The sequence below is a fragment of the Nelumbo nucifera genome, chromosome 1, assembly GCF_055504915.1.
Source record: "Nelumbo nucifera cultivar China Antique chromosome 1, China Antique-T2T, whole genome shotgun sequence".
Taxonomy (NCBI): Eukaryota; Viridiplantae; Streptophyta; class Magnoliopsida; order Proteales; family Nelumbonaceae; genus Nelumbo; species Nelumbo nucifera.
Window position 1 is genome coordinate 168,396,111 of NC_142649.1, and position 72,089 is coordinate 168,468,199.

A 72,089-nucleotide genomic window follows, 5' to 3' on the forward strand; every position below is an offset into this window, starting at 1 on the left:
TGTGGGTCAATTCCTGTATTATTTAACTCAAATTCAATTTAATGAGTTGATTGTAATAATAGAAATTAATTTAAGAAGACCACCAACAGTTTTAGTTAGAAGTGATTTATTACAAGTTGAAAGAGCTAGGGATACACCAGAAAAGACATGGGTAATACCGTAATAGTAGTAAAAAATAATTAGATATAAATTTAAACAAATAATTGGGATAAGGCATGGATGTTAATGATGATGACAAATAAAAAATAATTTAAAAAAGATACAAGAACTATCCTCAACACCTACTTGAAGATTAAGAAATAAGAATGAACCATAACTACGAATGTTCAATTAAGTGCAGTAAACAATCTTTAATCATTACACTGCATTTGGTTGTAAATGCATGGAAGAGAAAATGGGACGAGTGTAAATTTGGGTTAAATTTTGTTTGAGATTTTACTTCATCTTGTTTGTGAAGAGATAGTAAAATGGTATGATCCCATATTATATGCAAGAGAATGGAGGGAGGAGAAAGATTATTTGTTTGGGAATGAGGTAGGAAACAAGATGATGTGGTCCCCACTTTATGAGAGAGAACAAAAAGAAGGTGATCTAAATTTTGCATCAGTTTTTGAGATGCAGAATTTACACTGTTAGTGAGTATAAATGAGACAAAATACAAAATTTGTATCAGGTAAAAGTACAAATCATAATTACAAACAAATGCAAAATTAAACCAAATGTAAAATTTGTATCTGGTTCAAATACAAAGTGATACATATTAAATTTTGATAATAAGGACACACCCTAATCATAATCAAATGATACATATTTTAATGGAAAAAAGTGCACCTATATTTGTCATTATAAGCAGGGCGTGTATTTTTATGGTGTGTTTGATTTGAAAGAAAAGGCAAGGAAAGGGAAAGATAGCGTACAAACCTTGTATAAGTTTCTCTTGCTTTCCCTACTTTCAAACCATACACAGCTAGGGAAAGGGAAACACCCAAATTTTAGTATGTAGCTTACACTGATACAATGCTTTTCAGCCCCATTTTACATGCATTGCCATTTGCCCCAATCCTCTTTCTAATAATCCTTTACAAAGACTCCATGAAGCAATGTGTTGTAATCATGAGACAAAAGTCCCCTGGATTGGCCGTGCCCATCAAAAGCCATGAAACAAAGCTCAAGAATTTTCACCAACAAGGGTAGCATGCTCCATCATGCTTATCCTTTATTCGTTCCTAAACAAAATTCCTGCACTTAGCTCACTCAATACTTTTTGACTCATCTCCCATTGGTTGACTGCCAAATATTATTCATATTTCTCATAATGCATTAAATTGAGTTCTAATTAAATTAAATGGGAAATATATACATATACAACAATCAACAAATGCATAATTTGTTTACCCAAAAAAAAAAATCAACAAATGCATAATTAGACAAGGCAGAAAAAATGTACATAATGGTACAAAACGAAATATTGGTAAATTTCTAGAAAAGTAGGCTTACAAAGGAAAGCAATAATGAAAATTTCATTATTGAAATGGATATTCTGGTGGTTAGCGAAAAACTTTGTGTTTTTTTTTTTGGGGGGGGGGGGGGGGGCGCGCTGGTGTGTTATTTCACAGATATTGTCTGATTTCTTGGGAAAGCAGAGATCTTGAGCTTTTGCGAGGGGATAACCTTCTTGCCATTGGCTTCTGCCATCCAAGTCTCTCCAAGAACTCTTCGATCAACCTACCAATTAAACTTAAAATAGTCAAACTTAAAAGCAACACGAAAAAGACTGGATGTGGGGGCTTAATTTTTCACTCACAAGCTGCAAATTGACTTCTGTGAAGATGCCAGCTCACGATCAGGAAAAGAGTCCTCCAATCGGAAACTCAACCAGACATAGAGATCCAAGACCTGTTGTAGTAACACCAAACAATCAAAAGGGCATCTTGAATTAGTAAGCATAAGATAAGCACCATATTGTTACACCCTGTATTGAGAACTCGGATCAAGACCATCCCTGACCCTAATTCCTAATTCAACTTGGTCAAATCAAAAGAAAAAAAGTGCTGCACAAAACTTGATTAAGGTAATGGTTTAGGCTGCATTTGGCATTCGTTATTTTAAGGACTTGATCATTTAAGATTTGTTTTCAAGCATAAGAGCTTAGTTACTTTTTCAGCAATTGTCAAATATATACCCCATCATAACCTACTTTTGCTATCAGTGGCGGATATTATAACTTGTATCATATATAAATATACCTTGTGAATAGATTCCAGCTCCTTGAGTGCAGTTTGTGTTTTTGGCACCTGAAGCGTCCCTGGTGTAAATATTTCTCGGAGCCGGACAATGCCCTTTCTTGCATAGGTTTGTGCAAACTGCTCCAAAATGTCAATCTATCTCATGAGTTTCCCATTCAAAACAAAAGAGAAAATTTAAAAAAGAACAGACTTACCTGTACAAGACCCTGGGATGAAATGTCATCATTCATGTCAACTGGACTGCAAATCATGAAAATAGAGTTAAAATAAATGTAGATGAAATTAGATAACAGTGACATGTTAACTGATTCACTGGCCGAACTTTGACTAAGAATCTCAAATCTGGCATACTTGGCAGGTGTCATGTATAAATCAATAAATTAATTTTCTCAGTATTGGAATCAAATTGTATTTAAACTGCATAAATTATTACAAGAGTGTAAATTGTACATAAACACTTGGATGTACTTGGTCAACACACAGACAGTAATTTCATTTTAATTATTTTGGACGTGATTTGGTAAGAAAAATAGATCAAATGAAGTGCTACCATTAGAATTTTCTATCAATTTATGGGCATCAAAACCAATAAAGCTTTACCTATATGTGAAAAATTAGACCACTAGTCAGCCATTTTTAAAGAAATACATGAACAATAGCCCTTGAGGTTCCATATGATAGCACCACCACTTGGGTGACTTGCTGGCTTGGATGTGTCACATCACAGTCGGAGAAGTCTGCATTAAGCCTGGGACATTCTTCAGACAGCCAAATAACTCATTTTAATTTATCAACTATCTTAAGATCAGAAACTAGTATTGACGTGGGGGGGGGGGGTGCTGTTTTCCACAAAAATTTTGGACTCACATTTAAATGAATGAACCAGTGCTTTTAACAACAGTTCCAGAAAACTTACTATTATCCTATAACTCACCGAGTGGGTTAGCAAAGATTGTTCTCCATTTTGTGAAACAAAGTTCTTTTTAGGGGGGGGGGGGGGGGGGGGGTTGAAACAATTATGTACAAAAGCTTCTGATTCATTTCTATGCAATTGAACTAGTGCTAATGGAAGACTTGCTACTATTCTGTAACTGACCAAATGGACAAGAAAAGATTGTTTTCCCCTTATCAACCTAAATGAGTCAAGAGTTTTAGGGGTGAGAATAACCATGGTGAAAGAAATTACCTAATACAGAAAAGGTACTTATCATGTAACTGTAAGGGCAACTCATCAATAACAGCAGCAACTTTCTGTTGTCAGAAAAGGGTATTTAATATTCAAAAATGTAAAGTTTGCCATAAGAAAATTTTAATTGCAGAAACCCTAGACTATCAATTCAGGCAAATTGCAACTGCGAGTGTAGGAGCTTCTTATATTAAATAAATAAATCACTGCAGATGGCGTACCAACATTTCTTCACAGTTAGCAATGAAATAATTTGAAGATAGCTTTGCATTCTCCAGAAAGTTTTCCTGCATATAAAAAGCTTCAGACAGTAAAAGCACTGTGATGAAAATTGAAAATAAAGGAAGAAAGAACTTCTCACTGTTACAACCAACTAGTTGGCAAGCATGAGAACTTTTATTATTACACGCACTGAATTGAAAACAAGCACATCCAAGATGATATTATGAAAATGATCATTTTGAAAGTTGAAATTATTATCAAGGAATATTCACATCAAGGTGGAAAACAAAATGGCCATGATTTTTTGCCGCTAGTGTACATGATGCAGGACATGAACCTGCATGGGAATATGGAAAACAAACCCAAGTCTGTAAATGGTTGAAGAAATACCAATTTCAGGAGGGGGGATTGCATAATGAGCTTGAATTGTTGGGGAATCATTGAACTCAAATCCCAGCATTACCAACCAAGGGATGAATAAGGTAGTGATTTAAAAGCGCACAGGCAAGGCACATTTTAGGGTATGCACCTCACCTAGGTCCCAGGTGCAGCACTTTCAAAAAGGTGCATAACTGGTGTGCCTTGCACTTCAGCCCAGGTATGCACATTTTTTTGTTTTTTTATGTTAACCAGCTGGGCTGGGGGATCTGCCCCCAGACCCCCAACCAAGCCCCTCGAGGCAAGCCTAAATAAGTCCATATGAGAATCTTAAATGATTAACTCCTATAAAAAAGATTTTATAATTTTAATTGTCTTTTAAAAGTATCTTTTATTAAGATGAATGAATGAGCAACATTAGCAAATGGGGGGTTTTTGGAGCTCAAGGGGCTTGGTACAAAGGCAGCTCATAGAATTAGCTATTTGAAGTAATGCAATTGAGAAAAAAAAAATAAAGAGATTGAGAATTTCACACGCTTGAACATGTTTTAGATGTTATACTTGATTTATTTTTAAATTTTCATTTTAAATATGTTTTACATGTTATGTTCATGTGTTTTAATTTGAGATAATAGGTTTTTCTAAAACATTTATTTTAAAATTTAAGTTATTATGTTTTACATTTTTATTTTTTGGCATTTTTGAAATTTTTAGCTTTTTTTTTGCATTTTTGCTCTTTGCTTTGAAAAGGTACACCTCATCTTGCGCCTCACACCTCAAGCACAAAATGCCCCATGCACATTTAAAATGATGGGATAAGGGCCAGCCAAAAAGCTTCAACTTTCTTCTCATAATTTTGCCTTCTAATAGTTTTACAAAAAAAAAAAAAACTTCTCATAAGATGCCCATAAAAGGCTACATGCAGTAGATGGAACGCAAAATTGGCTTTAAATGCAACATGGGAACTCTTATTGTGCTAACTGATTACAAGACCCAACAATGGTTAACTTGACTAGTAAATGACCTTCTTCCTATGTAGATGGCACTGAAGCCAAATATGCATCTGAACTGGCACTCTGCATCAGGGTCCACAGACGAGCCTAGATGGAGCAAGTCAAGCCTGCTGGAATTGGCCCTGATAGACTTGAACATGTTGGGTCAGTTGGAAATGGGCCCATTCACACTTGTGGAATTAGGACTCCTGACCTGCATCAGTATGTGCTACAACAATCCTGGGAGGTTGAATTGAACATACACTGGGGCCCAACAAGGAAATATATATAAAAAACCAATCAGGTTAAATGAGATCCCATAATCAGATTGGATTCCAGAGTGAAAACCGCATCAGATGGATTCCAAGGTTGGCCAACTAAATGGCAATATAGCTGCAGTTGGCAGAATGATTTCCACAACAGGTAACCCTTTACAATCCCTCAATGATGAAATATATGTTAAACTTTCTACCTCGAGACAGACTCCATTTGTTCAACTACAATATACGGATACTTGTTGTTAAAAGGCTGTTTGTCTTTTTTTTTTATTTCTGTTTAGTATCACAGGGGTACTATTGTAATTCCCCCTCTTTTATATTATGCTATGGTCACCCTAATATAAATACCAGCTGGCGCCACCAGCACTGAGTTTTGCTCACAGATCTCTCTTTTCTCCTCTTCTTTCTTTCTTCTCTTCACTTTCTCTTCTGGATAATATGGTATCAGAGCAGGCCCATTTGATCTGAAAGAAGATCGAGAAAGCACTCTTTTGTCTTCGCCCTTCACTTGCTGCTGAATTTTTTCTCTGAAGAACCAAGGTAGATCTTTGGACTGATCTCAGAAGCTTCTCTCTTTCCTTTTTTTATTTTTTTCCTGATCGTGTATCAGGATGGAACCAAAACAAGGGGATCAATCAACTGATGTGAGGTGATCAGCACCTGTACCTTCCTTTTTTATAGGACCGAGTGATTCTTGTGGTGGTTGTAGGTTGGAGGTGACCTGTATGTGCTGTGACAGCAGCTTTGTGGTGTGTTTGTAGGTTGGAGATGACCTGTGTGTGCTGTGACAACAGTCCGGTGGTTAGATTGTAGGTCGGAGATGACCTGTAGGTGCCATAACAGCAGTAAAACATTTTTTTGGTAAATGAAGGACTGTGCGAATTAAAAGGTGGCTGTCTCTAGCTTCCTGGTGCATTTTTTTTTTTAGAAATAATAGTGTGTGAAAGGGAAATAGGTTGGACTGTATTTTTTTTCTAATTCTTTTTTGGAACTCTTTCGAGTGTGATCTGAACTAGTTATCATGAATAGTGAAGATTCTGCACATCTGGTGTCTCCTCAATGCAGAATGGACTGAGTGGGGGTATGGATTTATCCTTCCCTATGGCTGTCATACCTCTTGATGGTCTCAATTACTTAGAATGGTCGAAGGGGATCAGGTTATACATTACTGCAAGGGGAAAGATAGGACATATAAATGGAAGAATTAAAGAACCTAATTTTGGGAGTGCTGAACATGATAGATGGAACCAGGAAAATAACATGGTAATGTCATGGCTCTTAGTGTCTATGCAACCTCAGGTGAGAATAAATTTTATGTGGGCTGAAACAACTTATGAGATTTGGGAACAAGCAAAGTCAACCAATTCAGAATTGTGCCACTATGCAAAAATCTATTAGTTACAGGCAGAATCCTCTACTTGTAAACAGGGGGAGAGGAGTCTCTCTGTGTACTATTCAGACGTCTTTCATCTAGAAGGAGTTGGATCACTATCAGACAAGGTTCAAAGTATCGATACTATATCGGTCCATTTTTTTAACTTTTACTTATTTTTTTCGGTTTTGGTTCAGAGGGGCCGGTTTAAGTCCTAACTACCCTCCGAACTAGGCCCTGACTCGATACAACCCCTGTAGAGGTGTATTGAGAAGGGCCTGATACAATACATATCAGCTGATACAAGCCGATATGTAACGATTTTTTGAACCTTGCTATCAAAGTGTAGATTGGAAGTGTGATGAAGATGCCAAAGCGTATAGGTCTCTTGTTTCACAGCAGCAAGTCTTTGCCTTCCTCCTTGGCCTGAACCCTATGTATGAATCCATTAGAGTACAAATCCTTGGAAGCAAGTAGGGGTGGCAATGAGTCGAGCTTTTCACAAGCTGCTTGAGCTTGACTCGTGAAAAGCTTGATTTCAACCAAGCTCCAGCCCAATTCAATGGCTCGATTATTAAACGAGCCGAACTCGAGCCTACTAGAGCTCGACTCGTGAGGCTCGCGACTTGGCTCGAATATATATATAATATAATAATATATATAATAAAAATATTATAATTCTTAATTTTTAAATATAAATTAAAAAAAATTTATATATAATTTTTATTTTTATAAAATATTTTTTCTAAATATTTTTATAAAATATAAAACGAGCCGAGCTCGAGCCTTGTAGAATAGTCTTGAGCCGAGCTCGAGCCTGGTACTATTCGGCTCGGCTCTGCTCGAATCCACCCCTAGAAGCAAGGATCTCCCATCTGTCCAAGAGGTATATGCTCTAGTACAGTCAGAGGAAAGTAGAAGAAATCTGATGAATAATTCTAGGGGAGATGCAGTCATGCTGGCAACGAAAGGAAGTGTTGTTACAAGTGGGGTAAATCCCTTTAAGAAGGGAGACTCTCAAAAAAGGGTGGATGACAAAGAAAAATTATGGTACACGCATTGCCAGAAGTCTCGACACACTTGTGACACATGTTGGGACCTTCATGGGAAGCCAAAATGGGCTTAGGAATTGAGTAAAAAATAGGGTTCAGGTCTGAATAAGAAGTTAGGACAACAAAGTTCAAGCAAAGTTCACTACAACAAACATAGCTACTCAGGAGAACCAACCCCCAACTACTACTACAACTCAAACATACACATCTGGTTCTGACACTAGGGAGGATATCATTAATTCCTTCTGTGACCATTTAGAACTTTATGGTAGGGCAATTCGTCAGATGGATGCTCCTCCTCCATCAACTTCATATGCGTCTACATCAGGTATTTTTGGCACAGCTCTCCATGTATCATCTCATTCCTCTAACTCTCCTTGGATAATTGATTATGGAGCGTCAAAACATATGACTGGTAAGTCGACTTACTTTCAGACCTATCATCTTCTCTCTAGAAGAAACAAAGTGAGACTGGCTGATGGTTCATTCTCTACCATAGTTGATCAAGGAACCATTTCTCTTCCTTTTGGTCCTACCCTTTCTAATGTCTTACATGTTCCATAATTCCCTATTAATTTGTTTTCTGTTAGTAGTATCACCTATTCATTAAACTGTTTAGTAACCTTCTTCCCTTCTGGAGAATAAAGCTGGTCTTGCTGTCACAGAGTCTAAGAGTCAGTCTAGTAAGAGTCAAGCCTATTTATGGCACAATCGTCTTGGTTATTTATCCTTTGATTCCTTAAAGATTGTATTTCCAGAGTTGTTTAAGTCGGTGTCAGTGTCAGAGTTGATATGTCAAACTTATCAGTTGAGTAAACATTGTAGAACTCGTTTTTCTTCAAAGAATAATAAATCTGAATTTCCTTTCCATATTGTTCGCTCTGATGTTTGGAGCCCAGTTACTTTACCATCTAAAAGTGGCTGCAAGTATTTTATTACCTTTATTGATGACTACTCTAGGTACACAAGACTGTATCCCATGCGAACTAAGGATGAAGTTCCAAAAATTATCCAAGATTTCCAAAGAATGATCTTCACCCAATTTCAAACCGAAATCCAAATATTCCAATCCGACAATGCCAAAGAATACTTTCATAGATCTCACGAAGTTCTTTGCTTCACGTGGATCACTCCACTGTAGCTCCTATGCCCGAACACCACAACAAAATAGTGTAGCTGAAAGGAAGAACCGCCACCTTCTTGAAGCGGCTCGGGGATTATTGATTCATATGAATGTCCCCAAACGTTTTTGGTTTAAAGTTATCCATTGTGCTTCTTATCTCATTAATCGCATGCCCTCTCGATGGTTAGAGTACAAAGTCTCACATCAACTTCTGTTTTCCAAGGCTCCTCCTTTGTCTATTCCTCTCCATGTGTTTAGTTGTTGTTTTGTCCAAAACCTATCACCCACTCATGGGAAATTGGATCCCCGTGTTATTCCTTGCATCTTCTTGAGGTACCCTACAACTCAAAAGGGGTACCGGTGCTTTGAGCCCATCTCTCAAAAATATCATGTTTCTATGGATGTCTCCCTTTTTGAGAGTGAACATTTCTTTCTTGTTTCTCCTCAGGCAGAGTGTAGGCACGAGGAAAAACCAATTGGATATAAATGGGTATTTATAGTAAAACATAGCGTTGATGGCATAGTGGAGTAGTATAAAGCTCGCTTAGTGGCAAAAAGGTTCACTCAAGTGTATGGGGTGGATTATGTAGAAACTTTTACACCGATTGCTAAGATGAACTCCATTAGGGTTCTTTTCTCTTTAGCCACTAACTTCTTATCAGGACCTTCACCAATCGGATGTCAAGAATGCATTTCTAAATGGTGATCTTGAAGAAGAAGTGTACATAGTACAACCCCCTAGTTTCTAGGTTCAAGGTAATGAACAAAAGGTATGCAGGTTGAAGAAGTCATTATATGGCCTGAAACAATCACCAAGAGCTTGGTCAGCAGATTCCAGCTAGTTGTACAACAAAAAGGCAGCGAGCAATGTCAATCTGATCATACATTGCTTGTGAAAAAAGGGGAAGGGGAAATTGCAGCCCTAATAGTGTATGTTGATGATATAGTTATCATTGGTGATTGGAAATATGAAATTCAAAAATTTAAAGGATTTCTTGCTACTCAGTTTGAGGTGAAAGATCTAGGTCCTTTGAGATACTTCCTTGGAATTGAAGTTGCCCGCTCACAAAAGGGTATCTTCATTTCTTAGAGAAAGTATGTCTTAGATCTATTACAGGATACAAGAAAATTGGGAGTGAAACCCGTTGATTCTCCTATTGATCCTAATAACAAATTAAGTGATTGTCAAGGTGAATTCATCAAAGATGTAAAGCAATTTCAGAGGCTTGTAGGAAGACTGCTATATCTCTCCATGACTCGGCCAAGCATTGCTTATGCAATGGGTGTTCTTAGCCAATTCATGCATGCCCCTAAGACCACCCACCTTGAAGCAGTTGAAAGAATTCTCAGATATCTTAAGAAATTTGCAAGTGCAGGCTTATTGTTCCAAAAGCACGGACATTTGAAGGTTGAAGTGTATACTGATGCAGATTGGACAAGATCATTGAATGATAGGAAATCTACCAACAGCTATTGTACCTTTGTGGGAGGAAACCTAGTCACATGGAGACGTAAAAAGCAGAATGTGGTGGCTAGGTCTAGTGCTGAAGCTAAATATAGAGCAATGTCTCATGGAATGGCTGAAATAATGTGGCTAAAAAAAATTGCTAAGTGAGCTAGGATTTACAGTTGATGGAACTATGACTATATTGTGATAACAAGGCAGCCATAAACATTGCTGCTAACCCAGTACTGCATGATAGAACCCAACATATTGAGGTAGACAAGCATTTTATCAAAGAAAAGGTTGTCAAAGGGGAAGTGTGCAGCCCTTATGTCAGGTCCGAAGATCAACTTGCGTACATCTTCACAAAAGGTTTACATCACTTACGGCATAATGATCTATGTGACAAGTTGGGCATGATTGACATCTATGTCCCAACTTGAGGGGGAGTGTTAAAAGGTTATTTATAGGTTGTTTGTCTTTTGTTTTATTTCTGTTTAGTATTGTAGGGGTACTATTGTGATTCCCGCTCTTTTATATTATGTTATGGTTGCCCTAATATAAATACCAAAAAAGTTGGCGCCGCCAACACTGAGTTTTGCTCACAGATCTCTCTTTTCTCCTCTTCCTTCTCTCTTCTCTTCACTTTCTCTTCTGGATAATACTTGTAAAAGAGTGTCATATCGCATTAGGTACTTCAAATTTTAGTTTAAATTCCATATCTAACACCATGCCCAGCCATGTCATTGCCATATCTGGGTAGCATAGTGATTAACCAAATAAATCAACTAAATTCCATGCCCAACAATCACTATGACTTTTTTTGTAGTCCATCCATGTCAAAGTAAATGTATCATCTTACAACTACTTACCTCATTAAGAGTAAACATATCCCTTATGTATCAAAGGAATTACCACCTAACTGAATTCAGGTTAGCTTTACCCGTTCATCTCATCCCATTGACTTAATGACAATAAAATGGGGTCAGTTCTTGGTCCTAATTTCATCCAATGTTATATGAATAAGAAAAAAAAAATCCCAATGTATAAATACCATGCAAAGTGAGGAGAGCAAGGCAGTGCTACTGTTTTTTGTACCATATTCCAAAAGTTAAAGGCCACCCAAAGTACCATGTTCAAGCCAGTGCTGATCCTTGCAACACACACACATGCGCATATAAAGGGGGAGAGAGAGAGAGAGAGATGCTGAAAATTTTACCTACCAGTATCTGATGGAAGCCCATTTTTGGATGTAAACGCGAGTACAAGAACAACAAATCAAAGGTAGGAAATAATCCAGCACTCTGCATGGTAAAGTATATGATTCATTAGAAAAGAAAAAATATAGAAAGCATGACCTATAATCACACCATAAGTGCATAAATGACTACAATATCCAATTGAGGACTATCCTCTAAAGTTAATATCTTTGTACTCAGGTCCTGCGGGTGTGGGAGACTCGTTAAGGGCCGAATTACTTGCTGCTGTACAAGGAATCCAGCTTGCAAATCAGCTAGGCATTGAGCATCTAATCTTTGAAGGGGATTCCCAGGTGATAGTGGGTTGGCTGAAGGATCCGGACACTGTGATTTGGGGTTTTAGAGATCTTCTCAAAAAGGTTAAATGGTTAACAAAGAATACGACACAATCAGAGTTCAGTGGGTAGGCAGATCGACAAACTCAATGGCTGATTCACTTGCAAAACAAGGGGTTCTCCGGGATGCTTTATTTTGGGCTTCTGTGTAATTTCTTTTGTACTTATAACTCTGTAACTAACTTTAAAGGAAATGTCGCATCTCGTGCCTTTCTATAGGTTGCATGTAACTCTTATTTGCTGGTTTAACAAAATTTTACTCATTTATCAAAAAAAAAAAAAGTTAACACTGGTGCATAAAAAATCAGTAAACAAGCTTCAACCATCCAACAACAGTGATAAGACCATCACCTCCAGATCAGGAGAGGGAGACTTCAATGATGAATGGAGCAAAGGTAGGTCCTCTGCATCGATGCATGTCACTTCCCCACAAGGAAATTTAGATCCAAACCTGCCAGCCCTACCTGGAAGAAAAAGAAAACGCAAAACAAAAAAATAACAATAACTAGCCATCTAGACAACCAGTAAGACTCAATATATATCAAACATGCTTCAGGGGAGAAGACATTATTTAAACTTCTCAAAAAACATGGATAACCACCTTTTACCTTCTCTATGGTTCACAACCTTGGATGAAAAACACCACCATTTGTAATTAGTAATCTACTCCAAAGTTTTAGCCAAGTGTTGATTACAAATGATGCACAATATCTAAATCATACTTATCAAGGTAGCAAGGCGAGACTATGCACAAAGTAAAACCTTGTGGCCTAAGCGCTTAAGCAGGTGCCTAGGCATCAGTTAAGCAATAGTTATCTAACAAACAAGATCTATAATTTATTGGGTATTATCCATGTTGAAATGTTCGTACTTTTATCTCTAACTGGAAAAGTACTGAGAAAAAAAGCCAACAATAATGAATTCTGCATATAAAGACACTACAAAACTAGCTTTGTAAAGCAGTATTACTTTTAATCATATGTTTCAATCATGTAAAACTCTCAATCTCTTAATTCTTTTCCCAATTGCATTATCTCAAATAGCTAATGTGATGTTAAACATTATGCATTCGTAATTCTACGAACCACCTTTGCACAAGGCACACACCTAGGCGCACCAGGCACGTGCATTTTGAAAGTGTTGCACCTGGGGGCTAGGTGAGGTGCATACCTTAAAATGCACCACCTCACCTATTCACCTAGGCGCACCTTTTAAATCACAGCACTTAGGCCGTCACCTAGGTGTACCTTGATAACTATGACCTACATACCCCAAAATTTAATGTTTTCTTTACAAGAATTGCATAAGATCTTATTCACTGATCTCCAACGGGCTTGGGAATAAAGGAAGAACCATAGAAGATAATGACAAATATTAGAAATATAAAATAGCATTTCAACCTGAAAGCTATTGACATTATATAGCATTATGAGACCCTGAAATTTCTCTAGGATATAGTGATCTAATCTCAGTCTGCTAAGGCAAATATGCCGAAAGATGAAGGATTTTTGTAGAATTGAAAGAATCGAAAAGATAGTTCCTTTTGTGGTGCATGTGCAATGTGGCAAAGATAATGCCTGAGAGAGATACTGAACAATGCCTAAATTCTGACTAGATTAACACATCAGATGGAAATAATGCCTGGCTAAATTAGATAAGGGTATACCTGCAATTTGTTTGATCTCTGATACAGTAAGTTCTCGCATATCTGTACCATCAAACTTCTTCAATGTTGAAAATATAATTCTAGAAATGTTCAAATTGAGTCCCATCCCAATGGCATCACTGGCAACAAGAACATCAAATTGGCTACTTTCATCATTGAACATTGTCGCCTGCATTCTAAGAAGCAGATTTACTTAGCTAAGCACAGACAGAAGATATGCTTTCAACAATCAGGATGGTATCCAATCGGCAGCATTAAAGTTCAATTTTTCAACATGTGGATGATTTATAAAATACAAGTACACTCAAAATAGCAGTGAGATGGAAGTAATCAGTGACCACAGCTTTCACTCACCTTTCTGGCCTTTCAAGGTGAAATACCCACCCAAATCGTGATCTGCTATTATCTGAACACCAGAAGTGCTACAGATAATTCAAGTTCAAGTAAAAGTGGCTAGTCCTCTTCAGTTACAAAAAAAAAAAAAACCCTTAGGTGGGTAAAAAGTTGTCAGTAGTCAGTACAGAGAAATGCTCCTTCCACCGCTGTTCCAAGCTAAACTGTTTGTTATTGAGTTAAAACTTCTTGGATCCACAAAATTACAGATAAGATCAAAGTTGAGATCTCTAATTTTGTTAAATATGAAAGATGTTAAGTGCCTCTTTCCACACCTTGACATCAACTGACGGAATTGCTGAATTGCCATATAGATCCAAGCTTCATGGTTCAAAGTTTTGATTTCATCAGGTATTTTTCCATGTGACACTAGGCAAACATTGTAAATTTTGCTAGATTAAAAAATATAAGAATTTGGGAAAGATTTAAAAATTGGAAAAAAGAATTTTTTATGAAGCTTCTGGAAATGTTAAAAAAAGTATAATTACACTCAAAACCTAAAATATAACTTCCCACCATGTACAATAACTGATAGAAGATATCTTAAATAGGCGTTGAGAGAAACATGTAATTTATTATTATGCAAGGTGAGTACTTAAAAACCAAATATAACCTTTATATCCTAACTCTTTTCTTTAAGGTTCCTTAAAATTATCTCAATTTTGAATTGTGATGCCATAGGCATATACAAGTATGGGCCATGTAAAGTGAACTATACACATATAGACCAGGTCTGTAATTAGTCAAACCAGACTGAGCTCTTAGAATAGGCAGCAGCAAGCCTTCTAAGCAAGTACCTATATTAATTATTTAAATAAAAATTTAAAAGATCTTTATGTTTTGAAATTTCCAATAAAGATGTTGCTTCAAAGGCCTAGAATCAACAATTTCAAATACGTTTCTCTTAATTTTATATAAAATTATGGTTTAAGCATTTTCTATGTCTCATGATTGTAACATTCATTTCCAATTGGTTTGGGAAAGACTGGCAAATTCCCCTCATATTTCACCAAAATTTGGGATATTTTCACATAACAATTGGAAATTTTGCTGATATGTTGAAAATTTTTAAGATACTGGGGAAATAGAGAGATGTTTGGATTTTTTTTTACTCTAATATATTTGGATATATTGAGAGAGATATTGAGATTTTACCATTGCCCCAATCCCTAAGGTTTGAGTTTGAGAACGGAAATTGTGTAAAAAAATGTCAAAAGTTAGGCCTGCATTCTGTCTACCTCTCCCAAGACCTCAGATAGATAGAAACATCAATAGATAATGGCCCCCAGGAGATTTTTCACTCACCCCAAATTGTTGGGACAAGCCTTATAGATGATGATGATGATGATGATGATGAATTATTTTATCCACTAAAAGACAAAGAAACAAGTCATTCAATTCAGAAATTTCAGGTTTATCAAAGGGCATCTAAGTCATTAAATTTTCTTACAATAGTTATAATTTTATAACCTCTGCAATTTCTAGTTCTAGCAGGACTGCCCACCCATAAGGTGTCTTTTTTTATAGTAAAAAGGAAATTTTCATTAAAAAACAAAGAAGGTACAATCCACTGGTCAAGAGATCTAACGCGACATCAATAGACATGACAAAAAAATAGCAAAATTGTTTCAGTAGTGCAAAAACATGGAGGAATGAATGAATTGATTTGAGTTCTCATGTCGATGTGCCTCACCTATGCACCTAAGCACACCTAAGACATGCCTTTTAAATCATTGTTTCTATTTACCAGCTTTTTAAGATGATATAGCTGGTCAACAATGCCCAGCTATAAAGTTCATTGACTTGTAAGGTCAAGTATAGGTTCGTTTAACTCAATAGTATCACCCATCCCAAGATCCATGGAATTTTTGAAGTGATAATAACTAGTGTGATGTGGGTGCCGGCAGCAACAGCAGTAATTTAGTGTTCTCAGCAGCAGCAATTTAGTGTTCTCATCCTATCTTATCTATTCAGTATTCTTACCTTATCTGCTTTCAGTAGCAAGAATTAGTAGGGGTCTTATCTATTCAGTGTTCTTATCTTATCAGTTCAGTAGTATGGATTAGTAGGGAGTCTTATCTTATCTTATCAGTTCAATAGGATAGATTAAGGGAGTCTTATCTTATCTTATCTTATCAGTTCAGTAGGATAGATTAAGGGAGTCTTATCTTATCTTATCTTATCTTATCAGTTCAGTAGGATAGATTAGTAGGGAGTCTTCCTAATTAGCAAGGAGTCTTCCTAAAAGTAGGACTCTTATCTCTTGTAATCTCCTATTTAAGGAGCTGAGAATATTGAATAAAACCATCGAAAATTTTAGTCAAGAAAGAGAGCAAAGGAGAGTTGGTGATCTCTTGAACAAATCACCTTTTAGGATGGCAAGATAGGTTCTTCAAGAAAAGGGAGGAACAAGGGAAAACAGGAGGTTTTCCTCGTGGACCAACCCGTGACGAGATCCTATTCTCGGGCCCATAACAATTTGGTATCAGAGCAAGGTGTCATGGGCGACCTTGAGCAGTTGAAGACTAGGGTTCAGGATCTGGAGCTCAAGATCGTGGAAAACAGCACGGAGGTGCGCGAGATCAAGGACGATGTCCGAGAATTAAGGCGCTTGATGGAGTTGTACTTTTCCAGCAAGGAAAGGAACCCGGAAGGGGCTGCAACCACAACCGACCGCCAGCCAGACGTGGCAGAATTGTCGGGCGAGCAACAGGTTGTTGCCCTAGCGCAAGTTAGCAACACCCAGAATGTCCCGATTAAGCAGGAATCCAGTGTCGTCGAGGTGTTGTAGAATCTTGGGATTGCATATCTTCAAGTTGTTGCAGGTGCTGGGGGCAAGTGCTGGTGAAGGAGCTTGTATGGCTCATGTTGCGGCTACAAATGTTGCAAAAGAGTGTTTGTTAGCTGCAGTCAGATCAGATCCTAGGGCTGCACCTATCTGGGTGAATCTTGCTAATGCATACTATTTGGCTGATGATCATAGAAGTGCTAGAAAGTGCTTGGAGAAGGCAGCAAAACTGGAGCCTAATTGCATGTCAACTCGATATGTTGTTGCGCTTCATTGTATCAAGGATGCAGAAAGGTCTGCAAATGAAATGGCTTCAATACTCTGAGAAGGGGACTCTGCAACAATTGAGCTTCGGATAGCATGGGCAGGACTCGCCATGGTTCACAAGGCTCAGCATGAAATTGCAGCAACGTTTGGAACTGGACATAATGATTTGACGGAAGTGGAAGAGCGGGCTCTGTACACACTAAAGCAGGCATTAGAAGAGGATCCAGATGATGCGGTTCAGTGGCACCAGCTTGGCCTTCACAATCTTTGTACTCTACAGTTCAAGACATCTCAGAAGTACCTTAAGGCTGCAATTGGCTGCGGCAAAGAATGCAGCTACGCATGGTCAAATCTTGGTATCTCACTAGAGCTATCTGAGGATGAACCCTCTTCATTGGAACCCGATCCAGGAGGGCAAAATCATTCCACCTATCCGGGATTCCTTTGACTGTGTTTCAAGACACCCACCCTGAATTCGAGCTTGAGGACAAGCTCATAGTCTAGGAGGGGAGTAATGATGTGGGTGTCGGCAGCAGCAACAGTAATTTAGTGCAGCAGTAGCAGTAATTTAGTGTTCTCAGCAGCAGCAATTTAGTATTCTCATCCTATCTTATCTATTCAGTATTCTTACCTTACCTGCTTTCAATAGCAGGGATTAGTAGAGGTCTTATCTATTCAGTGTTCTTATCTTATCAATTCAGTAGTATGGATTAGTAGGGAGTTTTATCTTATCTTATCAGTTCAATAGGATAGATTAAGGGAGTCTTATCTTATCTTATCAGTTCAGTAGGATAGATTAGTAGGGAGTCTTCCTAATTAGCAAGGAGTCTTCCTAAAAGTAAGACTCTTATCTCTTGTAATCTCCTATTTAAGGAGCTGAGAATATTGAATAAAACCATCGAAAATTTCAGTCAAGAAAGAGAGCAAAGGAGAATTGGTGATCTCTTGAACAAATCACCTTTTAGGACGGCAAGATAGGTTCTTCAAGGAAAGGGAGGAACAAGGGAAAACAGGAGGTTTTCCCCGTGACGAGATCCTACTCTCGGGCCCATAACATAGTGATTCTATTATTTCCCATAACCTACATTATTCCATAAAGCAGGTTTCAACTAAATGCAGACACTACCACAATAAAAAAACATATTAATGGAAGTTACTGGAGAAAATCAGTTTTACTTTTAACAAAAAGGATACATATAAGTTAAATCAGTAAAAATTTAAACATAGAGAGATTGCATAGAGCATACATAAATTTATAAAGACAAAACAGAGATTTAAAATATGAGGGAGAACAAAATTACCTGTCTTGTTCGAGTCTCTGGTGGTAATGAACCATAGACTACAGAACAAAGATGCTTTCCCCCATTTTCAATGTCATTCTAGTGATAAGAAAAAGAATGCAGAGAAGGGGAAAGAAAAATCAGCAGATGTGACAAATTATTGTACCAAATGCAAATTAGGTAGAACTAAATAACAAAATACAAGCAGAAAACTAGGTGGATCTTCATGGGAAGTTCATGCAAAGTCCTCGCAGCAAACATTGCAACTAGATAATTGGCGTTTCAACAGTGCCAAAAACATCCACAGTAACAGATCTTACTAATTTGTTATCCCCTTTCTGATAACGGATTTATTGGGAAAAAACCATGAAGACTCCCAAACACAACCAGGGCATTTAGCTACAACCCATAAGACCCCCCCCACACACACAGAAAAATCAGAAAGAAGCATGTTGATACTTAAACAGAAAAGGTGATGACTTAAAACCCAAAGAACCAATGAAAACCCTCTTGTCATCCCCATTATAAGAGGTGCTAATAACAAACTATCATTTAGATAAATGTCAGATCAATATGTAAAAATGTTAACAAGAAAAATGAGAAAATGGTTCATCACCCAACACCTACGAATTGGCATAGGCAATCCCTCCTTGGGGAGAGATCTAAGGTTTCTATGAGTTGAATTCCTTCTCCAGCAGGTATTGTCCCATTAGCAGAGTTCTTTTTTTTTTTTGATCAATAATAAAAAAAACATTCATTAATCATTAAGAAACTTTAAGTACAAGGAGGAGGAGAAAAACTGTCTTAACTCCCCCAAAAAAAGGCTGAGGCCACCAAAAGAAAGAAAAAGAAAACCTAATGAGAAGTGAGCCCAGAACAAGGATTCCCTATTCACCCCTTGCTTGGCTAACCCATCAGCAGACAAATTAGAAATTCTCTTCACCCAGCTGCACTTTATCTCAATGTCCTTAGACATTAAAATTTTTTCTTTTCATTGTTGTAACTCCACATTCCAATCTCGTCTTCCTTTAGCCAACCTACCACCACCTCTGAGTCACCTTCAATTACCAGCCTCCTAATATTCATTTCTTTAGCTCTTTGGATTCCTCCCAAGGCTGCAAAGATCTCAGCCCTGAGAGAGTCACCTTCTCCAATTGGGCCTGAGAAAATAGAGAATACATTCCCATCCTCATTCCTGAAGACTCCCCCAATACTAGATTGCCCTGGATTCCCAATACTGCTACCATCAAAGTATAGTTTTGTAAAGCCATTGGGGGGAGGGATCCAAGAAGGACTTGGAACCCTCTTAGCCCAGCCCAGACCTGGGGAATTGGGATCTACTGCTCTTAAGTCTGTGTGTAACAAGTTACGTATCCAATCACGAGTGAAAACACCACTGTTTTGTACACATGGGATCCACACTCAGGTTATATAGAACACTGGTGTGTTTACTCATGATTGGATAATAGCCTGTTAAAAACAACCTTGCAACAGCAGATCCAGGCTTGGGCCTGGGCCTACATCAGGCCCAGAAGTTTCAGGGCCAGGCCTGGCCTGCAATCTATTTACATATATATAATATATATACATAATTCTTCCAAGGAATGAAACCCTAGGGTTTGAGGAAAGAAACATTGAACATGGAAACCTTTTCTCAATATTGTAAAATTTGACTGCAACTCCCCAATGGCAAACCCTAAAAACTTCAAAATCTTATGTCTTCTTCCTTAACTGAAACCACAGAAATCTCTACCCTTGCAATTTCAAACCCTTCCTCACCCCCTGAAATCAAAACCTTAAAAAATTAAACACCAACAGAAATCTCAACCCCTTCAACAGAGAGGGATAAGGCGGTAGAGATTTCTGTGACAAAAGATGGTGTGAACGGAAAGATATGTCAAGATGCGATCAGGACGGTAAAGAAGGGGGAGGAGAGAGAGATGATGAAGAGGGAGAGTGAGGGAGTGTGGTCTCTGCTTGTTCATGAAAGGAGGTAGATGTAAGGATGCATTTTTCATGTGGGAGAAGCGCAGTGAAGATGCAAAGAAAAAAGAAGATAACAAGAAGTGTTTCCAGATGATGGGATTGTTGAAGAAGTGCATGGAAGCTAATTCTGATTATTATGAACCAATACTTGGGGCAAAGAAGGTGGCAGAATAAGAGCAACCAAGGAGTTGGAGTGAGAAGATTTTATAAGGTGATTGAAGCTGTTAAAGTGTGCCAAATAGGGGTAGTTTAGTCTTCTTATGTTTGTTAAGTAGCTTGCTTATGTGGCAGTGTTATTAGAGTCACTCTGCCCCACACTTAAGTAAGGGAATTTTTGTCTTTGTAAAGATTATTAGAATATAATATAGATTAAGGGGGTCGACTGTATGGGTAATCCATCAGATTTCGACAGACCCTTCTTCTTCTTCTTCTCTTCTTCTTCTTCTCTTCCTGGTTCGGACTACTGTAGCACCAGTCGAAACATGGTATCAGAGCCATGCTCCTGACCTACTTCAGTTGGTAAAGCACCTCAGCAGTGTTCGTGACTCTTCTCCTTCGTTTCTAGTTAGTCAATGGAGAGAACTGGTTCGCCCTAGGTCAGAAACATCACAGCTCGTCTCTCTCTGCTGCGCATAACCTTCTTCAGCAAGGAAAGTGACTTCAGCAGTGAATGGTTGGTTGATATTCTCAAAGGAAGGTCAGTTATCTCTTCTTCTAGTGTTACTGATATTTCTGGGTAGAAACCCTACAAGAAGCTGTAAATATTGATTGGAACCTAGAGAACTAGGTTCATTGTTGCCCTAGAAAGGGTTGTGTGTGCAGTAGCCGAATGGTGTAGGGCTGCTGTGAGTTGTTGAGTGGTGTTAGGGCTGCTGTAAGTGGCCGAGTGGTGTAGGGTGGAATGCAGTGACCTTGTCGAGCTCTTTGTGGGTGTGTAATGCCCTCTTAAGTGTGTTAAACAAGTCTGAACTGGGTGTAGCAGATTTGACTGTGTTATGGTGCTTGTGATGCGCAATATTTTTATTGAGTGGTTGTAAGAGGGCCTACTTGTGATTAGTGAGTGGTAAATTGATGCTTACGTGGGTCGTAGGTGTGTGAAGTCAGCAGTAGTGTGAATAAGAACAAGTGTGTGCTCCCACTGTTGTGTTTAGGGGGCTGCAATAGGTGCTGAAGTATCAAACTGTGAACAACATCAATCAGCTTGTAGCTGAGAAGTAAGGTTAGAGGCAACTGTGAAAGAGTACAATGGCAGCAATAGGAGATGGGTACAATGATCAGAAACCTAGTGTGGTAATTTCCCCCGACTACCTAGGGGTACAAATGACCTCAATTAAGCTGAATGGGGAGAACTATGTTCCATGGGCTAAATCAGTAGAAGTTTTTCTCAAGGCAAAGAAGAAAGTAAAGCATGTAAGAGATGAGAAGCCACCGGTTGACTCTCCATGGTTTGATGATTGGGAACAAGAAGATGCTCAAATCATGACTTGGCTGTGGAATAGTATGGAGCCCAAAATTAATGTCAACTTCATGTTCCTTGATACGGCTAAGGATATATGGGAGCATGCTAAGAAGCTATAATCTGGACAAGATAACACAACAAGAGTATATCAGCTTTATCAGGAGTACTTTGATTTACAATAAGGAACCAAAACATTAGAAGAGTACTATGTCTGCATGAAGAATATAAGGAATGGACTCAATGTCTATCATCCCCTCACTCCAGATATTAAAGTTCAGCAACAGCAAAGGGAACAACTAGATGTTACAAGATTTTTAGTGGGGCTGAAGTCGGAATATGAACCAGTTAGAGCCCAAATATTGGGGGGTTCTACTCTTCCTACACTTGAGGAAGTATTCTCAAGGCTTCGTAGAATTTCTTTGGGACAGACTGAGAACCCCACACAGTCTGATAGATCAGCTCTTGTGACAGATAGAGGAGGTGGACATAGTACAAGAGGGGGAGGTCATGCTCCCAGAGGGGGCCGTGGCAATTCCATGATTGCTCGGGGTGGCCGTGGCTCAGGGAGAGGCCGTGGCAGAGGAAAAAATAACTCTACAAGTGTACTCATTGTGGTAGGGAAGGACACACAGTGAATTTCTGTTATAACCTACATGGCCCTCCCTCTAAATGGGCTAATCATGCTGTAGCAGGCGAGGTTGATATCAGTGACAGTAAACTGGCAGACCGAACTCCTCCCACATCTACATCTACTTCTGAGAGGGAGATGGTGAGTGTACCGCGTGATGAGTATGAACGGTTCCTTCAAACTACTTCACAGCATACCACTGCCACACTTGCCCAATCAGGTATTGCTTGCATGTCATCTAAAACTCCTTCCTGGATTATTGACTCTGGAGCCTCAGATCGTATGACCGGGACTCCAGGTGTAGTCTCTTCTCTTTCTGAAACCTCCACATCACAAACTATTACACTTGCCAATGGGTCCTCATCTCCCATCTGTGGTGTTGATAATGTTGACATGGCTTCTGTCCCCTTATCATCTGTTTTCTACGTACCTAAGTTTCCATTCAATCTTATGTCTGTTAGTAAAATAACCAAAGCTCTTAACTATTTTGTTACCTTCTTTCCTTCCACTTGTGTTTTTCAGGATCTCAAGACGGGGAAGAAGATTGCTAGGGGGCAATGAAGCTGGTGGATTGTATTACCTTGATGGTGGTGGATCTTCAATTGCGCTTCAGACTTCCCTTACTCCTCTACAATGGCATTGCCGACTGGGACATCCATCTCTCAAGGTTCTCAAGAGGTTGGTTCCGTCATTGAGTCAGTTGTCAGTTTTACAATGTGTCATCTCAGTTTGGTAGGTGTGTCCTTCAGTCCAAGAGTTGAGAGTCGTATGTTGAGACATTTTTCTTTGGTTCATTCAGATGTTTGGGGTCCAATCAAAATAGAGTCTTATAATGGGTACAAGTATTTTGTCTCCTTTATTGATGATTGTTCATGAATGACGTGGATTTACTTAATGAAAGAAAGAAGTGAATTATTTTCCATTTTTCAAAAATTCCATGCTGAAATACGCACACAATTTGGTGTTCCAATCAAAGTTCTTCGTTCAGATAATGGTCGTGAATACTTTCTTACTTCATTTCAACAGTATTTAGAACAGCATGGCATTATTCATCAGACCTCATGTGCTTTCACCCCTCAACAAAATGGGGTGGCTGAACGGAAGAATCGTCAGCTTCTTGAAATTGCTCGGTCTATGCTTCACCACATGAATGTTCCTAAACGGTTTTGGAGTGATGTTGTACTCACTGCATGTTTTCTCATTAATCAGATGCCCTCTTTTATTCTTCATGGTCGGTCCCCCTTCTCTATCTTGTTTCCCACTTTATCTCCGCTTCCATTAACTCCTCGTGTCTTTGGTTGTGTGTGCTTTGTCCACAATCTGAGTCCTGGAATAAACAAGCTAGATGCACGCTCAATTAAATGTGTCTTCCTTGGCTACTCTCAGACTCAAAAATGGTACAAGTGTTATAATCTCATTACCCGAAAGTGCTATGCCTGCCCTGATGTCACCTTTTTTGAGTCTGTACCCTTCTTCTCCAGTCATGAAGCACCCTTGCCTTCACCCTTACCTCCTCTTCCTCTTCCTGTCAGTGATCCAGTTCCAGAGGCTGTTGTTGGAGTAGACTCATCACCTCATCCAGTGCAGGTCACCACTGAACGACCACCGACCCGACAAGTGTATACAAGTCGAGCGACACCAGCCCCTCCTCCGGCTTCTACCTCATCTGCAAATCCTCTCATGGCTCCTATTGCTGAATCTTCAGACCTTGACCTACCCATTGCCTTACGGAAAGGTAAACGCAGTTCTACCCTCCATCCCATTTCCAATTTTGTTTCATTATCTCGTCTTTCTACCTCACATCGCCAGTTTGTTTCACTTTTGTCCTCTATTTCCATACCTAACAATGTTCAAGAAGCTCTTAGTTCACCTTGATGGCGACGGGCAATGGAGGAACTTTCTGCTCTTCAACATACTCAAACGTGGGAACTTACTACTCTCCCACCTGGTAAGCATGTTGTGGGCTGTAAATGGATGTATACTGTGAAATACTTGCCAGATGGTAGTGTGGAGCGTCTGAAGGCCAGACTTGTTGCTAAAGGTTACTCATAGTTGTATGGAGTGGACTACATGGAGACATTCTCTCCGGTGGCTAAAATTGGTTATGTTCGTGTACTAATTTCCTTGGCAGTTATGTATGATTGGCCTCTCTTTCAACTTGACATAAAGAATGCCTTCCTCCATGGTGATCTGGTGGAGGAGGTATATATGGAGCAACCACCTGGGTTTGTTGCTCAGGGGGAGGTTGGTAAGGTGTGCAAACTGAAGAAGGCAATTTATGGGTTGAAGCAATCTCCACGTGCTTGGTTTGGGAAGTTCAGCGAAGTGGTGAAGAGTTTTGGAATGAAGCAATGCCAGGTTGATCACTCGGTGTTCAGCTATGACTCAGAAGCTGGGAAGATTTTATTAGTGGTCTATGTGGATGATATTGTCATCACTGGTAGTGATAAATTGGGGATTGGCAAACTAAAGGTATTTCTGCAAAATCATTTTCAAACAAAAGACCTTGGAACATTAAAGTATTTCTTGGGAATAGAAGTTGTCAGGTCAAAACAAGGTATAAATCTGTGCCAAAGGAAATATGTCATTGATCTATTGGAAGAAACAGGACTGTTAGGTGCAAAACCGGCTGAGACCCATATGGAACCAAATGTTAAGTTGAGCAGTGATACAGGAGAAGTATTTGAAGATCCTGGAAGGTATAGACGACTAGTGGGAAAGCTAAACTATCTGACTATCACGAGACCCGACATCTCCTTTGTAGTCAGTATGGTGAGCCAATTCATGCAGAACCTTCGTATACCTCACTGGGATGCAGTCCTTAGAATTGTGAGGTATCTGAAAGGAGCTCCAGGCCGTGGACTATTGTATAAACCAGGGGGAAAACTTGAAGTAGTTGGGTATACAGATGCAGACTGGGCAGGCTCAGTGAATGACAGAAGATCTACTATAGGCTATTGTACATTTCTTGGAGGAAATCTTGTGACATGGAAGAGTAAAAAGCAGACAGTTGTGGCCAAAAGCAGTGCTGAAGCCGAATATAGGGCCATGACTCACACTACCTGTGAATTAGTGTGGTTGAGGAATCTCCTACAGGAAATTGGGTTTCACATGGATAAACCTATGAGATTGTACTGTGACAACCAAGCTGCACTCCATATCTCATCCAATCCTGTATTTCATGAGAGAACAAAGCACATAGAGGTTGATTGCCACTTTGTGAGAGAGAAGGTTCTTGCTAGAGAGATAAATACAGAACATGTGGGCTCGAATGACCAGTGGGCAGATTTGTTTACAAAAGCTCTAAGCTCAAGGAAAGTGAACTATCTATGTAATAAGTTGGGATTATATGACATATATTCTCCAGCTTGAGGGAGAGTGTTAAAGTGTGCCGAATAGGGGTAGTTTAGTCTTCTTATGTTTGTTAAGTAGCTTGCTTATGTGGCAGTGTTATTAGAGTCACTCTGCCCCACACTTAAGTAAGGGCATTTTTGTCTTTGTAAAGATTATTAGAATCTAGTATAGATTAAGGGGGTCGACTGTATGAGTAATCCATCAGATTTCGAAAGACCCTTCTTCTTCTTCTCTTCTTCTTCTTCTTCTTCTTCTCTTCCTGGTTCGGACTACTGTAGCACCAGTCGAAACAGAAGCAAAAAGCTGATTCTGAGGAATTGAAAGAAGATATTGTGCCAAAGGATAAGCAGGAAAGCTTTTTGATTGTTCAGTCATTTTCTTCTTGTTGTTTTTGCAGAATAAATGGATAAAGAATTTAAGTAATTACATTAAAATTCATCAACAAACATGAATTTTGCAACATATACATTCAATGTCATGAAATATGATTCTTCTTTGGAACCATGGAAATAGAGAAGGGGACTGCTACATACCCATATCCTGTTGTACAGGGATTTCATCATAATCTAAGCTTTATCCTAACCATATGGGGTTAGCTACATGAATCCTGTTCCAGTATCATCATCAATCCCCGACCCCCAAAATGGGATGCAAATTGATAGTCTGAAAATTATAGGGACATTTCCAAGATAAAAATTAATTTTTTTCTTATTATTTGGATGATGTCATAAGCATCCATTTCACAGGGAAGGATGATTTGCTAAGAATGCTCTCACTTGGTAACCTGTGAGAACTTACCCTGATCTAGTCTCAGAGACAAACAATTGAAGGACAAACTGTAAACATTAGTTGGAATATACAATATGTATTTCGTATGATGAATGAGGGGGAACTTCAGGAATTACAGTGAATTTAAGGACTTAATTGTTATGTCAGAACTATTTGAGTCTGTTTTGTAATTTAGACATTCTGTATAAAGCATTTCTCTCATTTGAGAGAGAATGAGAGCCAATATATTAAAGCCCTAACCATGTCTTCCTCCATTCTGGCTCCAATTTTCTTCTATTCTCTTCATTTTACAAGAGTTTCAATTTTCGAGCAAACTGATAATAATGGTAGGGTTCTCACTTCTAAATGGGTTGCTCAACAAAAGCATTCTCTTTTTCTTTTCCTCTTTTTATTTGAAGAGGAGGATATAAGCAGTTAATACAAAAAGAGTCCTGTTGGCACCTAAAAGCATAAAAATTAGTCACTAAATCTACCTCTTTCTATGAAAAATAAACACTATGTTATGTAACTCCTAAATTACACCATATATTCAGTGTTTAAGCAGTCTGCTTCCTGTTTAATAACTAAAAGAAGTAGCACATTGCCTCTGCACAATAAAGGAATTTGGAGACTTCAGTATGGGTGATATTTTTGAGATCTTGAATCATATAGCCACTTAATCAACTAGGAGAATATAGTCTCCCCCAAAGGTACTATTAAACTTAGCATTGATGGATGCTTCATGGGGAACTTGGGGCTATCTGCAAATTGAAGATACATACGGAACTTCAATAGAGCAGAGCACTCCTTTTGAGTTGACAGTTGCTTTGTGTAGCCAGCATCAGTCTAGAAATGAATGGAGACTTCCAAGTGGTGATACAATAAGGATGAAAGTAAAGGTGCTTGGATTCTAAAGCATGTCTTTAGAGAAGCTAGGAAAAAAAAGGAAGCCTTTAGAGAAGCATGTCTTTCAAGTGTGAACATCTTGTTCAAACCATTGTTTCAAAAGGCTGTTGAGGCAAGGCTAGGAAATAAAAAATAAAAACAGCCAGCCTCAGTAGCCTCAGACCCCACCATCAAGGCTTAAGCCTTGAGTTGTTTGAGGCTTATGCCTTTGGGCCTTTGAACTTGCTTGAGCCTCATGAATTTGGCACACTAGCGTTTAATATGAAGGTTTATATAGGGGTAAAACAGAAAGTTAAGACGAAAAGAGAATGCTTTGTTTTGTATTGGCATATTGTATAAACGAATAAATATAAAAATAACAAATGAATACATACAAATGAGAGTAAAGTCTTCCTCGCTGTTTTTTCCCATCAAAAAACAAATAAATACATACAAATGTGTATGAAAATAGCTGGTTCTGTTGTTCATGTTCTTTATTTTTCATGCTTTGTTTCTTACTCGCTTGCTCATCTACAACATAGTTGATAATCTATTTTTTCTAAAGTGCATGCATCACATAGGTGGTCACTCCATTGATGTACAGGTGCAAGAAATGAAACAAGAATCCTTGCTCTTAAAATACTGTTGGTTCATATCCTTGAACTGAACGGTTAGATTTATATGGCATTTAGATTTTAAGGGAAAAACCCTATACTGATAAGATTCAAATCCATGACTAATATATTAAACAAGCCATATAAAATCTTTTTATGTTTTTCATGTCTTTATTATTTATGGATTACATCTTTTTTTTCTTGCTCAAGGCTTAGGCCTCAAAACACCTTGAGGCTTATGCCTCACCCCATGACACCCAACTGCCTCACCTCCGCCTTTAGCCTTCAAAACCCTGGTTCAAATGGGTCCTATGATCAACTAATCACCTAGCATGCTACTTAAGTTAGAGACTGATCCAAAAAACGGCATGTTTAGTTAGAGATGGGGATGAGTTGGAGATGTATTAAGACCAACCTTTTTGGGCTAGATAGTGCTGGTGTATCATCTTTCAACTCTTCCTAGTTTTTATTACGAGGAACTTTATTTATATCTTTTTCTTGAAATTTTTTAATGCTTGTTCTCGTTATCAATAAAAAAGAGCAGAAAAAGCTCCATCATTTATCAGCTTGATAGATGGAAACTGCAGAATCCAGATGTGCCCTCTTACATGAAGGCTGGCATGTGTGATCACTGCATTTGATGAAATCTATCGCATAAAGGGGTGTGCCCTCATTTCTACCTCTTTTTGGTAATTTAGTTCATCATATCTCCCTGGAATAGCCGACCCCATATGGTTAGGATAAGGGTTGGGTGATGATGATACTTCCCTGGAATGATAAACATCAGTAAAGCACTTTCGTAACACTAAAATAAAGTTTGCTCGTTTTCAACATATTTATCTTCACTTTCTTACCTCACAATGTTAAGACCAATCAAAATAGCAAGGACAAGTTTGTATACTACTTTTAGACTCGTGTCAGGTAGCCTCTTGGAAAAACATCATGCATATAAAAGTACAAGAGCATGCTAGCATACCCAAGAATCGAAATTCAGGCAGTAAATAGGAAGCAGATGATTGGAATTAAAGCATGGCCAACAGAAAATATAAGTAACCTTAGACCTTTAATCTGTATATTTCACGCCGTGAAAATGTAACAATACAATCGCCTGTTTGTATTTTAGAGAAAGATCCAAGAGGAACCTTTGATGGAATGAGAGGGGAGAGTCTTTCATAATATTGAACCTACATAAAAGCATACCATAAGAAAGGGTACATGGCCTATGTTAGTAATAACAATGGAGGTTAAACTGTTGCAAAAGTAAAAAATAATTGTCATAACAAGACCAACAAACAACACTAGCAGCAAGACAGCGGGAGCAAGTAAGAGCTTCGGATGAAAAGTATGAATCAAGTCTTTCAGGACTAAAATGAATTGACATTTTATAGAAATAGGGAGCTTAAAACATAAGCTGAAAGAACCCAGTTTAGTAGTAGTAGTGCTTCAATTTAATATTTTTAAAAGTTATTTTTTTCTTTCTATTCATCAATGGTTTTACTTTTTTTAATGTATAATAACACTTTATGAGTTCAACTACAGTGCATTCACTAATAATGGTAATACATTAAACCCATATCTCAACCAATCGTATTAAAGTCTGCTTACTTTTCATTAGTTCATGTTTCACAAAGTGTATTTTCACGTTTAACAAGGTCTATTTACCATCAAGTTCAACCAATTACGTCTTTCACTACATGGTGCAGTGGATGCACCATAGACTTTGCCCACTTTCATAAGATTGTTTAAAAAATCACTATATACAAAGAAAATTAGACATCCCCAAGAAAATGATCCAGCACAGCTCTCTCCCAACCATGATTCCATTAACTTTTACATCACAAATTCCCTATAAAACCCCAATACATCTCTCTTCTGCCAATCCCTTGTTTGGCAAGTGCATCAGCCAAGTAATTGGCGAATATAGGACACATTTTACCTCTACAACCAGTTCCTCATTAGCCCTTTAATTTCCCTCATTATGTTCCTGTATATCCAGTTATCCACAGGGCTGAAACTTGGTTGTTGAACCATCAAATCACCACCTCTGAATCCCCTTCTAATATCAGACTTCTTAGATTGCAAAATCTGACCACCCTAAGCCCTTGTACTGCTGCTGTGATCTTTGCTAGTATGGAGTTACCTTTTTTTTTTTGAAGAGGTAAAGATAGTATTAATCAAAATGGATATGGCTGTTCACTGTATAACAAGTTTCTGTACATATGAACAGTGCTTAAGCACCCCAAAAAAAATCAACTGCAGCAAAAGCAGAAGATAAAACGTTCTGTCCGAAGAGTGAATACACTCAACCCAGCCTCAAAGATCCTCCACTATTAGGTTTAACAGATTCCCTTCTTGAAAGTGTTTCTGTTCAAAAAAACCTTCTATTCCTTTCACTCCAAATGGCTCACAAAAAAGCCAGTGGTACTGCCAACAATAGATCTTCCCCTTCTAGCATATTTTCCCAACTTTCCAGCTTTCTAATAGAGATTTGAGTGATCTAGACATACAGCTCTGGTAGGATATTATTGCCTTGTAAAACTGAGACCAAATTCTGAAAGAAAACTCACAATGCAGAAAGTCAGAAACAAATGATTGAAAGTCTCTACCTCCTTGGTGCATACTTGGGTTGAAGCTCAGGTTTAGCAATCTGGACAGAAAATCTGCAATTTGGGGCATCCCGAAATGACCAACATGTTCCCAAATCTTGACAGTAAATATGCAATTTGAAGCTCAATTCTGTTCACAGGGGCTGCATACATTCTCAATCACCTTACCTTTGTTAATGAGGTGACATGCAAATTTGGGGGGCAATATTTGGGCAGGGATTCAATGGAGGTATCAACATCTTATGGGGAGAGTGTGTGGAAGGATCATGAGGTTCCAACAGTCCAGTTGTCGCTTACAAAAGTGAGATTTTGGTTTTGGAAAGACGATTGGAGCAGGGTTGGGTTGGAAAACTATCTGAGCTTTGCCTGAAATTATACAGGTGGAGTTCTAAAGACAACACTATTAATCAGTGTTTTTTTTTTGATAAACCACTATTAATCAGTGTTTTGAATTGAGAGTTAATCAAGTGGTATGGTTTCCTAGTTTTAGAAGACTTTTGCTAGACTGGGAGCTTGAGGAATGATGCATTCTTTGAGGCTAAATGGATTTTTCCATAAAAGAGTAATGTAAAATGGTAGAAAGAATGTTGCAATAGTCAGATTACAGTTAAATTGTATTATAATACTATTATTAGGAATCAGGTGGAGACCACTGGCATTAAAGGGATGAGGGGCAATTGCATTCCTCCTAGAGTGGAATCATTTGCTTGGCCAGTGGCCTTGAATATATTCTCAGAATTGATCAGTTCAAGAGGAAAGGCTTCAAGAAAATAAACTTATATTATACGTGCAACAACAATAAAGAAAATGTGATACAGTTGTTCAAAACTTCTAAGGTGGTTGATTTCCATTGGAGATTTTTGAATTTTTCTTTTCACAGTTAAGAATTCAAGTATTCAGGCAATCAGGCCATGTAACTCAGATGACATTTTTTGTATCTGGCAACATATTAAAGGATTGAAAAAGGCCAAAATATTCTACAGTTTCATCCTTATAAGATTTTTTGGGGTATTTAGAATGATCTTTATCTTTTCTTTCTAAAGTGAAAATACTTTTTCTATATTTATATATGCACTAAAATAGTATCTCAGTTTGACAACTAGGTAGTCCATAGTAAATGTTTAGCAACAACTCAGCTTAACAGGCCAAAACACCTAGACTACTAAGTCGTTATCACCTGGCATGGATAGATCTCTCACCACAATCCCTCTCATATTAAAATGCCAATTAATTATTAACAGGTATAGTATTTATTTTATTGGTCACTTCTCTTTATTAATGATAAAAAAGTGGTATTTATAACATTTTGTACAAAGTGTTTCTCCTTATTAGGGCTGGCTTTCACCTGCCCTCCCTCTATTTTGAGGAACCCCTCTTACAAAGACTTTACATTTGTGGCCGCCCCCCCCCCAATAGCAATTTTTTAATAAGGTATTTCAATTAAAAGGAAAAGCTAGATAATAATGCATGGGAATCTTGACCAGATCCATGTACAACAGGACAAATATATCTACACATGAAACTACAGGAAATAAGACTGAAGACTAGTCCTTTTAAATAATTAGACATTGTCCAACGACAACCTCATCTGATGGGTAAAATCAAGTAATGCAAATGATCTTTTGCAGAGACTGAAAAACGTGACTTAAATCAACATTTCACAATTTTAATACCTTGATGACATCACCTGTTACTTCAAGTATTTCTTGTATAAGAGGAACAACAGCCGCATCTCCACACAAGTGAAGCTCATCCGCAGCAAGCCCTAATAATGCACGTGTGAATGAAAAACCCCTTGTCTTACAGCCAACCATCTGCAAAATAATAAGAAAATAAGCAATAATAAATCTTGATAATGTGATGTTTAAAAATAAAGGCAGAGAAGTGAGACTCAAATTGTACTAACTATTCATACACAAAGTTTTATCAAACGTATGTCAGGAGCTTAAAATTGAGTTTGATGAACTAGGCCAAAGGAGGAAACATGTTCTAGGTGGACACATAAGGAACTTAAACAGAAGACTAGACATGCATATAATTCAGAGAAAATCTCAAGACATCCTAACTATCTTCTAAATACTGCAACGAAGCTCAACAAAAATGAAGTATGGATTAATGCTAAAGATTAGTATTTGCATACCTGAATTTCATCAATAACAGCACAATGGTAGTCACTAGTCACATCAGCCATTTCAACAGTCACTGACTTGTGCTTTGCACCATCAATTTCTTCTTTTTCTTGTCCTGTAATCAGGTCACAAGGAACATGTGCCTTATTCAACCTTTTTGCAACCTCCCATGCTAACAGTCTTAAGGGCCCACAATAAATTCCTTAAGGAAAAAGAAATAATATTATCACTTATTGGTGAGAAAGAACTACAATGAAAGTTAATAAAATTCCATATGAACTTTAATGAAAACAAAGGAGCAAAGGGTGAGAGAGAGAGAGAAGCCCCAGAAGTTCAGAATAATAAGAACAATACCAAGTGCTAACAACATATCGAGGCTAGAAAGGCATAGGAGTCGTACATTACATTTAGTTCTAGCAGCATTATCTTCTGCTAGATTGTCTACCAAAATTTCAGTTGATCTCAGCACCTTCATAATGCATCTCCATAACCATCTACTAAGACTAGTAACCAAACTAAGAGTGTTGTAGATTCCCATTCAACTAGGAAATCCCAAAGTTTGTGTGGCATATCCTTTTCCACTAAAACTTCAGCTAAAACAGAATGGTTTAAAGGCACCAGACCAACCAGACTAAGTAAAAGGTTAATAATTCACTCTTGATCCCAAAGAAAGAGGTTCAAAATAATTCCTCTCAACCTTTTTTCTCCATGAAAATATTGGAAAAAAAGGAAAGAAAGAAGAAAAAACTCAATAATACAACAATAGTTGCATATCACAAAAAAATGCAGTTACAGAATTAAAAAAGGAAGAATACCTGAAGAACTTCTTTCTAATTGCTTCAGGGCATGGTGAGTTTTACCACTATTTGTGGGACCCACATGCAGAATAATGTTCCTCTTCTTTCTCCGCGCATTTGGGTACCATGTATGAGGGCGACTGTAATGAAGCACACTCTTCAATGCAAAGCTAAATACCAAAATAATGCAGTACACTTTATAATTAATTTTGTTGAGACAAAGATGATTGAACGGCATAGTTTGCTGGACAAATAATGTATGGAAATGCATCAAGAGCAAAGTAAGAATTAACTATGAAAAGCAATAGTAAATTTTCAAACAGATTGTCGAGCATTCAGGAAAAGTGGCAGATCCGAAAAGCCAAACACAGAATGAAAATATGAAAACCGGTTGGTACCCTTTCATTGCGCTAAGAAGTAGGTGACAAAAAACCATATTGCTGTAGTCCTAAATTGTACAGTAATCACAACATAAATTACATTTCAGCTTATTTTCTTACGTCAGGTCTGTAAAGTCAAACGGTGCACCAGAGGAGCTGCTGAATCTCCTTAAAATACTACAGCAATCACCAAATACAAAGCGAGCATGCAGTTCCAAATGCATCCGGAATGGCTTCATATTATCTGCTAAAAGACAAAACGAGGGGATACAAAAGACCATCAGTGCAATGCATTTAACCGAAAGTTTTAAACGGCAATATCCAACCACCATAAAAACTTCTGTACATATAATTCTTATTAAATTTGTAAAATTTTGATGAATTAATACTATTCTTTTACGTATGAGATAGAGAGAGAACTGCTATTCAAACTAACATATTGTCACCTTTTTTACTGATAATTATGTCAAAACAGAAATTAAAATTTCAGGAAACTCTCGAAATTGAATAATATGCTCTGTAGGGATACGTAAGCAATCTCTCGCAGTTTTAGTAGTCTAATTATACAAATAGCAGAGCATCCAAACGCATAAATCTCACTAATATAAACAGACATTAACGAGAGAAAAAATAGGGTTGAAGGACGAACCATAGAGATGACAAGAAATACCATGTGAGAATTTCCGCCGAAGCAGTGATGAAACCATTTCGATTGATAACTTCTGCCAGGACTCCAGTGCATGGGAGGAAGAATCGGTAGCGGATTCGAAGGGAAAACGAACGACCGATCGAAAGCGAAGGTAGAAAAGAGAGCGAAAGGAGTCCAACGGAAGGAGATTGAAGTCGCAGACAGTCGCTGTTCGTGCCGCGAACTTCGAACCCGAGTGGAAAAAATAGAAATGAAGAAGAAATGCTACTAGGCCGGAGGGAAATAGGGCTGCAAACGATTCGGATCGTTTCGGACATAAGTAGATCCAAATTTGATTCGTTCATATTCCAATCGAATTTACCAGAAAATTATTTGAATTAAATCTTTTCCGTCGGGTTATATCGCATTCGGATCTAATTCGGATTACAAACGGTTGTTGTGGTTGTTGAAATAGCATCAATAATCAATAAATAAATAAAAGGATCAATATATTTTATTAATAAAACGAATTAACAATGAAATAGCATTATATATTAAGGATCATTTACAAACATGCTGTGTAATTTACGAAAACCCCACCTCTAGTTTGCATTTTCCTAAAACGCCCATTACATTTTGTGATCCTTTATACTTGATTAATTTTCCATCATTGATATTTGTATTGATGATGGTTACATGGTCTCTTAAAACGAGTAAAAGATGTGAAAGGGCGTGATTTTAGGATTTTTTTATTTCAAAAAGAGTTAAATACCCCTAATTTACCGGAGGCTTAACCGTTTTTGTCTTTGGGTCACGAGTCATCGGTTCAACCATTTAATCAAATGGGTCAAACCGTCTAAACATATATATATTGTCTAACAGTACTTTTACTTCTTTTGACAATTGACTAATTCTACCCCTTATCATTAATATTTTTGTCAAAACTCATACATACGTGACATAATTTTTTTAAAACCTAATTTTACCCTTATCATCTTCTTCGCTAATGTATTTTCATATTTGAGTTAATGGAGAGAGAAGCACCAAATCCACTGCTGCAACTTGCAGCGGCAGTGGTGGCCGAACAACACAACAATTCTCATAAAGTCCTTTAGATTTTCCGCAAACTGATGAAATACAATTTAGAGGGAACACACCTTTAGAGATTTTAGAGGTTAGGGTAAGAATGTATCGAAGGAAATTGATCAAGATACAAAACAAATCTTGATTTTAGCTCATTTTTAGTTACACCCATGGAACGACGAGACACGAAGAAGAAGAAGAGAGGAAAGTGAGTATCCTCTTCCCATATGCTTCGCCATAGTCAAAAAGGTGAGAGAAGCAATGAACCAATCTCTCTGTCAATCTGGCTTTCCTCACTAAATGAAAATCAAATCTAAATGTTGAGAACTACTTGGGGACAAAGCGGTAGTGTGATTAGTTCTCAACGGTGCGGCGCCAACTATGGGAGAAAAAATGAACACGAATTCAGTAATGTAGCAGCTCTACGGGGAGAAAGGAAGTTGCTACCGCCGTTGATTTAAGTTGCAGTAGCGGGGTGGAACAAGGGAGAAAAAAAAAAAAAGAAAATAGTGTGCATCCTCGGAATAGATGAAAACAGTGGCAGCGGTACTCGTTCAACAATAAGGGTAGGGGTAATATTTTAGGGGTAACATTAGAGATGGTAATTTGGTATTTTTTTGAAACAATAGGGGTAACATTAGACAATAGTCAAACAGTAGGGTTATACTTAATCAATTAGCTAAACGATAAGGGTAGTTTAAGAAATTTACCCTATTAAAAATTATAATTTGAGGCCAAAAAAGTTTTTTTTTTATAAAAATAATGGGGCAAGGCGCGTGCAGCACCTTGGGACGTATAGATCTCGAAAAGTACCAAAATAAAAAAAAAAAAAAGATCGTCCCAATCAGACACCGGAGTACAAAGTTATGGCCTCCAAAAGTTTGCATGCATTGAACGTGCAACTAATGACCCAATGACTGGGTCAAATGGGCCAATGGTTGAATAGTTGGGTCAGATGATTCTTGATCAAGTCAATAGTTTTGACCATTTGACAAATTTTGATTGAACTGGACTTGGAATCCTGGCTGATTGATGGTTCGAACAATTCAATTGGTTGAATCAATAATGGGTTGAAAACACTACTTATTCTCATAATAACATGCAGACCTTCTGCCCTTTTAGGTTGATATGAGAATTCTTAGTAAATAAAAAATAGGAGCCTTGCCCTTTCATGAATACAAAAGGTTGATTAAGCAATAAAAGTGATATTATAGGGATGCTTATTTCCAAAAATGATGTACCTTATAAGGTGTGCTTAGTAAATCCAAAACTAAAAGATATGTTTTAGTATACTAGTATTTGTGTATGTGCTTTGCATGTGACAAATTTTGTGATGATGATAGTATATAATATATTTCCAAAATTTTTTGTAATTTTTTTATATTTCTACATCTACAAAATTATTTTTATTTATCACATTTATTATGTTTCATTAATATAAAGATATGTCAAAATAAAATTCTAGAAAGGTAACAAGAATTAATAAAATTCTTATTATTCTTATTTATTATGGTTCATTAATAAAATTAATAATTTTTATCAGTTACCTTCATCAGAATTTTATATGCATTCTCGTTACCTTTGCAATAATTAACTTTTATATGATAAATCCAACATTAACTCCTTCAACCACTAAAAATATCATACAAAAATGAAAAATTAACCCACCATATGGTGGGAATAAAGAAGAGAAACCATTTACTGCCTTAATAATCAAGAACTGAACCAATGAAAATAGGTTAAAAATACTTTAAAAAAACAATAAAATAGCTTAAAGAATAAATTGCTCATCCATTTGCAAGTTGAAAATCTCTTCATGATGGTTAATATGACCCAACATTGGCTATTGAGGACATAGACGTATTTCCGGATTTTTTTTTAATTTAAATAAATGAAAGGGTAAATTGCTAAAACCACCCATAAAATTTTTTATCATTGTTGAACCCCTCCTAAAGTTTGGTAAATGCAATCACCTTCCATAAACTTTTTAACACCGTTACAAGGAGACCCCTTGTTAGAATCTTCTAACAAAAAGCATAAAAATGTCCAAAATATCCATGTAGTTACTTTTAACCAAAATGTTTATTTTCCAAATTTTTTCTTCATATCAATAACTATCCCAATCCCTTCTAATCTCTTTTTTCAGAATTGATGCATTTTCCAAATTTGCTCTTCATATCAATTGCTCAAGGTAAAATTGCAACTTTAAACTCTCTTTTTTGTTGTTCATAACAATTATATTGTTTTTTATGTATAAAACAACCTCAATAATAATTGTATGGGCATTTTGGACATTTTCATGCCTCTTGTTAAAGGATTTTTGCAAAGGGGGTCTACTTGCAACTGTGTCAAGATATTTAGGAGAGGTGATTGAAATTACCAAACTTCAGGGGTGGTTTGGGCAATAGTCAAAAACTTCAAGGAAGATTTCAGCAATTACCATGGTTTGTTTTTTAGTTGTTGAACAAAAAGAGTGATTTTTGTATATTTTTCCTAACAAGCGTTAAAGAGGAATGTTAATTAAATAACATTTTTGTCATTAACTTGTTTTACAATTATGAACAAAAAGAGTGGAGTTTGGTGTCTTTTTCGTAATAAATACTAAACGAGAAAGAAAAGTCATTCCTGATAAACATTAAATGAGAAAACAAACTTACATATTTACCATTGCTCATTCTCTGATTCAAACCTTAGAGATGGGGTATTGTAGTTAAGTGAAAATTCCAAAAGCCAACCACATCTATTCATACTTTTATAGATAGTATAGATATAGATGTAGGTGTCTATGTAAATGACCTTATATTTAAATTAAATTAAAACGTATTATATCAGATTGTATAGTGATGGATCCATGATTGATTCATTGAATTCGGATCACCCTTAATTGGATGGGGTTAAAAAATAAATGGACGACTTTGGCAGCCCTAACTAAAGGATATGGCTTGTGGAGCATGATGTTGTGTAAACTAGGGTAAGATAAAAGGTCCTGTTGGTTCCCATTGACTGATTTTACAGTGTTTTTTTTTTTCTATTAAGCATTGGTGTCATAGTAAAGTTAGTTTTCCTAGGTATCACTTGTATGGATAAATGATGTCTATCTCTCATATGGATAAATACTTTTTCCACTTAGAAAAACATTTACAAAAATAGTGGAACAAGTTTACCCATTATAACATTTGATTTTTATAGATAAAAAAAAGTTATTGTATAATTTACCTAATAATCAAAAGAATATGAGTAAATGACTTTTTTTAAAAAAAACAAACAAGACCAAAGAGGTAAGACAATGCTGAATTGCAAATAGGATATTGACGGCATCCTTTCACTCCCAAAGTAAGAGGCTTAGAGCAAATAGATTGACCAAAGAATGGTTCCGTAGACAAATATTCAATTCCACCATGTGATTGAGATTATTGATGGAAAGTCAATGTCAAAGCTTGTTGCAAGGAGTGGGGAGTTTCCCTTGCCCCTTGGTAAGGCAACAACCTCCACGCTCATGTGGCATTGATTAGGCTTCAAGGGATTTGCAGAACAAAAATCAGAATGGCCAATGAATGGACTGTAGGAAAGCCAAACACATAGCCGTTTAGGACTTAAGTAGGTGAAACTTTGATTGAGCTGTTTTGGGAAAACCACCAAAAAAAAAGTTAAAATGGTAAATTATATTTTAGACCGCAAGATATTATTTATTTATATTTGGGAAATTGTTTAAAACTCGCCATGAGCTTTCAGCACTTCTCTTAAATTCACCCAACTTTTCAAAATGTTTAAAACTCACAATGTCACTAACTTGACGTTAAATAGACTAAGAGGTGTTAATATATTACCATTTTAACCTTCATAGAAAAATATAATATATACAAAATAAATTAACGAGTGTTCCGGCGGTTCTTGGATTTCACGGGATCACGCCGCGTAACAGCTAGCGTTATCTCCCCCGATCGATTCGTGCGGACTCGATAAACCCTATAAGTTGGCAGCACTATCTCCCATTATCGCGGAAACGGATCTCATCGTGACGAGGATTCTGGAACTACTCCGCGAAATCCGCGAGGACTCCATTATATAAAGGCTCCACCCCCCAGGGGTACAAGGTATGCGTGATTTCCTACTCTCAAGCTCTCTCATTTTCAAAGCAATTTCAGCTCGCTATTAGCCTACTAACTTAAGCATCGGAGCGACCTCGCCGGGTTAGCATCCCGAGGTTCTCTAATATTTTTGTAGGTTCAGTCCACCGTCCATCTGGAAGCCAAGTCACCTCCAGCTACGAGCAGCCATATCGCGCTAAATCAATTGGCATCGTCTGTGGGAAGTGCTATTAGAAGCCTCTTTCCACTAAAAATCTCAAACTCATAATCAATGGCATCCTCCAGCAACGCCGAACAGAACGGAGAAATGAATGTCTCCGGGGGGCAACCTTAGATCCCGACTGTGTGCATCGGTCAGTTCACCATACCGCTCTCCACGGGTGGGATCCCAACGCTGATTGTGCCTCAAGCAACTGTGCCTGTGAACGCCCCACTTCCTCCTGTAGTGGGTGCAACCTTTGCTGAACCATCTGTGGTTCCCCCTGGAGTCGGACAGAATCAGCTCGATCACCAGGTACACTGCGTGCGGGCTATTCAAGCCCAAATGCAACAAGTCCAGCAATTTCAGCATTACCAGCAGCAGGTTTTGCACCACATTTACCAGTAGCAGTTCCCACCGCTGCAGCAAAATCAATAGCCAGTTCCACCTCGGCATCCGACAGCACACCAAAACAAGTCTTGCCGTTAGAACAATCGCCCTCCTCGCCGGGGAGAGACTTCCCAGATCCAGAATCCTCTCGAGAGCCAAGTCTCGTCCTACGGCAGGAGGGAAAGGCAAGTTCGAGCCACTCCATGTGGCTACTTCACCTCAGCCCTTGCAACTCGAAGGTTCGCTTGCAGGGAAACGATTCGGGGTTCTAGCCGCGGACTCCAGACGAGGCCCCTCTGTTCACAGCATCCAGCGTTAGTAGTTCGAGCCACTCCATGTTAGGACATTGCCCGACAACACGGAGGTCAGCAGCACCAATGCGGAGCCAGTCAGGAAGCAACAAAGGCGGCCTCCTAAGGCATGTCGAGCAGTAGCAACAAGCCAACTCGTTGAACCTAGTCAGCCCGAGCAACCTAAAGGTAAAGAGGAGGCGAGTTCGAAAGCCACGAAGAATGCTCCCCTCCTCTCTGTGTCATCTCCTTTGTCCTCTGAGCTCCTAGCGACCCCGATGCCGAAGGACTTCAAAGTACCTACGCTGGATAAGTATGACGGGTCATTCGACCCAAATGATCATGTAGACTCCTTCCAGTCCCAGATGCACCTAGCTGGGACTGACGAATCTTGCATGTGTGTTGCCTTCTCCACGACCTTCAAAGGAGTAGCTTAAACATGGTACAGGAACCTCACGCCCGAGACGATCAAGAGTTGGGCGTAGTTCGTGCAGATGTTCACCTCGCACTTCATTACCAACAAGAAGTGTCTGAGGTCACAAGAAAGCCTCCTCAACATAGTCTAGAGGGAAGGGGAGTCAATTCGAAACTACATCAAACGCTTCAATGACACTTGTTTGCAGATCCCCGACCTGGATCCCGTAGTAAGACTCACGGCAGCAAAGAAAGGTATTACCCACAGGGAATTCAAGTGGCATGTAGTGGCAAACAAGCCCAAAGACATCACCAAATTCCTCAAGCTCGCCGATCAGTTCATCGGGACCAAAGAGGAGATGAACCAAAAGACTGAAGCCCCGACGGAGAAGAGAAAAAGGGAAGATGACAACCCGAACAACGGTGGCAGCAAAAGAAGAAAAAGCAAGTCCCTAACCAGGGGAGGAAACAAGTTAGATCAGCGTTCCCGAACTCCTCCGGTTGAAAGGACGAGCTACATGCCCCTCAACGCGAAGTAGGGAGAAATCCTCATGGCGATCAAGGACACCTCTTATGTGAAGTGGTCACCTCGGTTGAGGGGAGATCCTGTCACTAGGAACAAAAATGTTTATTGTCATTTTCATAAAGATCACGGTCATAGCACCGAGAATTGTAGAAATCTCCACGATGAGATCGAAGAACTCATCCGTCGCGGATACTTGAAAAATTTTGTACAAAAAGATAATCAAAACCAGACAGATCGGCAGGGGGAGCAAAGGAGAAATGCTCATGAGTCCAGCAGCAGACAGAGTGAGCAGCCGCAGAGACAGCTGTCGGAAGAGGGACCAATCCACGGAGTAATCAATATGATTACTGGCGGGTCCATTGTCGCGGGTTGCACCTCAGCAGTAGGGAAAGCCTCGGTTCGCAAATTGGAACGTAAGGAGCAGAATCCACCGAAGCGACTTAGGCTCGAAGATCCAATATTCTTTACAAAGGATGATGCGCGTGGGGTTCAGTATCCCCATGACGATGCCCTAGTCATAAAGATGAGGATCAATGACTTCGAGGTGAAGCGCGTCTTAGTCAATTCAAGCAGTTCAGCGGACATCCTGTTCAAGGACGCACTCGACAAGCTCTAGCTCTAGGAAGGCGATCTCAAGCCAATAGATACACCCCTAGTGGGCTTCAACGAAGAAGAGGTTAGACCGCTAGGTCGAGTCTCAATACCCATAGAGGTCGGCACATGGCCCAACATTGCGAGATTCAAGCATACATTCCTGGTGGTCGCGACTCCCTCCCCGTATAATGCCATAGTAGGTCGGCCTATTACCCACGCACTTCGCGCAGTTGTTTCCACCTACTACCTGGCCATGAAGTTCCCTACGGACTACGAAGTAGGGGCAGTGCGATGCGACCAACTCGAGTCTCGCAAGTGCTATGTCGCCGTTCTCAAGGGGAAGGCCAAGATAGCGGTTGATATCAAGCTCGAGCGACCCGTGGAGTATCCCGAGGAGCGAGCTACACCAACTGAAGAGACGGTCCACATCCCGGTCTCGAAGGAAGATCCAGCCAGAACTCTCCAGATCGGCGCATCGATTGAGGAACCACTCCGTTCTCAATTGGTATGTTTTTTACTTAAAAATTTAGACGTATTTGCATGGTCCGCAACAGAGATGCCCAGAATAGATCCTAGTATTATAACTCACAAATTGAATATTGATCCTTTAGTCAGGGCAGTTAGATAGAAAAAACGCAACCTCGCCTCGGAGCGCTGAAGGATAGTCGACGAGGAGGTCGGGAATCTCCTTGTAGCCGATTTCATCAGGGAGGTCCATTACCCGAGCTGGGTGGCTAACCCAGTTCTGGTAAAAAAAACCAACGGTAAATGGCGCATGTGCGTCGATTATACCGACCTGAATTGAGCTTGCCCGAAGGATTGTTTCCCACTCCCTAAGATCGACCGTCTAGTGAACGCGACCTCAGGGCACAAGTTGCTGAGTTTCCTAGACGCGTACTCAGGATACAACCAGATCCGGATGGACCCTGCCAACGTGGAAAAAATGACATTCATAACCGAACTAGGATTGTACTGTTACAAGGTCATGCCCTTTGGGCTAAAAAATGCTGAGGCGACCTTCCAAAGACTTGTAAACAAACTATTTAAGTCGTTGATCGGCAATAAGGTTGAATGCTATGTAGATGATATGGTCATTAAGACCTAGTTTTCAAACTGTTTAATAAATGATTTACAGTGTGTTTTTGAAATTTTGTGCAAATATAATATGAAATTAAACCCTAACAAGTGTGTCTTCGAGGTCACCTCGGGTAAATTCCTGGGTTACATAGTCAACTGCCGTGGCATCGAAGCCAACCCTGAGAAAATAAAGGCCATCCTAGATATGAGGCCACCTTGTAAATTGAAGGAGGTTCAGAGGCTGAATGGTCGTATAGCTGCTCTGAGCCGCTTCATGTCCAAATCGGCAGATCGTTGCCTGCCTTTTTTCAAGGCAATTAAGAAAAGTAAGGATTTTGAGTGAACCGAAAAATGCCAGCTCGCCTTCGACGAGCTGAAAAAAAAAACCTAGCTAGCATCCCAGTTCTGACCTGACCCGAGGAGGGAGATGTTTTAAAGTTGTACCTCTCCGCAAGTGATGAGGTAGTCAGCTCGGTACAGATAAAGGAAGTAGATTGGGTCCAATGACCTATCTACTATGTCAGCAAAGTTTTGTAGGATGCCGAAACAAGGTACCCGGAGATCGAGAAGCTGGTGTACGCGCTGGTCATAACAGCTCGGAAGCTTCGTCCATATTTCCAAGCCCACACCGTCGTCGTCCTCACAAACAAACCTGAGGTAAATCTTACTCAAGCCCGAGGTATCTGGCAGACTGACAAAATGGGCCATCGAACTCAGCGGGTACGACATCCGATACGAACCTCGGATGGCGATTAAGGCCCAAGCCTTGTCCGAATTCATTGCAGAATGCACCTTCCGCACCGTAGTCCCTGAGTTGATCGAGCTTTAGCATAGAGAGGAAGCTTCAACCAGTGCGGCACTAGTCCCGGTTAGAGTAAGGCCAACTTGGGATGAGTTGCCCTGGATGCTCCACGTCGATGGCTTATCTCATCAACAAGGAAGCGGAGCCAACATTATTCTGTACGGTCCAAGCGGGGTGAAGCTTTCGGTTTGAGTTCGTAGCATCCAATAACGAAGCGGAGTACGAAGCATTGATAGTCGGGCTCGCTCTAGCGAACGAAGTACAAGCAAAACACATCGTCATCTGCAGTGACTCCCAGCTCGTGGTCAACTAGGTCACCGGCGATTATGAAGCTCGCGACCCCAACATGGCTGCTTATCTATCCAAGGTCAGGGAAGTTCAATGTAGCTTCCAGTCTTATTTCATCAAGCAGATTCCAAGGTACGAGAATGCTGAGGTCGATGCCTTGTCCTGGTTAGCCAGCACGAGCAACAACACCATGAGGGCTGAGTATATAGAGAACTTACCTTGGCCCAGCATTCTCGGGGGGGGGGGGGGCAGAAGAGGTCGCTCCTGTTGCACAAGCAGAGCTGAGATGGATTGACCCACTCGCAAGCTATCTGCTTCACGGGACCCTCCCTGCATATCGCAATGCGGCCAGAAGGGTAGAGCGCCAGGCAGCCAAGTACATCATGATAGACAGAAGGCTGTACTGGAGATCCTACACGCTCCCCTACTTGCGCTGCTTGCGACCCTCAGAGGCCGAGCTCATTCTCCGCGACACTCATGAAGGCCTGTGTGGTGGACACACTTGAGGGGTAGGGCTCTCGCCCAAAAAGCGTTGTGACAGGGGTACTACTGGCCCAAAATGAAGGCAAACGCACTCGAGCTTGTCAAGAAGTGCGATAAAGGCCAAAGGCACGCCAACATCCACCACCGACCTGCTTACCTCAGCCCATGGCCCTTCACACAGTGGGGAATTGACATTCTTGGCCCATTCCCGCCAACGATAGGACAGAGGAGATTCCTGGTGGTAGCAGTGGATTATTTCACGAAGTGAATGGAGGCGAAACCCCTAGCAACAATCACAACCCGCAGCATACAAAACTTCTTTTGGAGGAATATAGTATGCCACTTCGGGCTACCTCGAATGCTTATCTCTGACAACAAGCAGTTCAAAGATATCAAGTTCCAGAATTGGTGCGCCGAGATGGGGATACAACAGAACTTCACTTCGATGGCACACCCTCAGGCAAACGAGCAAGCGGAAGTCACGAACAGAGCTATACTTCGTGGACTAAAGGCCCGCTTAGCCCGAGCTAAAGGACTATGGGTAGACGAACTGCCTAGTGTACTATGGGCTTACCGAACCACCGTCAAGACCGCCACAGGTGAAACTCCCTTCAACCTCACCTATGGCACGGAAGCGGTAATTCCAACCGAGATCGAGGTGCCTACATTACGCCTGGAGGCATACGACGAAGAAGCAAACGGTGACGAGCTCCGTACCAACCTCGACCTAGTGGAAGAAGTATGGGACCTAGCGTACATTCGGACTGCAACCTACTAGCAAAGGGTGGCTCGGTACTATAACGCCTAGGTCAAGAAATGACACTTCCGTGTCAGCGACCTGGTCCTCGGGAAAGTCATGGTACCTAAGCCCGGTGTTGGTAAGCTTGGACCAAACTGGTTTGTACCGAGTAAGACGGGTACTCGGGGAAGGTACGTATGAGCTCAAAACCTTTGCGGTAAAACATGTACCTCGAGCGTGGAACATCGGCAACCTAAGGTGATACTACCTGTGATTTCCGAACTGGAGAGAGGACTACGAGTCACTCCCAAAACTCCAAGGACTAAAAGTGTCGAGCTGATAAAAGACCTCAGCACTATGATAAGTCCCTGTCGCCTCTTCGGCATGGGCACATAAGTCACAGTCGCCTCTTCGGCATGGGCATACAAGATCCAGTCGCCTCTTCGGCATGGGCAAAACTAAGAGCGGACTGTGAGTCGCTCTTTGAGCCTAAGGGTTAAGGTGCCGAGCTGACAAAAGACCTCAACACCTCATAAGTCCCAGTCGCCTCCTCGGCATGGGCATACAAGTCCCAGTCGCCTCTTCGGCATGGGCAGACATGACCTAATCACCACTTCGGCATGGGTAACTCATTTTCATGCCTAAGGTACATACAGTTTGGGTATAAACCCTACGATGTCTAAACCACCTCAGCATACAACAAAAAAGTTGAACCCCAGCAAAGGGACAACTATCATCACCAAATAGCCCGCGCGCAGACAGGTCAGGTAGATACCCTACAATGTCTACGCACCTCGGGTACATCGTGTAAAGTTACCCCTACTTGTAGTCCAACTCGGTAGCTCAACAGTTCGGGGTAACCTATACTTATTTGGTTAGTTCGCCAGTTAGAGAGTGATTTGTACTTGACCATTTTGGCAAAAAAGTATATTTCATTGATGTGAAGAGCTTGTTACAAAAAAAAAAAAAATCCACTACTCTAAGTCGAGCTCGCAGGCCCGGGATTTACAAGAAAGACTTAATGCTCTTCGCCCTTGTCCGAGGCCTCGGCAAGAGGATCAACCCTTTCGTCAGCACCGATCTCTCTGATGTCAAGCGACTCATCGTCAGTCTCTGCCTCAGAGTCCAGGTCTTCAGCGGATTCGATGGTCATTTCATTTGTAACCCTCGAGATGGTGATAACGCTCAGATCGAGCTGTGGGAACACGCACTTAGTCAGCCACCTGCTGAGCTTGAAGCCCTTGCGGTAACCTTCCACCCCGACTTCCATCAACTCTTCTTGGAACTCCTCCGAGCTCTTGTATTCTTCAACGGTCTTAGCTTTGGACTCTTCCACCACCTGAAGGAGTACCTCAGTTCGTTCCTTGACATGGGCCTCGAGGTTTTCCACCTCCCGCTCCAGTCCTGCCTTCTCGGACATTAGTGCCGCCTTCTTGGACATTAGTAATGAAATGAGCTCCTTCTAAGCCCGGGCATCGTTCTTCAGCTGGTTGATCTCGCTATGGGCTAGATTCAGCTCGGCGTGAGGTTCACGAGACAAGGACTCAGCCGCAAGAGCCAAGAGCCCGCTTCAAATGTAGCTCGGACTGGTATGTCAGAGCGTTAACGACGGAGTTCACCTGCCAAGAAAACCACAGTTAGTATTGGAGAAGTCTTAAACACAAAATTGAAGAAGTCAAGATGAAACTTACCACCATGCAGTGAGTAGCCGCTCGAGCTCCGAGCTGAGCGACCGATAGTTTGGCCCAGCTAGCGACCTCCTCAGCATACACCGCGCTTTTGCTCTTGAGCGGGCTATATTTCGGAGTCAATATGCTCTAAATTGTTTCCTCGCTACCCGAAGACACGGCGGTTGCAAGAACAGGCTCCGAAGATACCTCCTCGGGCGCGCGAGGCGGGGAGGCCTTCCCTGGTTCCTCCTCGAAATCACCGGAGGTTGCACAGTAGAGGACTATTCGGACTTAGGCATGGTAGCCTGCGGTGACTCGACACGAGCTCTTTCGGTAGCTCGCTTCTTCTTCCCCTTCATCCGGTCAAGAAGTTAATCCGCAACGAGCTTCATGGGAGATGCAACAAAAGTAGAATGTCAACAACTTTATTAGAAATAAAGTAAAAACACAAACGGAGACGACCTACCAAGACTCAGGCCAGCCTGCATGAGCTTGTCTTCAACCACGTAGTCCATGAAGTTGAGGCCGAGCTCCGCCCAAGATTAGAGTACTTCCCTTGTTTTCAGGTCCAGTCTGACATCGGGATCCTGAATGGCTGCCCTCCAATGGGTCGGGAAGGGCCATCCCTCAGTATTACGAACCACGAAGTAACCTCTCTTCCAGACTAGGACCCTATTTGAGAGCCTGTGAAAAAGCTTGTAACCCGAACGAGGAGATAGGTAATAGGTCCGTCTATGCTCGGGAAGGACACAGGAGGCGTTCTTCTTGATGGATAGGATCGAAGAAAAGATATCGAGGTCAAGTGGTAGGTTATAATCACAAAAAAGCGAGATAGTCCCTACTACGTTGCGAATTGAGTTTGGGTGCAGCTGGTCTATAGTGATGTTAAAGAGTTTCAAGACTTCTATGATCAAGGGATAAAACGGAAGACGAAGACCAGCTACGAGCTGCTCCTCGAAGATCACGATCTCATTGTGATCATGTTCCCAGGGGAAATTGCCTAGCGGAAGACTATAAAGGAGGTCGTTTGGGGAGTTGTACCGAGCTATTAAGGCCTGGAGCCTGTCCATTGTCATTGTCGAGGGGCCGAAGTTGTCCGGCAACCGACCTCGTTGTGAGGGGGATGCCAGGTTTCCAGAAGCCTCTCACGCCTCCCGGAGTGGCTGCACCTCAGGAGGGCAACGGATCATTTCCATACCTGAAGTAGCTCTGGTCTGACTATCGACTTGGGCCGAGGCACCCACCTCGGCCTCATCTGGAAGACTATCAAAACTACAGCTAGACATGAAAAAGAAACTGAATCGAAGGGGAAAGCTAGGAAAGACTCACCAAGGAGGAAGACCGAACCAAAAAAGGAACACCGCACAGAAAGACCCGAGCTAAGGAGCTTGAGCGCAACCTCAGACCGAAGGAAAATGAACTTGTGGCGAAGAAAATGAGTCTCCGGTCCCCCTATTTATAGCCACTGTACCAGAGAATCAATGGTCAAGTTCAAAGCGATCCGACGGCTCCTAAGAAAACCGGATGCGCGACTCTCGAGGTTGAAATTGGTTTAACGCATTTTTTGACGTCCGCGTGTAAACCAGATGCGACCCGGGTTATTCTTGGTTGAGCCGAGTAGCCAAACTAGTTTGATCAACGATTCATCCGACAAAGCGGCCTGGACCTCGAGCCAAATCCACTTGTCACATCATGAACTCCCTGCACCAGGTCTTGACCCCTAGCTCAGGGAGTGGGGGGCAATTGATGAAGGGTGATTTGGCCCGACCTCGTAACAGGGGGACACATGGACACGGCTTGACTAACAGATGACAACTCAGCAAGACCAACCCGCAGCACAACAGTCTCGGGTACCCATCTACCCCGGGCTAAAGTGACCTCGACACAAGGTCACCCCGAAATGAGATCGCCTCGGTACCAGATCGCAACAAGAACACTTCGATGCCAAGGGTCTTCGACATTCAGTCCAGTACGGGACTTAAAGGCGTCAGATCGGGGATACCGACGTGCCATAGAGTATCCCAAAAATCCCTCCGACGGTTCCCGGACTTCACGGGATCATGCCGCGTAACAGCCAACGTTATCTCCCTCGACCGATTTGGGTGGACTCGATAAACCCTATCAGTTGGCAGCACTATCTCCCATTATCGTGGAAACGGATCCCATCGTGACGAGGATTTCGGAACTACTCCGCGAAATCCACAAGGACTCCATTATATAAAGGCTCCACCCCCCCAGGGGTACAAGGTATGCGTGTTTTCCTGCTCTCAAGCTGTCTCATTTCCAAAGCAATTTCAGCTCGCTATTAGCCTACTAACTTAAGCATCGGAGCGACCTCGCCGGGTTAGCATCTCGGGGTTCTCTGATATCCTTGCAGGTAGACCTGTTCATGGGCCGGCCCGACTCGGCTCGACCCCTGGACGGGCTTGAACAGGTATATAGGCCCACGGGCTTAACCTCGGGCCAAAAAGCCCGACCCGCAATAAATTCAAGTTGGGCTCGGGATTTGCAAAAATAGCCCAGCCCGAGCCCGGCCCGACCCGACCTATAATTAAACCTAAAAACCCTAGTTGAATACCCCTCTTTTTTTCACCTCCTTCCCTTCTTTTTCCAACCGAATTCTTCTTCTCCACATCCTCTTTCCCTTCTTTATATTCTTTTTTTAATATAAATAAATTTTGAATTTATATATTTTTTTAATGTAAATAAATTCTGATTTATATTGATTATTGAATAGGGAAAATTTCTAATTTTTTTTATTAGGTCGGGCTTCGGGCTTTTTATTAGGGCCGGGCTCGGGCCTGACATATTTATGTTAATGGAGAGTAAAAGCCCGACCCGAGCTTGGCCCGACCCGGCCCATGAACAGGTCTACTTGCAGGTTCAGTCCACCGTTCGTCTAGAAGCCAAGTCACCTCCAGCTAGGAGCAACCAGATCGCGCTAAATCAATTACCATTTTAATATTTAGACATGAAAAACGGAAAAAGTTCAAAAAAATATTTTCAAATATAAGATACATAAAAAACATAGAAATTACAAAAAATATAAAAAATTTTAGAAATTGCAAACAAAATAAAAATTATTTCCAAATTATAGAAACTATAGAAATTGAAAAACAAAATCAGAAAATAAAAATTGTAGAAAAAACACAAAAAAATTATAGAAAAACACATAAATTACAAATAAATAACAAAAAATACTGGAAAATTTATAGATTGTAGAAAATAGAAAATGTAAAAAAGCAGAAATTATAAAAAACATTGGAAATTATAACAAAATACTAAAAATGCAATAAAAAACAAGAAAATTGAAAACTGAAAAAGACCATTTTTCTTGTACCTTGCCATTCAAGGATAATTTGGTCATAAAAATTGTTATTTATGCTGACATGGACACCTGTGTTAAGAAGCATTAACGGTGCATAGTGAAAGGTAAATTTTAGAAAATAAAAACTTACTAACATGATGAATTTTAGACATTTTAAAAAGTTATGATGAGTTTAAGGGAAATGTTAAATACTCATGATGAGTTTTAAACAATTTCCCTTTATATTTTTGCATGTTTCTCACATACAATGTTAACAGCCCACTTGATAACGGCAGAAGCCGCTACACAAAAGCCCCCTCAAACAGCTACAAAGCTACAAGGTAGTAGTTCAGTTGGTCAGTTCTCAGTCCTTTTGGCATCATCCTCTATTTGAGGAGGCACGGGTTCAAATTTTTAAATATAGATGTTGTTATACTTAGAAATACAAGATTTGACAATTGCTGTGATAGTCTGATAGAGAGGTGAAATTCATTCATAAAATGCTCACGTTCCATACCCAAGCAATACAATCAGCAAGAAATTAAAGTTGAAAAGAAAACCTCTATAAACAGATTGAACTTGCTTAGCAAAAACAGATAACCTTGAACACCAAGAGAAACTATTGCAAACGGTGAAAAAAATAAGATGCCAAAAAAAGGGCCAATTGTCTCCAACAAAGACCATAAAAGAATGAATCATCTATCATGGTTGTCTCAAAAGCTCAAATTAACTTCTTAAAATTATCTAAATCTTTAGTTAAAATATAGTTGGAGCTATCAATATATGCTTCAATCATGATATTAATAACAAGGCATCAACTGTCAAGTTGATAACGTCTTTGGCTGGTTGTAACGGAGACTTGACAAGTGGTTATGGGATTATGGTTTTGGAGGATGGGCTTACCTCGTTTTGTAACCTCAAAATTAAAGATTGTTGTTGTTCTCATCGTCATCCCTACTTGATCTCAATTTGGCTTGGACTGGGTATTTTGGAAGCTAATGCAAATTTTACAAACAATCAAGCAACTGAAGGTTGTTTTTGGTGATCTAAATTTCACCAAGTTATACGTTTTTTTTTCTCTAACCACTAGAGTGTTTATAATTTATTGGGGGTTGCAAGTTGCAACAAAATGACATCTCAACGTCCCCGCAAGAAAATGAATCACCTAACAGTCCGTTTGGTTGCTGAGAAGCGATGGAATGGGAAAGGATGGGATGAGAAGACAAAAATTATTTTCTCATTTTGGCATTCCAGTGTTTGATTGGAGAAGGGAAATTTTACAACTATTTCATCTCTTCAACGTAGGTTGCATTGCTTATATCTCTGCAACTCGGTTCCAAACCAGTAGTGGTGGTTTCTTCGGCAAGAATAGCAATGAAGGTCATGAAAGAAGACAATTTCTCAAGGAGATTTTTCAATTGATCAAGATATCTCTCCTCCTCTCCCTCTCCCTCTTTCTTTTTCTTCCTCTTCTTCTTCATCTTTTTCTTTGCTTGCCTCTAGTCTGCTACTTGAACCAAAGGGAAGCGACCATTTTGAGTGCACCTCCACCGGACCTCTGATGCCGTCGACAAGCTGACGATGCCACTACTATTTCAGTGCAACTTCACTAGACCTCCGACGTTGACGACGATCTGAAGACGCCGCTACTATTTTAGTCCACCTCCACCAAACCTTTGATTCAGTGCTGACGATGAACTGACAACGATCTTTTTTCGCGTGTGGTTTCCTTTCTCACTGGGGTCGCACCGTTTTAGTGCGACCCCACATTCGAAGTTTTGGGAAACCACGTCTCACTGTTTCTCGTTCCGTCTCACAAAACAAAACAAACTGTAAAGCTTCCTTCACCGGATGTAGCTAATAATCCAACACCACATAAAAATGGGCCTGGTCCTCAAATTCAGGCATGATCTCAAGTTAGGGATTGGTTTGGGTTAAACTTGATGAGGGGTAATTTGGTCCTTCAATGATATGATGGCATGTGGCATTGCAGAACAGCAGAATGATACCTTGGCATTACCCCGGTAGGCCAAACTACGAACAGCTAGGCAAGACCTTAAGTTGGTGTCGACCTACTTCCACCGATTTTACCTATTTTCGATTAGCGACCTGCCTAACGTGCCGAGAGGAAGAGCTGGTTATCACCCCGCCCGCTTAGGGCAAGGTTGGATAGACATTACCTGTTTACATGGAGTCTACTTCTAGGCGTGAAACCACCTTCGAACTAGATGGGCTAGAGATCCTGGACGTATTTCGTGAGGCTCACGACAATTTACCTATATAAGGGCCTCACCTATAACCTCATAAGGTATGCTCGATTTAGCACTCAAGCTCTCTAGCTCTCTCTTGCTTTCTAGCTCTCAAAAAACTTCAGCTTACTGACTTAAGCATCGGAGTGTCTACACTGGGTAAAGTAGCCCGAGTACTTTGATCCTCTCTCTTTCTTTACAACTCAACAAAGCAACCTACATAATCCGACATCCGAGCTGTCCTCTAGCAGTCAGTAAAGAGCTTCTATATTGCACACCATCAAAAAACTTATGCCCTCAATAAAGATACAAGAAAATGAATCAGAGAAATGTATGGTGTTTTGATGAGAGATAGGTGACAAAAGGAATTGAAGAAAATGATTAAGGGTGTATTCAACAACAAGCTACATTAGCAAAACCAACCATATTACCAAACCAAATCGGATTTCCTGCCCACTATCCTTTACCCACATTCTACCTGCCTTGAATTGCAGCTACACGTCGCCATCTTGTATTGTGAGATGTGCGGCTGCAGTGTACTGTACGTGGGTAGGGTGCAGGTAGAGAAAATGATAGTAGGAAAACTGGGTTTTTGTTGAACACCCCCTAAGGCAACGTTCGTAGAAGGTTCAATCACAGATTTCCTAACCATTCCTTTGTGTTGATCACTACCACTAAATCTATACATACACATTTGTCTAGGAAAATGCCTTCATTATTGGAATAAATTTGTTTTAAATTTTAGAAGCGAATGGATTTGATTTTGGAAAGAACAAAGCACTGGCCCCAGGCCAATTACAGGCCAAAACATCCTTCGCTCAACCTCGGTAACCTTGGTATGAGACTACATAATCTAAAGTGTAAATTAGATGATCTCTGCTAAAGCTCTACTTAGGCTCGTGAGATCCACTTTCGGCTTTGGCTTTTTACTTATTATTAGTAGGGACCTGTGCGATGCATGGGAAAATCTAAAAAATATAATAATTTTATTTTTTTATTTAATGTTGATTTATAAAAAATAATTATTATTGATTGAATATGAATAAATATTCGCGGTCAGGCGAGCTGCCCCTATAGCGAGCTATGGCGTAGCGAGCTGCCCTGTGGGTTTGTTACTTAGTCGTGGTCAGGCTGTGGTGCTGAGCTGTTGCCCGGGCTGAGTCATGTCCACGTGTCGTCGTTTCAAGGGGTCGGGTCAAATCATCCTCCATCAATTTCCCCCCACTCCTCAGGTTAAGTATGCCACCCTAGCGTGAGGAGTTCATGAAGTGTGACGGGTGGATTTGACCGAAGTTCAAACTTGATTGACTGCTCGCATTAAATGTGTGCGCGGAAGTCAGGGGACTTCTGACATTTTGAATGACGAGAAACGCACCAAAGCGGCTCTTAACTCTGGATGTCGATCAACCGTCATTACCTCAATCATGGGAGACGTGCAGCTAGTCACATTTCAGTTTCAGAAGACGTGCGATCAGCTTGACTGCGAACCGTCAGATATGTCTCAATCTGGGTCGTTGATCTTGGGGCACAATGGCTATAAATAGGAGGGCCCCCAGGCCTCATTTTCTTTCACGCTAACTTGCTGTCTTTTGATTTTGAGGTCGCGCATCCATCTAGTCTACCCGAGCTCTTCTCCTGTTCACACCGTTTCATCTTTTCTGGTGAGTCTAATCATTCTGTCAATCATGTCTGGGTAGCCGTACCACGTCTACTCCCAGGACGGTAACCGGGATGACGCCCCCTCAAGCTCAGGGAGAGCTTGGGAGCAGGCTTCGGAGGCCTCCATCGAGGTGGCTTCAACTTCTCGGGGTAGAGAGCCCGACACCTTCGGTCCCTCCTCTATGACGATGGAGAGACTTAGGTCTCTAGTTCACTACTTTAACCTTCCCGGGGACCTTATCTACGGTCTCCCCTCTGGTAACTTTCCATGGGAGCATGGTCCCAATGACATAGTGATTTTTCAAGAACAGCTCGAGGCTGGCCTGCGTCTTCCTCTACACCCTCTAATAGTGGAGGTGTTGAATCATTTCAACGTCACCATTGACTAGCTCCATTCCAACGCCGTTCGGAATGTAGTTGGGACTATTTCTCTGTGCTATGAGTATTGTCTTCCCCTTGATCTTGATATCTTTTCTTTCATTCTCTGCATCAAGAATGCTACTCCCGGAGCGCCTCCAGAAAGGCGTTCCTACTACTTTTCTCCCCGTTGCGGCTTCAAGCTCTTGCACGAGCTGCCGAACAGGGTCCCGGCCAAGAAGCGGGATTATTTTGTAGTCCGTAACCTCGAGGGGTGGCCCTTCCCAACTTCTTGGAGGGCTGCCATCCAGGATTCTAGGGTTGATTTGGACCCTGAAACTCGAAAAATGCTGTAGTCCTAGGCAGCAGTAGGCCTTCACTATTTGGACTACTTGACCGAGGAAAAGCTTGCGCAGGCTGGCCTAAGTCCGGGTAGGTTGCCTTTTAGGTCGCGTAGTGCCCTGTAAAAATACACACACACACACACACACACACATATATATTATTTTTTTTTTGTACTGGGCTAATACCTTGTGGTTTTTTGGCAGCCATTATGTCTGGTGTTGACGCGCGCCACATTCTTTCCAACCAGAAGCGTAAGGCGAAGAGGTCGCGTCCTGACCGAACTTCTACTTCTGGGGCACTAAGTTCGATTCTGCTAAGCCAGACTTTATTTCTCCACCGCCTGAGGTTCCACCGGTCCCATCTGAAGGAGTTACTGGAGAAGGCAGCCCCAAGGAGGGCGAGCTCCCGAGGCCAGGGCCGTTTCCTCCTGGGCCATCCCGCCCATTCCCCTACCCACAGTTTCCAGTAGGGAACTGGGAGGGTGTCAATGACTACATCGTGGCTGGGCGGAAGAGTCGAAGGGCAATCTGCCATGAGGAGGTCGCTAGCTGGGGGGAGATGGAGCCCAAGGCGCTCGCCGTGTTTGCCGCTTCTCACTGTATGGTGGGAAGTGGTATTTTCTCTTTCTTTTCGTTCTTTCCTTTTTTTTCCTTTTTTTATGACCTTAATATCTTGTTGGCAGGTGAACTCTACCATCCATGCCATGGCCCTTCAGACCAACATCCATTCCGGCAATGCTCGCAATCAGAGGGCCATCGTTCAGAAGCTCCAGGGCGATCTTGATCAAGACCGAGGTGAGATCCTTCAGGCTCGCAAGGGGAGCAAGGCCCAGGAGCTGCTTGCCCGTGACCAGGAGGTGCAGATCGCCAGGTTTTCTGAGGAGAGCGCGCGCTATAGGGAGGAGTCGTCGAGGGTGGCAGCGGAGAGGGAGCTCCTTTGCCAGCAGGTTCTAGACTTGGAGTCTACACCTCTGGACCGAACTCAGAACTTCGACACCATGGTGGAGGCCGAGTGAGTTAAGGCAGTCTAGGACTTCAAGGACTCCCAGGAGTATCACAACCTCCAAGTGGAGTATGGCTCGAGCTCATATCGCTTTGGATTCAAGCTCTGCTGCTGGTTGGTTCAAAATAAGTTCTCTGGGCTCAACCTTGACGGCATCACAATGAAGGGCTTGGCTCTCGAGACGGCGGACCAGGAGGAGGAGGAGGAGCCTGACTTCCCGAAGGATGAGGACGAGGTGGAGGAGGTGGACCCTTGAGGCTGGTGGCTCTTCTATTTTTCTATTCTTCTGATTGATTTCTGGTGGTTCCCGGGTGCCAGAACCCAGTTTTCAAAAATCTTCTTCTTGGGCAGTTGTGCCCTTTTTTACTTCTCGTTGAACTTTCCCGAGCTTTTTTAGCTCGATTTTTATTTATGCATTAGTAATGAAATTTTTCCTTTTTCTGCTAAGTATGGTGTGCTCTTTTATTTTTTGCCAAAGCGATCTCATCACTCGAGCTATTAGAGCTACATACCCGAAATCAGATTTTTCGGTAATTATTACCCCGAGCTATGCCTTAGTGTTTTGAGGCATTTTTATAGTATACCGCGAAGTAGTTACCGTGTATGCCCGAACTGTATGTTTGTAGGTTGTACCTTATCTCATCCAACCAATGTATTGAGATGAGCTATGCTTCGTAGGATTCAGACCCGAGTTGCTTACGCCTCTGATACTTCATACTTTGCCTTCGTTGGTGAAGCGACTAAGTCTTTCATCGTGTTGAGGTCTTGGTTAGCTTGGTGTTTTAGCCCTTAGGTTGAGGGGGTGACTTATAATTTGCCTTTGGAGTTCGCCCAGGCCATGGAGGCGACTGGGTCTTATTGCGCTGAGGTCATGTTATCTCGGCATTTTGGGCCCTTAGGCTCCGAGAGTGACTCATGGTCTACTCAGTAGTTCGCCCATGCCATAGAGGCGACTGGGTCTTATTGCACCGAGGTCATGTTAGCTCGACATTTTGGGCCCTTAGGCTCTGAGACTGACTCATGGTCTACTCAGTAGTTACAGGTAATACTGCCTTAAGTTGACAATATTCCATGTCCGAAGTACTTATTTCCCTTCAAGGGTTTCGAGCTCGTATGTTCCTTCCCCGAGCACCCGTTTCACTCAGTAGGGTCCTTTCCAATTCGGTCCGAGCTTGCCAATGCCGGGCTCAGGTACCATAACTTTACGAAGGACCAGGTCGCCGACGCAGAGGTTCCGCTTCTTGACCCTGGAGTTATAGTACCGAACTACTCTTTGCTAGTAAGTTGCGGTCCTGATATATGCAAGGTCTCTTATTTCGTTGAGTAGGTCGAGGTTGGTACATAGCTCGTCTTCATTTGCCTTGTCGTCATATGCTTCCAATCGTAGCGAGGGAACCTCGATCTCAGCTGGGATGAATGCTTCGGTGCTATAGGTGAGGTTGAAGGGAGTCTCTCATGTGGCAGTCTTCTCTATGGTTCGGTAAGCCCATAGAACACTAGGTAGCTCGTCTGCCCATAGTTCTTTAGCTCGGTCTAACCGTGCCTTTAGTCAGTGGAGGATAGCTCTGTTCGTGACTTTTGCCTGACCGTTTGCTTGAGGGTGTGCGACTGAAGTAAAGTTCTGTTGGATGCCCATGTCCTGGCACCAATTCTGGAATTTGATGTCCTCGAACTGCTTACCGTTATCAGAAATCAATACCCAAGGTAACCCGAAGAAACACACTATGTTCTTCCAAAAGAAGTTCTGGACGTTTTGGGCTGTGATCGTTACAAGAGGTTCAGCTTCTACCCACTTGGTGAAATAATCTACTGCTACCACTAGGAACTTCCTCTAGCCTGTCGCTGGTGGAAACGGTCCAAGTATATCGATGCCCCATTATGCGAAAGGCAATGGGTTGGTGAGATACTTGAGGTCAACATCGGGTTGGTGGTAGATATTGGCATGCTTCTGGCACTTGTCACACTTTTTGACGAGCTCAATAGCATCTGCTTTCATTGTTGGCCAATAGTATCCCTATCGTAGTGCTTTTTGAGTGAGGGCCTTGCCCCCCAAGTGTCCGCCGCACAGGCCCTAATGAGTGTCGCGGAGTAGGAGCTTGACTTCAGAAGGTCGCAAGCAGCGCAGGTAGAGGAGCGTGTAGGATCTTCGGTACAACCGTTCGTCTATCATGACGTATTTGGCCGCCTGGCACTCTACCCTTCTGGCGGCATTGCGGTCTGTAGGGAGGGTCCTGTGTAGCAGGAAGCTCGCGAGTGGATCGATCCAGCTCAGCTCTACTTGAACGACAGGAGTGACCTCCTCTGCCCCCCGAGAATGCTAGGCTGAGGCAGGTTCTCTATGTACACGGTTCTCATGGTGTTATCACTGGTGTTGGCTAACCGAGACAGGGCGTCAGCCTCAGCGTTCTCCGACCTCGTGACTTGCCTAATGAAGTGTGACTGGAAGTTGAGCAGAGTCTCTCTTACTTTGGCTAAGTAGGCAATCATAGTCGACTCACGAGCTCCGTATTCTCCTGTGACCTAATTAACCACGAGCTGAGAATCGTTGTAGATGATAATATGCTTGGCTTTCATTTCTTTGGCTAAAGCTAGCCCGACTATCAACGCTTCGTACTCTGCTTCATTGTTGGATGCCGCAAACTCGAACCGTAGTGCGTACTCTAGTTTTGTACCACTTGGGTCATGCAGAACTATTTCGGCTCCGTTGCCATGCTGGTTCGAGGTGTCATCTACGTGAAGGATCTAGGGCTCCTCATCCCAGTTCTCACTTAGCCTAACTAGGAGAGATGCCACACTGGCTGCTACCTTACAGTGCTCAGACTCAACCGGCCTGGGAACTCCGGGCTCGCCCGAACTGGGGGCCTCGTGCTCAACCGGCTGGGGACTTCGGAGTTGAAAGTGCACTCCACGACGAAGTCTGCTAAGGCTTGGGCCTTAATAGCAGTTCGTGGCTTGTATTGGAGATCGTACTTGCTGAGCTCAATGGCCCACTTCGTCAGTCAACCAGAGACCTCAGGCTTGAGTAGGACTTGCCTCAGAAGCTTGTTGGTGAGGACGATGATAGTGTGAGCTTGAAAGTATGGATGGAGCTTTCGGGCTGTAATAACCAGTGCATAAGCCAAATTTTCTATCTATGGATATCTTGTCTCCGCTCCCTGCAACACTTTACTAACATAGTAGATAGGTTGTTGGACTCGATCTACTTCTTTTATTAGTACCGAGTTGACTACTTCGTCACTTGCCGATAGGTACAGCTCTAAAACATCTCCCTCTTCGGGCCGGGTTAAGACCGGTATGCTAGAGAGGTACTCTTTGAGATCGTCAAACACGAGCTGACAGTCTTGTGTCCATTCAAACCCTTTGCTTTTAATTGCCTTAAAGAAAGGTAGGCAATGGTCTGCCGACTTGGACATGAAGCAGCTCAGAGTGGCTATTCTACCATTCAACCTCTGAACCTCCTTCATTTTCCAGGGTGGTCTCATATCTAGGATGACCTTCATTTTTGTCCGGGTTGGCTTCAATGCTATGCCGGTTTACAATGTATCCCAGGAATTTACCCGAGGTGACGCCAAAGACACACTTATTCGGGTTCAGCTTCATATTAAATCTACGCAGAATTTCAAAGACTAAGTGCAAGTCTTGTATTATGTTGCATGAAAACTGGGTTTTTACGACCATGTCGTCTACATAACAGTCTACTTTTTGGCCAATCAATGGCTCAAACAACTTATTTACAAGTCTTTGAAAGGCTTCCCGACATTCTTTAGCTCAAAGGGAATGACCTTGTAGTAGTACAGGTTGAGCTCGGTTATGAAGGCAGTCTTTTCTTCATCTGCCGGGTCCATCCTGATATGGTTGTAGCTCGAGTAGGCGTCTAGAAAGCTTAGCAACTCATGCCCCAAGGTCACGTCCACCAGACGATCGATCCTGGGAAGTGGGAAGCAGTCCTTTGGGCAAGCTCGGTGTAGTCGACGCACATGCGCTATTTACCGTTAGCCTTTTTCACCAAAACGGGGTTGGCTACCCAGCTCGGGTAATGGACTTCCCTGATAAAATCGGATGCAAGGAGCTTCCCGGCCTCCTCGTCGACTGCCCTCCATCGCTATGGGGCTAGGTTGCATTTCTTTTGTCTAACGGGCCTAACTAATTTTTCAAGCAAAAAGCATACCAGTTTAGATCGCAGAGGCTCCTCAATGGAAGCACCGATCTGAAAAGTTCAGGCTGGATTCTCCATCGAGGATGGGATGGAGACGGTCTCTTCTGTGGGCACAGGTCGCTCCTCGCTCTGCTTCGTAGGTCGCTCCAGCTCGAGGTCATCGGCCACCTTGGCTTTCCCTTTGAGGGCGGTGACGTAGCATTTGCGAGACTCAAGCTGGTCACCTCGCGCTATCCCGATTCTGAAGTCCGTGGGGAACTTCATGGCCAAGTAATAAGTGGACACCACAGCCCGTAAGGCATGGGTAATCGGCCGACCTACTATGGCGTTATATGGTGAGGGGGTTGCGACCACTAAGAAATCATGGCTGAGTCTCACTATGCTAGGCCAAGTGCCGACTACCATAGGTACTGTAATCTTTCCCAGGGGCCTGACTTCCTCTGCGTTGAAGCCTACTAGAGGAGTGTTCGTGGGCTTCAGGTCGCTCTCTTGGAGTTGAAGTTGGTCGAAGGCTGCTTTGAAGAGGATGTTCGCTGAGCTACCTGAGTTGACGAGGACGCGCCTGATTTCGAAGTCGTTGATCTTCACCGTTATGACGAGCGTGTCATCATGGGGTAGTGGACCCCGTGTGCATCGTCTTATGTAAAGAAGATGGGGTCTTCCATCCTTGGCCGCTTTGGGGGGTTCTGTTCTTCCCTGGCAGCCTCACGAGCTGCGGCTGAGGTGCAGCCCGCGACAATCGAACCTCCAACTATGACGTGGATGGTCCCCCGAATTGGTCTCTCTTCGAGGGGCTGCTTCTGCGGCTGTTCCGCTTACCTACTGGACTTGGGAGCGTCCCTACTCTACTCCCCTTGCCGACCTGCTTTATTACTACTATTATTACTTTGTACAAAATTTCTCAGATATCCACGACGGATGAGTTCTTCTATCTCATCGTGGAGATTTTTACAACTTTCGGTGCTATGACCGTGATCTTTATGAAAGCTACAATACAAATTTATATTTCTAACATTAGGGTCCGCCTTCAGCCGAGGTGGCCACTTCACGTATGGGGCATCCTTGATCGCCATGAGGATCTCGGCCCGCTTTGCGTTGAGGGGCGTGTAGCCCCTTTCTACTGCTGAAGCTCGAAAAGGCTGATTTAGCTTTGCCCCCCGAGCTTGGTCCTTCTTCTTCCTGCTATCGCCCTGAGCTGGGGGCTCTGGTTCCCTCTTCCTTTTCTCAAGGGCCTACTCACCCTTCTGGTTGATTTCTTCCTCCGTCCCTATGAACCGATCCACGAGCCTGAGGAACTCGGTCACGGTCTTGGGCTGATTAACAACTACGTACCACTTGAACTCTTTGTGAGTAATACCTCGCTTGGCTGCGGTGAGGCGAACTGCGGGATCCAGGTCGGGTATCTGCAAACAAGCATCGTTGAACCGCTTGATGTAACTCCAAATGGACTCCCCTTCCTTTTGAATTATGCCGAGGAGGCTTTCTTGAGTTCTCGGGCACCTCTTGCTGGTGATGAAGTGAGAGGTGAAAACTTGCACGAACTACGCCCAACTTCTTATTGAACCGGGCGCGAGGTTTCGGTACCAGGTGCGGGCTACCCCTTTGAAGGTGGTGGAAAAGGCCACGCACATGCAGGATTCACTGGCCCTTGCCAGGTGCATCTAGGACTAAAAGGCGTCCACATGATCATTCGGATTGAAGGATCCATCATACTTGTCCAATGGAGGGAGATTGAAGTCCTTTGGCATGGGGACAGCAAGGAGTTCTGGAGATAGTGGGGAAAAAACTGACAGGAGAGGGGTAGCTTTCACTTCACTTGAGCTTACCTCCTCTTTTCCTTTGAGCTCGGGAGAGACTCGGGTAGCAGTTTGGCGAGCTCACCAGTGCCTTCGCTGGTGCTTTGCTGGTTCGGCGTTGGTGCTTGATGCTTCAGTATCACCGAGCTCGATGAGGTTGGACTGCTAGTGGTGGCTCTGAACTAAAGAGCCCTGCCTATAGTCAACGACTAGGACCTCGAACGAGTTCTCTACGAGCGAGAGCTCGAACTGCGAATGCTGGGGCGATGCGGGCTTGGTTGGTTGGAAAGCCCTCGACCTGCCCATAGGCTGCGAGGCGGGGGTGGCTGGCCTCTCCTTCCTGCCATGAGAAGAGGCTTGGCTCTTGGCGGGATCCTGGGCTTGGGAAGCCTCTCCCCGGCGAGGTCGCTCGCTTCGGCGGGAGGGCTTGGTCTGCTTTGTGGCCGAGTGCCGAGGGGGAAGCGGCGGCTGGGCCTGAGGCAAGGAGGGAAACTGCTGCTGGTACTGGTACTGAGAGACCTGATGCAACACTTGTTGTTGGTAGAGTTGGAACTGCTGAAATTATTGCATCTGATCTTGTATGGCTCGCATGCATTGCATTAAGTCTTCTAACTGCTTCGGGTTGGCCACTGGGGGCACAACCGAAGGTTCAACAAAGGTTGCTCCAACTGTGGAAGGGAGTGGAGCAATCGCGGGTGCCACTGTGAGAGGCACGTTCAGACTGGGAACTCCGTCCATGGAGAGGGGGACGGTGAAATGTCCAATACAGACAGTGGGAAGTTGGGGTTACTCCCCAGAAGTGTTGTAGCTGGCACCACGTCCGATATTGCTGGAGGAGGCCATGAATGTTGAGTTTTCAAAAAGAAACTGTAGAAGCTTAGAGTATGGCTTTTTGAAGCATTTCCCATAGACCGTGCCAAATGATGCTGTGCAATCTGGGCACTCCTAGCTGGCTGCTGACTGACTTCTATCTGGCAATGGACAACACCTGAGAAGAAGATAGTAAAGAATTCCCGGGGGACTTGCCTGGTGGGAATACTCCGATGCTTAAGTTAGAATGCTAGAGAAAATAGTAAAGAGTGTAAAATAGGCTAAGAGTGTAGGTCGCACTAGATCACTGAGTTAGCTCGAGAGCAAGTAAGTTCAAGATAAGATCTCAGATGTTCGAGAGAGAGAGTTTTCCTTCAACTAGGGGGCTCTTATATAGGCGTTCTTATCAAATCGAGCGTAACCGCCACTGGGCTTCTGTCGCAGCCGTTATTCACCAGGGCTGCTCAGGTAACCGTTGTAGGGTACTACCCAATCGGGTGAGTGACATGTCCCGGGAGGATAGGCACGCCACCATCTATTGAGAGACGTGGGTGCAGTCTGTCGAATTGGCAGGGACTACGCCGTCTGTCAGGAGACGTGGCACAATCTGATGGGTACAGTCTTGTTAGATAGAAGCTTCCTGAAAGCATCGCGTTGCTTAGTCGCGAGCTACCTTGTAGCGAGCTATCCTGTTGCGAGCTATCCTGTCGCGAGCTACTTTGTAGCGATCTCCTTGGGGTACTTCGAGGTGACTCCTCTCAAGGTTGCCTTTGGGGCAGTTTCTCTACCTAAGTGTTGGAGCAAGCTGGTTATCCTAGCTCGCGAGTTGGGATAGACTTGTCTTGGAGTATTCCCTTTCAGTAGCTCGGGGAACCTCGAGCTCGCGTTGTAGCGAGCTATGGCGTAGCGAGCTGCCCTGTGGGTTTGTTACTTAGTCGCGGTCAGGCTGTGGTGCTAAGCTGTTGCTCAGGCTGAGTCATGTGCATGTGTCATTGTCTCAAGGGGTCGGGTCAAATCATCCTCCATCAAATTTCATTTTCTAACATTATAATATTTTATTCCCACATTTGTATTTGGTTATTAATTATAATAATAACAATAACTAAAATTTTATAGTTTTTGATAATTGTTAAATATAATTCTTAATTTTATAGAAATTAGTTAGAGTTTTCAATTTCTATAAAATGTTGTTAATGAGTTAAATAACAATATTGACTAATTTTTGTTAATTTACTAATTGTACTAATAAGAATATTTAATTTTTGGTAATTTACTAATTGTATTTATTAACTTTTGATAATAATACTATTTAATACTGGGTGGGATTAAATATTAACCGTATTTAACTATTTATTAATTAATATGAATATTTTAAATGAGGGAGAGTGGATATAGATCAGGGGGATGCATTTTAGGAATTGATTAGGAAGTGGGACAACATGATACTTTCCTATTGGTTTAAATGAGATAACCTTAGGAGAGAGATTATAAGAATATTTTTAGGTAGTTGGGTGACATGGTTTAATGGGAGTGGTGGAAAGGGGTGAGGAGAGAAAGTCAAAGAGAATGCAGGGTGGGGATAATGGAGTAAGGAGAGGCATGGTGACGGGGACCCGTGCGATGAAGGGGCTTTGTTAACAAAAGTTAAACAATAGAAATACATAAGAGTTTATAATTGTTTTATATTTAACTTTTTAATAAACAATCTGATCAAACTCAACTCGAGTTGGTCAGTTTTCTAGTATTCTAGATCGGCTTTGGTTTAATAAATATATATTAATATTTTATATTTTAATTTTAATTTTTTAATATGGGAAAGTAGGAAAATTCCCATATTTCTTAGTTTAAAATATTTTATATCATAGATTTAATTTTTGTAATTTATGAAATTTAAAGTTAATTTTTAAGTTTAAATCTTTTGAACAAACAAACTAAACCAAAAATAGACCCAAATCGATACAACCTGAGTTGATGGGTTTTCACTAATGGTCAATCGGTTTCGAGTGACAAGCTGTGTACTTGACCAGATCGATTTGGTTGGCGAAATAGCTTACAACTGAACTGAACCAACCATTGAACACTCATAATTTTAACTAAATTTATAGTCTAATCTCTAATAAATAACAATAGTTTAATCTCCAATAATTATTGAAAATTTATAGCAAATGTATACAATCATTGAAAATAAGATTATAATGAAAATATAATACAAATACAATAATTACAAAAATATAATAAATATTGAAAATATACTAAATTAGTTAATAAATAGTGTAATCTCAAATAATAGTTTATTCTCTAATAAGTATTAATCTATAAATTATAAAAAATATATAATTACTAAAAATAAATATATAACAAAAATACAATAAATACGATAAATTAAATTTCAAAAGTTAAATAATAGTTTTTTAATCTCCAATAATTATTGATAATTTTCTATTAAATAACAAAATATAAATAGATTTATAAATAATTATTGAAACCATATTTATAAAAAACAATAAATAATTACGGAAAATAAAATAAATATTATTTATACTATGTATAAATATATAATGAATATACACTATTATTGGAAAATTATTATTAATAAATATAATTTTGTTGATAGTTATTTCTATAATTATTAATTTATATAAATGAAATTTGTTATTTACAATATTATTATTTATTAAAATAATATTGTTATTTAAATTATTAAAATATTAATTATTTATTGAATTTAATAAATCCTAAAATTATACTTGTAGTATTATTACATAATTCGTTATTAATTTTGTAAAATATTAAATTATTATTAATATGACTATTATGAATTATATTATAATTATTTTTCTACTATTAAGAAAATTTTTAAATTTATTACATAATTTCGTTATTTTAACTATTTAAAATTGTCATGTTAAATATTTTGTTATTTAAATATTTAAGTAATATGTAAAATATTTAAAAATTTTCATTATTTGAATTTTATTTATTTTAATGTTATTGCGTAATACTAAAGATTTTGTTATATTATTTAGCTATTTTTAATGTTTTTATTTAAGATTTTTAGTTATTGAAATATTTAAATAATTTTTTATTTTTTAATGTTTAATTTTTATTATTTGATTAACTTTTAAATTGAATAATTCGTTAAATTATAATTTATATTGTTATTACATAATTTCATGATGAATTTTGTAAAAATATTGAATTATTAATAATATGAATATTATTAAAGCTATTAATTTTTTGTGTTTTGAATAAATATTTTAAATTTAGTACATAATTTCGTTATAACATTTAAATAGTTTTGAATCTTTTTAATTGAAACTTTCTTTAGATAGATATAGATAAAATGTGGGGGGAAAGGATAAATAGGAATTAGAGATAGTTTAGGAGAGAATCTCTTTACTAAATTGGAGATAATTTAAGAGATAAATAGGAGTTTGAGATAATTTAGGAAATAAATAGGAATTAGAGACAATTTATGAGGAAGTGGGGGAAGTGGTGCCACTTGGCTAAACATTAGAAAAGCAAATCCCACTTTCTTTATGGTTGTTAGAAATAGTTAAGCATATGTGATTTCCTTATTGGTTTAATGGGTAATTATGTGGAATTAAAAAAATAAAAAATTCAAAAAAAAAATAGAAACTTAAGAAGGGAGGTTTGATGCAAGGAGATGTATGGTGACGTGGGCAAACCAATTTTAACATATATACTAGCAGGGACCCGTGCGATGCATGGGAAAATCTGAAAGATTTAATAATTTTACTTTTCATTTAATATTGATTTATAAAAAATAATCATTGTTAATTGAATATGAACAAATATTTTTTAATACATTTAGTTTTATTAATAATTATCTTAGCGGGGAAACGTGCGATGCACAAGATTTATTAAGTAAAAGATAAATAATAGAAAAGCCATTTACTAAAATACCCTTATAGTTTCATGGATTTACTAAAAATCTACCCTATAGTTAGCATTTTACTAAAACACCACTTATAATTTGCAACGGGTTTAATCAATCTTCCATTAGATGATAGTGGAAAATGACAGTGTTGACCCTAATGTTCATTTAAATAAATTTAATCAAAAGAAAATAGAAATAAAAAATACCATTTTGCCCTTAATAAGACATGACCAACCACTCTATTGGCTATATTTGGCCAATTTTGTTTTTTGTATAAAAAAGTGTTAAGGGTATTTTTTGGAATAAAAAATCATGGGCCTAATGGCAAAACAAATACTCTTTAATGAAATGTTGATTGAGTAAATAAATTAATATTTTAGTAAAATGAAAACTATAAGGTAGGTTTAAGTAAATATGTAAAACTATAAGGTGTGTAATAGTAAATGACCCTAATATAAACGCATAAGAGTATACAATTGTTTTATATAACTTTTTAAATAATTAATAATTATTCATATTTTATATACTACTTTTAATAATTTTTTTATAATACAAAAGTAACAATAATTAATTTCAGTTAGGTTTATTCGCCAAACTTATGAAATCGGCCAACCTGATCAACTCGACCTGAGTTGGTCGATTTTGTAGTATTTGATGTCGGCTTTGGTTAAAAAAATTCCCAATTTGACCAAGTTGGATAAGTTTCACTTTGGTCATTTGTAAACCGACAAAAATCGAATGACCTAACAATGGATATATATATATATATATATTGAATGTAATTTTTAATATGAAAAAGTGAGAAATTTCCTATATTTCTTAGTCTAAAATGTTTCATTTCATAAATCTAATTTTTAAATTTATTTTTTAATAATTGATGTGAGTGAGGTGGTTAGGCTATGTATGGGAATCTCCTTGATGGACAAAAGAAAGCTGAATGTAGGAGGTAGGCTAAAGGCTAGGGCAAATGAGGTGATAGAATGATTATCTCGTTATGAATTGGACCCTTATTTATAGGGAGGGATCCCAAGGTCCCGAAAGGAAGGAGCCAAAAGTGTTTGGTTCCCATTAAGAAAGGGAATCTTAGATTTTGTGTCAGTTGTTAGGGAACACTGTTAGGGTTTTGACACATGTTTTATGAGATATCTCAAGGACGAACTTTCCTTTCGTTTGAGGGTTCTCATAATACATGTGTGGTACTTCCTTTCGTGGCCCTTTTAAAAAGATGTGGCATGGATGACATCACTATTTAGCTTGTGCACCCTCATTAAGTTCACGGGGTGTCCCATCACATGCGCTATTTAATGACGCATGGGTTTCTATTATTTGTTTCTGATCTGTGGTGAGTCTGCGCTCATCGCGATTATGTGATGACTTTAAACTCATTACGAGTCCACACTGGTCCGGAGCCCATCGTGGTTCTATGATGGATTAAACTCATCGCAAGTCCACACAGGTCCAAAATTCATCACAACCTATTTCGGCTATGAGTTCATCACAGATGTGTGATGAGTTATGAACTCATCGCAGATGTGCGATGAGTTATGGACTCACTACAAGCATTCGCATAGTATTAATTTGACACCTCCTCTGTTTTGATAGTTTAAGTGACCACCATGTACCTACAATTGCATTGTAATTTTTAAAATTAAATTAAACTTTTAAGTTTAAATCTTTTGAACCAGATTGACCTTTTGTGAAAGCCGACCCAAACCGATACAAATTGAGTGGGTTGGTTTTCACAAAAGGTCAGTTGGCTTCAATTGACCAATTCCCCAACCTTGCCATGTCAATTTGTTGGCCAAATAGCCTACGACCGGTCCAAACCAACTCATGAACACTCATGATTTTAGTTAAATTAATAGTTTTATCTTTGATAAGTAACAATAGTTTAATCTCCAAAAAATATTAAAAATTTTAGCAAAACACACAATTATTAAAAATATATTGGTAATGAAAAAATACAATTATTACAAAAATACAATAGGTACTAAAAATATATTAACTTAGTCAATAAATAGTATAATCTCAAATAAAATTTTAATCTCTAATAAATATTAATTAATTAATAAGTTATAACAAAAATACAATAAGTACTATAAATTAAATTTAAAAAATTCAATAATAGTAGTTTAATCTCCAATAATTATTGAAAGTTTTATGTTAAATAACAAAACAAAATAAATTTATACATAATTTTAGTATATATAATTATATAATAAATAACAAAAAGAATAAATAATTACTAAAATACAATAGCTATTAATTTTAGTATATATAATTATATAATAAATACAGATTAAGAGTTTAAAATTATTAATAATAAATATTAATGTTTTTAAAAGTTATTTTCTCGAATTATTACTTAATATAAGTGAAATTAGTTATTTGCAATATTATGTAAAAATATTTAATTATTATTAATTTCAATATTATGTTATAATTATTTTTCTACTTTTCAGATTTTTTTAAAATTTATTACATAATTTATTTATTTTAACTATTTAAAATCTAGTTATGTTAAATATTTAGTTATTTAAATACTTAAATAATATGTAAAATATGTAAAATATTTAAAATTTAAAATATTAATTATTTATTGTATTTAATTATCCATAAAATCATAATTTATACTATTATTACATAATTTCATATTAATTTTGTAATATATTAAATTATTATTAATTTCAATATTATGTTATAATTATTTTTCTACTTTGAAGAAAGTTTTTAAATTTATCACATAATTCTGTTATTTTAACTATTTAAAATCTAGTTGTGATAAATATTTAAATAATTTATAAAATATTTATTTTTTTTGTTATTTGAATTTTATTTATTTAAAGATATTTCATATTATTAAATATTTGAAAAACATTTAAATTGATAATCTGGAAAAATATAATTTAAATTGTTAGTACATAGTTTCGTGTTATATTTTGTAAAAATATAAAATTATTTTTTGTGTTTTTAATAAATATTTTAAAGATTCTATAATTTTAATCCAAACTTTATTTAGATAGATATAGATAAAAAGTAGAGGAGAGGATAAATAGGAATTAGAGATAATTTAGAAGAGAAACTCTCTACTAAATTAAAGATAATTTTGGAGATATATTGGAATTAGAGAATTTAGAAGATAAATAGGAATTAGTGATAATTTTGGAGAAAGTGGGGAAGGTAGTTTAGGAGAAGAGATTATTTAGGGTTTGGAAAGTGCATTTCATTGGCTGTTTAATCTAATAAAGATAAGGAATGATTACTGTTTTATATTTTTAAAACAAAAGAAAATAAAAAAAAATGAAAAAATAGAGAAATTAGATAAATAACTTCTCTCAAAGGAGAGCTATGCTGACATTATTTTTTATGTTAATAATGACATCAAGGAACTGCTAAACAAACCAGTTCGAATCTGGTAGGCACAAGTTGTAAGCACGTTCAATAAGCACTTGAAATTTTTATTATTATTTTCGCATTGATCTGCTAAACAAATGTTAGTGTTGAAGTCGCATGGGCTTCCCATGGAGCGTGACCCACATGATCCAATTGGGTATCGGGAACATCTCCCCATAACAATTACAAGAAATATTCCCACCGCACTGTTGGATGTGCATGTGGGGTGCTCATAGGGTGCACTTTGTGGGAGCCCATCTGAATTCCTAAGTCTTCAGTTAAGGACTCCACCACAAAAAGAGGAGATGAGGACCAAGTGTGTGCATGGTTAAGAGAAGGACCACCCTGAGCTAGAATATGCAATCACTTTGTTAAGATGTTGTGAAGCATAGTGAACTAAACAATGGCAGAGATGTGAAAGAAGATATCTGCACTCCGCTATCAGCAGGGATACTTTGGCTTTTGGGCTTTTGGCCCCCAACAGCCTATGTTGAGAGCGTTTTTGGGCTTAGCACATTCCATTATTTACGCCCATATCTTTGTTTTTGGTCAAAATAAAGGGAACATCTATGGCAATTACTAATTTACCCACTCTCATGACAATGTAACATTCCCGAGAAAAACGCTCTCAACAGAATAGGCTGTTAGGGACCAACAGTCAAAGTTTTTCCCTATCATCATACCGATGCGCCAAGGTGAAAGAACAAGAGCCCTCCAACAGAGACCAATATGATATTATGATTTTCCCTATCTCCAGTTCACCACTAAAGCATCTCTCCAAATGAAAAGGATCTATAAAACAGAAAGCTTCCAACGGCCAAAGCTTCACTCTCAACTTCCAACTTTCGGCTCCATTCAAACTTTGTTTTCAAACCAATTGGTTTTATTTTGTTTAGAAACTTGCAAGAAAAGTAATTCACAATGAAAAATACCAGTCCCACTCAAGCTTGGTTCAGCCTCTATTATTATTATTATTATTTTTTTCTGTCAACGTGAGCTTAAATTGAGGCTTAAGCTCAGCTCATGAGAGACAAGATTATGAAGAAGCTGGATTTAGTTGGCCTAGTATAGCCCTAAATAGATATCATTACTTTTGGGCTTTCATGTAAGCCTTCCTCCTCCGTGTTGTATAAGCACTTATTGAAGACCATGCCGGCCCATGGGCTTGTGTAAACTGTAAATGCACCCCCAAGCATGTTTGGACTGAAACTACTTATCAAGAAAAGATTTGGGTGTTCACAAGTTTGGCCGATCCAATTCATGCTGATTTTTATATTTTTATGGGGGAAAATATCCTCTTGGGATTAAGTCATCTAGATGTTGCCCCACCATTTTATATCTATAGATTTGCAGATGATTGCATGCTGTTTGTAGAAATAACAATTCTAAATATTTGCACTACAATAATCAAAATTCTCGATTCCCATCCTCTGCCCTCAGGTCAATTCATATAGCTACCATCTTCAAAATAAATAAACCTGTGATTATTCTTTCCATAAAATCATTATTGCAAGGTTGCTGAAAAACATTTCTAGCAAATAACTCGGAGAACTACCTTGGTGCTTTGCTCATCCTAATCATGGTTAAACCTCTATGCTCAGTTTGGAAAGAGTACAAAAACAAATATATATACAGAAAATCATAGGAAATAATACAAAATACAAGGTTTTGTACGAATTCAAATCAGCTCCCTATAAGACTGTGCCCCACAACGCCCCACAGCATATCTCTGCCATGTATTGAAAACATCTCCAGATGATGATATCATCATTTCTGGTATTATCATCGGGAGATATTTTCAGTATACGGCAGGGATGTTGTGGGGCACAGTCTTGTGGGGGCTGATTTGATCTCCAAACTGAGCCCTAAGGATGCAGAGGAAAGGATGAAAAAAATAGGATTGGTAGAGGAGATTATTATCAAGGGCTGGTAAGTTATTCTGTTCAAGTCTGCAGC

The 72,089-nt window shown here is 39.9% G+C and overlaps 2 protein-coding genes across 9 annotated transcripts; one reads left to right on the top strand and one right to left on the bottom strand.

Annotated features, from left to right (window-relative positions):
- Window positions 1–1,386: 1,386 nt before the first annotated feature.
- ATSUV3 (ATP-dependent RNA helicase) lies at window positions 1,387–34,832 on the bottom strand. Of its 8 annotated transcripts, none has more exons than XM_010257825.3 (16): window positions 34,537–34,832; window positions 34,008–34,134; window positions 33,526–33,647; window positions 32,722–32,912; window positions 32,255–32,395; window positions 29,037–29,159; window positions 18,303–18,380; window positions 13,554–13,722; window positions 12,239–12,351; window positions 11,517–11,597; window positions 3,654–3,719; window positions 3,433–3,497; window positions 2,441–2,486; window positions 2,247–2,363; window positions 1,805–1,896; window positions 1,387–1,725 (listed from the first exon to the last, which is right to left on the bottom strand). In XM_010257825.3, exons 1-16 carry the CDS (start codon window positions 34,592–34,594, stop codon window positions 1,611–1,613), a joined length of 1,704 nt encoding a protein of 567 aa, XP_010256127.1. In that variant the 5' UTR covers window positions 34,595–34,832; the 3' UTR covers window positions 1,387–1,610. The 8 variants fall into 8 exon arrangements, with proteins under 8 accessions (XP_010256127.1, XP_010256128.1, XP_010256130.1 ...); XM_010257826.3 differs by having other exon boundaries at window positions 34,008–34,131; window positions 34,537–34,782; XM_010257828.3 differs by having other exon boundaries at window positions 34,008–34,131; window positions 34,558–34,763.
- Window positions 34,833–41,530: 6,698 nt separating this feature from the next.
- On the top strand, window positions 41,531–42,121 carry LOC148804138 (uncharacterized). The gene has a single exon (XM_088899571.1). It carries the CDS (start codon window positions 41,531–41,533, stop codon window positions 42,119–42,121), a length of 591 nt encoding a protein of 196 aa, XP_088755697.1.
- The last annotated feature ends 29,968 nt before the right edge of the window (window positions 42,122–72,089 follow it).

Coding starts and splice junctions, on each gene's coding strand:
- ATSUV3 (XM_010257825.3), bottom strand. CDS start 34,594: ATGGTTTCATCACTGCTTCGGCGGAAATTCTCACATGGTATTTCTTGT. Junction 13,723..18,302: donor CAGAGACTCGAACAAGACAG/GTAATTTTGTTC, acceptor CTTAGAATGCAG/GCGACAATGTTCAATGATGA. Junction 1,726..1,804: donor CAGAAGTCAATTTGCAGCTT/GTGAGTGAAAAA, acceptor TTTAATTGGTAG/GTTGATCGAAGAGTTCTTGG.
- LOC148804138 (XM_088899571.1), top strand. CDS start 41,531: ATGGCGATCAAGGACACCTCTTATGTGAAGTGGTCACCTCGGTTGAGG.